The following is a 72,089-nucleotide window of genomic DNA, read 5'->3' on the forward strand; positions in this document are numbered from 1 at the left end:
ACAAACATGAACCAGTCACATTTTCTTAAGTGACATAATATAACCTTTGACCAATCAGATGTATATAAAGGTTTGCAAAGAAAGGTGAAGCAAGAAGGGAGGAGATGTTGAATCTGATTTGGACAAAAGATAACACTTCTAGCTTCAGTACAGATAATAGAAGGGAACACAGCCATTTCAGAGGAAGAGTATAGATTATGGGTATGATCTCATCTTCCTCTGGAGCTTTCACTTCCAGGCACTGTCTAGGATAACTGGTGCTTTTTAATTCAGGCTTTTTTGGGGGGCAGGGGGGAGGAATACATTTTAAAGCTGCATAAAAAGAACTAGATGTACTAGGAATTCTGTTTCCATTTTTACCTGACAGACTCTTCATCCATCCATTCATCCCTCCATTGTAAAAATATATTAAGGAGCTTCTACATTGAGCCAAGGTATGATGCTGCAGTCAAATATAATTCTAGAGAATTGAAGTGAAAAAAAAAATACACTGGGTTTTTAAGGTATATTCTCCATCGACCAAGAAAGTTTCCTACTTAATAGCACCATTTTACAGCCTAAATAAGGTCTTGCACCAAATGCTATGATCTTAGTGAGGCATTGACTCATAAGTTCCACTATGGATATGTGGTCAAAATCAAGCTTGATAATTCCTATTTTTAATAAAAAGAGTTTGAGAAAATCTATAATCCATTTACATATTGCCTGAGTAAGGCCACCTTACTGCACCCTGTGTGTATAGCCTCAACTGTCATGAGTGTACAGCTGATTTGGAGAATATGGATGGCTTTCACCTCTCAATAGGGCAGCCGTTCTATTTTTATTCTGGAACCAACCTAAACAACACATATTTCATACTTAGAGTCAATTCTCAGCTGAGCTGAATTCAAACTACTGACCTGGAAGTGAATAGTCTCATTTTTCTTTATACCAGATGCTGAAGTTATCAATTCCTTGATACATTTAGAAAATTACCTTAGCAAAATCTGTGCCTTTTTTCTTCTTTCTGTTTCTTTCTTTCTTTCTTTCTTTCCTTCTTTCTTTCTTTCTTTCTTTCTTTTCTTTCTTTCTTTCTTTCTTTCTTTCTTTCTTTCTTTCTTTCTTTCTTTCTTTCTTTCTTTCTTTCTTTCTTCCTTCCTTCCTTCCTTCCTTCCTTCCTTCTTTCTTTCTTTCTTTCCTTCTTTCTCTTCTTCCTTCTTCTTCCTTCCTTCCTTCCTTCCTTCCTTCCTTCCGTCTTTCTGTCTTTCTTTTGGCTGCACCTGCAGTATATGGAAATTCTCAGGCCAGGGATCAAATCTGAGCTACAGCTGTGACCTTCACAACAGCTGTGGCAACACTCTCCGGATCCTTAACCTCCTGTGCCTTCTTTATTGTTTCTGCCTCTGTCTTTGTCTCTCATATTCTCTCTCTCTCTCTCTCTCTCTCATATGCCTATATCACATAGGAGTTATGTTTATAAAGAAAAACAAAATGGGGGACATTAAAACATGAAGTCCTTAAGAAACATTTGTTTTTTGGATGATAGGCTACTAGCCTTTGGGAGATTCCCAGTGACACCATGTCTCTCCTGGATTAACTGGGCCAAGGACAATACTGTTGATGATGTTTAGAAAGTCTTGGCAATAAGTCACAAAGGATATGGTGCCTTTTAAACTAATAGCACTTTACTTACAGATGGGCTGAGCAGAACTCCCAGGAAAGACTAAATATTAGATCAATTCCTTTGATGTTCTCTTCAGAAGAGAAGAGGTTATAAAAAGTTTCAAGGGGTCTCTCCACTATTTGTGTGTTTCAGGGGTTTCATATTTAATTTATCCCATGAGCTGTAGTACTTAACCGGTGTACTTGGATTGATTCAGTAAGAAAACAAAAACCCATCAGGAATACTGTGGAGTCTTTCCAATTTCTCAGTCATTTTTGAAATGAAACTAAACAGGCTTTTAACTTATCATTTGACCACTTTGTCTCCCCATTTCTATGTTTTGATCTGTTGTGTTCTTTTTGTAACCTGACTTGCTACTCTTCTAATCTCTATCATTGGTGATTTCATCCAATTCTGTGATTTCTTCTGTCACTTCTTATGGTCTTTCTTAGTCTAGCCTATTGGGACCATTTCTTTCAGTGTTGCTTTTCAGAAACTGCTATTTGATTATTTATTTCCTTGTTAAAAATTTAATTGTGCTAAGTTTTCTATAGAATAAAATTGAAAAAAGTGATAAACATACATTAAATGCTCAGAAGTATTATTCCAAAAGCTTTGAGTAATCATCCAGTTACTTAAAACTAGTTAAAACTAGTTTTCTTCCTTCTCAAATGCACCACCTCAAATACAGGTTTCCAAATAGTGATCCAATGGCTTGCTTTTATAATGCACATATACATTAGATAAGATTTATAAAAATATATTTGGAATAGGCATCTGGCCTTGATAAACATCATTCATTTAAACCAAATCTGAAAGTAATTCTAGACTGTCCCCTAATCTCTTTTCCTAGGTCCAATTGTTGATTAAACCTCAACAAATTTACCTTTTATGTATCTTACCTTGAATTAGTAAATTAGGTGTACGACTTTCTTCCACAAAGCAGTGTTGCCTGAGATTAGAAGAAGCTGATAACAGTACTTTATCAGGAACTTTTTGAGGAGGGATTGATTTTTGACAAAAGATAAAGATAGGAGGCAGTTGAGTGTGCTAGTCACTGAGGAATTAGAAAGGTGTGAGCGCATCTGGATAGAAAAGTAAAGAGTTCAATTTTCAGGGAAAAAGTAGGAGAATGAAGACATCTCTTGGTATATCCGGAATCTTTTGACATCCTCCTTCACACTTGCTTAGTGCCTGTGTTTAGGATTTGAAAATTGCTGCCATATAAACATTTGAGATGGATCAAAATCCACTTTAGGCCAAGCTAGTGTAAGAGATGTCTGGATTTACTTTCCTGCCTAAAATAAGTAAAAACTGGGACAAGACATAAGAAACAAGTTTTCAAGCCATTTGACATCAGGCAACTGAGGATGACAATACTTGAAAAAAGGAAAAGCAAATTAAGGGAAGCTTATAATTAATTGCCCCAACTTACCAACTTTGAATTCAATGTCATACAACTTATCAAGTTGTATATCTAAACACGTGCAGCTTATTTATGCCAGTTATCTCTCAGCAAAACTCTTGAGAGCAATTACCAAACATTTATCAAACTTTTACCGTGTGTCCAGCACTGTACTAAGCACATTCACTTTGGATTCTCATTTAAGTTTTCAATAGTTTCTGTAAGATAACCTAATTTTGTCCTGTAGTTTTTATTCACTTCACAATCGGGTTAACAGAGTCTAGTTTGGTGAGTCTAGTTACACAAGTTGCCCTAGGTGAGACAGCTAGTTAAGGCTAGAATCAAACTCAATCAATATGGAGGCTGGGCTTTCAACTCGAAGCTAAAATTTTAAAGTAGGACACCTCAAGCTGAATTACCTGTGAAACTGTGAAAATGACGATTCTTGGTTTTTACGCATGGCCCACTGAATCTTGAACTAAAGTTAGTTCTCATCTCAACCAGTATCTGCAGTTTTTAACAGCTACCTATGTGAATCTTATATACACTAAATACATATAGTCATTCAGTAGAGACTGTCATTGCTTCTGCTGTTGGTTCAGGATATTGCACACGGCTGTTTCTAGTAAAGAGGAGCCTTTTAATGGTATCTACTCCTATACACCTCAGCTATGAGCTTATGAGGCCGAGGCCAATGCTGATCCAGAGACGTCAGCTAATCTCTTTGATTTTCATTTGGTCTTTTCAAGGTATTCTGATGACACTGTGACATTAAAAAAAAAAAAAGGACAATAAAATGTGAGAAAAAGATCAACTTAATTTTTTTCCAACTTTTTGAGATATAATTGACATAATTTTGTGTAAATTTAAGGTGTACAACATGTTGACCTGGTGTGTATATCAAATATATCAAAATAATTACCCCATGACATAACATACCCATCCCCAAGTCACTGGGTCATTTCTAAATACATTTTAAAAAATATTTTATTAGCCTATGTTATATTATTATCCTTACAGAGAGTTATAGGAAGTAGTTCTGTTTTTAAAGGAAGGAAAGACATTAAGCACATAATAAGATGGGGGTGTCTGCTATTGTTTCTGCTAACTTGGCCTATATTTTTGAGCAAGTTATCTCTGCATTTCACCCTTTGCTTATCTAAAATGAAAGTGTTGCACTTCAACTGTGCTAGCCATTCATGGCTATTTAAATTAAAATGTAAAAATTCAGTTTTTCATTTACTCTGGCCACTTTTCTAGTGCTCAATAGCCAAATGTGGATAATGCTGTCTTGGAGAGAGAACATTTTAAATACACCCATTATCACAGAAATTTCTTGAGCTGCTATAGATTTATTTTCTTCCTCTCCAGCTATATTGTACAATAATTCATGTTCAGCTTACCATTATGACATACATAGGTGTTATATAAAATTTTATAGGAGTTCTTGTGTGGCGCAGCAGGTTAGGGATCTGTTATTGTCACTGCAGCAGTCTGGATCACTATGTACTGTGGATTTGATCCTGGCCCAGGAACTTCCACATGCCCTGGGTGTAGCAAAAGAAAAAAAAATTATATTCAAAATGGAAAAAATCATTTTTTCAAGTTTCTACAATGCTAAGCAAAAGCTCATTGATAATCAGCACAGAACACTGTCATCTTTAGAATTAAAGGGCCCAAAGGTTGAGAGTATAACAGAAACATATTTAATTATCAGGCATTTTCTCACTTTTTGCTATTTAACACTCCTAAGCAACTAAAGAACATATTTTTTCTTATTTTAACTAAAAGTATTTTTGTGAAATCTTTTTCTACTCCTTCCATTTCTTTGTTCTTCTTTTCCTAATAATAAACATCGTATTTTCAGAGACTGAAGTGACCTTAGATAGTTTTTATGGTGAAGTATATAAATGAGTATATAACAAAAACTCAGCAGTTATAGATGTAGACATTTTGGAATCTTAGCATGGTTCTCAAAGTTATAGACAATTTTATATCCCTTTGCCCTCAAATTGCATTTAATGTCAAAATGGTGCTTTTATAATAGCCTTAACGTATTCTCTTGTAGAAAATGTACTTAGATATATTAGCAATTTATAGAAGGTTTCTGAATTTTCTTTTCTCTGCTAATGTTGTGTACTCAGGAACTTTATATAATATTTTGATTCAACATGAAGTCAGTATGGAAAAAAACAGAAATCTATATTCATATTTTGATAAGCTTTCTTTTGATGAGAACAGTTGAATTTAAATATTTAAAATATATAAGAGCACAGATTCAGACAGAATTAATTATAATTTTATCATAATAAATAAATATATCATTACTTATTGGTACAATTAAATGTTTAATGCTGGAATTTGATTACTTTTTTTTTTTTTTTTTTTGGTCTTTTTAGGACCACACCTGTGGCATATGGAGATTCCCAGGCTAGGGGTCTAATCAGAGCTGTAGCCACCAGCCTATGCCGCAGCCACAGCAGCAGGATCTGAGCCAGTCTGCAATCTACACCATAGCTCACGGCAATGCCAGATCCTTAACCCACTGAACGAGGATAGGAATTGAACCCACAACCTCATGGATGCTAGTTGTTTTCATTAACTGCTGAGCCACGTTGGGAGGTCCTGATTACATTTTTGTGATGCCAACAATTTATTTTGACTTGACTTAACATGCTTGAATTTTCCAGCAAAGCATATTGAGATGCTATGGGGAAGGAGCCAGATCAAGATTTAGTGAAGTTGGAAGTTCCCATTGTGGCTCAGCAGTAAGGAGCCCAACTAGTATCCATGAGGATGTGGGTTAGATCCCTGGCCTCATTCAGCGGGTTAAGGATCCAGTGTTTCTGTGAGCTGTGGTGTGGGTCGCAGACATGGTTCAGATCTGGCATTGCTATGGCTGTGGTGTAGGGCGGTAGCTGAGGCTCTGATTCAACCCCAGCCTAGGAACTTCTATATGCCGCAGGTACAGCCTTAAAAAGAAGAAGAAAAAAAAAAAGTCAAATGAAGTCATCTTCATCTCAACTAGCCTTTCTTCTTCACTGGCCACTGACAAGGACTGGAGCAAGTAGAACATCGTCAAAATTATTATGCCCAAGGAGGTCATGTCTAGCTTAGGTCTAACCAGGACTGACAACAAGCTTAAGGGCTTTATTTAATGGTGGAGACTAAAATATAGGGACTCCCAGCCAATAGCAGTGGCTATTAAGACTCTTAACTGGGAAAAATAATAGTAACTATCTCACAGGAGTGCTCTGAGGATGATATTATCTATCATCTATCTATCTATCTATCTATCTATCTATCTATCTATAGAATATATATTTATATATATAAAACTATGGGGGTTTCTAACTATTTACACATACAAATATGCACACATATATGTATATATAAATACATGCAATTATATATAAAGAATTAAAAAAAGAATTAAAGCCAATATAAGAAGAATTAGAGTTTAGCTAAGTTTATGAAATAAATTTTATGGACTGTAATATAGAAAGAAGGTAATTATAGAAATAAAACTATAAAGACATTTCTTTAGAAAAGTGTATTCAAGTTCTAAAGGGCCTTGGGAATATCTGTAATCATTCTGTGCAGCCACTACAGGAGAAGGCAGCAGTCTGTCAACTTCATTTTCACATTTCTGTGATGTCTAGAATACCTTTACACAGACTCATCTTTTTCTCATATGCTCCTCTATAATCTCCTTTCGGATAATGTAGGTGAAGTTTAAAGAGTCCCTGATAGTCACGACTTTTTTATGATGGGGAGCAGTTAATCTCATGCACTGGCAAACTCCTTTTTTTGTTACCAATACTAAGAAATTTCTGTAAAAAACATTTTAATATGTGTTATAATACATTAAATTAAATGACTTGTAATAAGTAAATAAAATGCCTCCTAAATAGTTCCATCAATAGGTGGTGTAGCATTAGAGAACTAAAGAGACTAAAACATACTGGATATGTCTAGATAACCTTTTCAAAATTACAGTTAATTTATCTGGCTTTGTGAAAAAGGCAATGGAATCAAACACATACCAGATCACATACTGGTTCCACTGCTGACAAACCCTGTATCCTCAGGCTAGTCATTTAGACTTACTGTCTTCAGCTTCTTTACCTGTATACTGGGATAGAATAGACAGTACTTTCTCAGGTGATCTATTTTGAAAATATAAAGGTTCGCAAATGTGGTGGCTAGAATTATTATCATTTAAATTACAAATCAAGAGGGAATACATGTTAGTTTACATAAAATAACACTTTTCCAAGAAATGATTTTACTTCATAAACAATCATTTCTGGAGCAAATTTTGATTCTCATCGCTTATTTGCATTCTTTTTTCCTTACATTTATTACTCCTTAAGGCTAGGGACTTTGGCTTTGCAAAGATTTGCTATTAATTTATCCAAAAGTAATAGACTATAATTCAGCTTTTAATGCTCAAGTTGATTCCAAGTGATTTGAATCTAATTTGTAAATAGTCTTTCAAGAGGCATTTTGGAATATTCTCAACTAAAAGATACGTTAGTAACATAATTTTCAATGAAAGTTAATGTAAAATGTATTTATACCCTGATGGCTTCCACTGAATTAGAAAGAGAATGGGGTATAATATTGCATTTATTTCATGTTAGAGAGATGTTCCATATGAACAGTAACATGTGTGAAATGTTACCTGCAGCCGTAATGACATAAATATACAGGATTTAAAAAGTAACAGTTTTTAAAAAACTGAACATATCCAAGGAAATATATACACTTTTTTTTCTGGCTGAGCCCTCATCATGCAGAAGTTCTAGAACCAGGATAGAACCTGAACCACCATGGTAACCACAGCATTGTCCCATGCCACAGCAGTGACAGCACTGGATCCTAACCTGCTGAGCCACCATGGAAGTCCTATTCACTTTTGATCTTTGGGAAACAGAATAAATTATTAAATCAGAGGAAACTTTTCAAATTAAGACTCAAAAAACCCACAGTATGATAATCTTTTATTGTAATTGGGAAAAGGTTTGATGGCCCAAGAAATTTCCTATGTAGGATTGTCACTTCTAAAGATGATTGAGGTTTGATATTTTCTCCAACATGCTTCCTCAATGAATCATGTGCTTCTGTTGGAATAATAATTCCACTCACGTTTTAAAGACTATCCATTTATTTGTCTTTTATCCATTTATTTGTCTTTTATGCTTTGTGTTTTGAAACCATAGGCTGTTCTTTTGAGTAGCAAATATGCATCTTTGAATTTTTTGTAACTCAACTGTAGCATTTATTTTTAGGAAGAATGTCAGGCTCTAGCTAAGCCATTTGATGTTCACAATGCCAGGAGTTATTTATTTCTAATACGAGAATGCCATCATGGAAAAGTGAGAATGAAATTCTTTGGAAAGTATACCCTTGAATTTTTCCTTTATATTTTGAAATCAACACGTTTACCATATAATTTATGTTCAAAAATGGTACCCACTTTAAGGGTATAATTTCACAAGTACACAGAGCCATGTAACTCTCCAGTCATGATACCAATCCACAAAGCCTTCTCTCAGGCCCTTTGCCTCCCATCTTCCATCCTCACCCCTATATCCTGGACGTCTTGCTCTGCTTTCTTTCATTATACATCAGTATGATCTGTTCTGGAATTTCTTTTTTATCTTTTGTCTTTTTAGGACCACACCCACAGCATATGGAGGTTCCCAGGGTAGAGGTCCAAGTGGAGCTGTAGCCGCCGGTCTATGCCACAGTCACTGCAACATGGGATCTGAGCCATGTCTGTGACCCACACCACAGCTCACAGCAACACTGGATCCTTAACCCACTGAGCAAGGTCAGGAATCAAACCCACAAGCTCCTGGTTACTAGTTGGGTTTGTTAACCACTGAGCCACAACGGGAACTCCTGTTCTGGAATTTCATATACATGGAATCATAGATGGTGTTTTCTCTTCGGTGTTTGACTTCTTTTGTTCATCGTATTTCTTAGATTCACTCATTTTTCTGGGTATAAATTTTTTTAAGTAGTTTTCCAATGTATGGACATGCCACTGTTAGTTTATCCACTCTCTTGTTGATGGTCATTTCCATTGTTTCATGATTTTCTATTTATTTATTTATTTATTTATTTACCTATTTATTTAGCTGCACCTGTGGCATGCAGAAGATCCCAGGCCCAGTGAAAATGCTTAGTCCTTAACCGCTAGGCCACCAGGGAACTCCAGGATTTTCTTTTTAAATTATTGTGACCATGGCTACTATAAAACACACATCTATAAGTCATTTTGTGGACTAATATTTTCATTTTTTTGGCTAAAAACCGAGGAGTGGAATTTCTGCCTCATATATTATAAAACTGTCCAAGAATTTCCTGAAGTGTAAAGACTCTTTTTCGTTTGTTTGTTTGTTTAGGGCCATACCTGGTGTATATGGAAGTTCTCAGGCTGTTGAATTGGAGCTGCAGTTGCTGGCCTATGCCACAGCCACAGCAATGCCAGGTCCGAGCTGCATCTTTGACCTATACCATAACTTGCGGCAACACTGGGTCCTTAATCCACTGAGCAAGGCCAGGGATTGAACCTGTATCCTCATGGATGTTAGTTGGGTTTGTTATCACTGAGCCACAGTGGGAAATCCTAGACTCTGCTATGCTTGCTGATGAAACTCAGTTACCCCACTCCCTTGCCTACACTTTTTGCTGTGGGACTGTATGTGTTTGTAACTCACTACTGATTTAATTTCCATTGCCTGATGAAAGATGATCTTTTCATGTGCTAGTAGCCATTAATATCTTTTGTAAGGGTTCTGGTGAAATATTTGGCCAATTTTTATTTTTTATTGGGTGATGCACCTTATTTTAAAAATTAAGTACATATAGGAGTTCCCATAGTGGCTCAGTGGTTAATGAATCCGACTAGGAACCATGAGGTTTCAGTTTTGATCCCTGGCCTTGCTCAGTGGGTTAAGGATCTGGCATTGCAGTGAGCTGTGTTGTAGGTCGCAGACATGGCTCAGATCCTGCATTGCTGTAGCTCTGGCCTAGGCTGGCGGCTGCAGCTCTGATTATACCCCTAGACTGGGAGTCTCCATGTGCTGCAGGTGCGGCCCTAGAAAAGACAAAAAAAAAAAAAAAAGTACATATATATTTAAATTTTAATATGTAATTTTAATTCTTTATAGAGATTGAAGAAGCACAAACACTCTGTTTCTGGGATTCCTGAATTCTAAATAAACACAAAGTGTCTATGAAAAGTTCATTAGTTTATCTTGGCAAAATGTAGCTAAAAGCCCTATTTGTTTTGTCAACTTAAATTTGAGCCTTTATAAGACTTGAAGGGAGGTGAGGAGAATTCTACTCTAAGAATTTTCTTATATTAGAAGATATAGTCAGTATTTCTATCAGAGCATATCACTAAGAGTGAATCCATGCATTAGATTTTAAAGTCTCAATTAAAATTGCCAAGAAATCTCAGTCTCAACCTCTCTATCTCGCTTTCTCTCTCACACACACACCCTCATCTTTTTTTCCCTTTCACTCTCTCTCTCTCACTTGCTCTCTTTCTTACCCTCATTATGTCACTCTTTCCCCAAACGGATGCTATCATTTGGTGATATTTTAAGAAATGTCAAAAACAATATGTTGAAGGTCATTTCTGAGAAGTTCTCAACTCCTCTAACTATATGTTAATTCATTTAAAATATCTACTGACTGCTGATTATATACGGTAAAGAAATGAATTTAGATCTGTCACTAATTCCTTCTGAAAAGACCAGGTATAGTATTACATGTGAAAGCAGCACTATTCCAATAGTTCAAATGGTGAGCTATTTCAAAATACCTTCATATACTTCAAAAATGTATGACATACAAGCTTGATGTATAATAGCCACTTAATAAAATCGGAATGATTAGTAAAAAATGTAAACATTGAATTGTACCTCAAAGGTTCTAGATTTGAATTTCTGTTTCTTTTGCGCTTAGTTATTAAAATTATCAAAGTCATCCAAACGTTTCTGAAATATTTGTCAGTTCACTCCTTAATAATTCCAATAATGAGATTTAAGTGAAAAATGATACCATTTCTGGAATTCAAAAGAATACAATATTTGTGAATCATTGGAAGTTTCCAGTGGCAGCAGAAATTCTGAACTGAAGCCACATAACTTGGAACACCTGTCAGTGAGTTATGACTGCTCCAGCAACGAGGTAGCATCATCTTTGATCAATTGTGCACAAGCTGAGTCAAGGTCAGACTCGGCCAGGACCTTCACCCCACAAGAGCTGTGAGGGTGGGACTGACTCCTGGTCTGGGGTTGAGACACAGCCAATATGTGTGCATCACCGTGAGGCTGCGGTCGCCACATCACCACTGGTCAGCAGTAAAGTGGTGTGCAGCTGGCTTGAAAGCATCTAGTATCTATGAGATACTTGAACTCTTCCTCTGTTTTGCTTCTTAAGAAAAAAGGCACATTTATAACATAAAAAGGGCCCTCAAATGTAATAGAAATCAATTTTTAAGAGTCATCTGAGTGGGGATTACATGAAAGGTCTGCATCTTACTGAGGAATTCCCTAGCCTCTTCGAACCTCAGCTTATTCTGTTGCCACCTAATTTAGTTGCTGCGAAGAATAGATATGATTTACTTAGGGAAAAATCCATCAATACCCATGTGTGTTGAAGAAAACCAAAGTAGAGATGAAATAATATTAGATTCTTTTGTCATCAGTCTCATTGTTTATCTGACAGTATCTTGTTGATAACTGCTCTGTTGGAACTCTCCGAGTCTTTGCTTGTATTTCTTGAACATAGCTTTTTAATTATTAGAATCAATTCACTAATTCCTAGGTTTCCATGCTCCATTAGTGACTATGGATGAAAAGTTCTCTGCAGGAGGCATGCTGTGCTTTCACAAAGGCTCTGTAAGGAAGATTTCTCTATTTAGTCATTTAAATCTTGCATATAATATAATCAACAAGTTTGCAAAGGGTCTTTGAAATAATGTGACATTTACCTTATTCAGCTATCAGAATGATGTCCACTGAGTTGCTTTGTCCTTCTCTCAAATAATGCAGGGCACTGGATCATCTTGCTATACAAAGTGTGTTGACTCAGTGTTTTGACTCTAGCAGATTTAAAAGTTCTATAAGCCAGTTACATCAAATGAAAAAAGCAGAGCAAATACTTGCCAGGGCCTACCCCTCTACAGAACATGAAAACATTGCGGGAAAATTTGTTAGAATCAGTTTCTTCAGAACTCTGAAAAATAGTCAAAGGTTTATAAGAACAAAGCAAATGCTGAATAACGAAAAACATAACTTTAAAATGATAGGAAAGTCTGATGTCATTTTTGCTCACTCTTGCCCCAGCCCCTCCCTGGTGTGATGTCAGTCTTGATGATGGCAGCTCACATTTCCAGTGTGGTACCCTGATTCCTGGGTCCAGAGGAAAGAGAACAGACCTTTCTTTCAAAGAGTTGTGTTTGTCTGTTCTTATCTGTCTGGGGCTACCTGGAGGACTGATGCTAGGCACCTGCCCTTGTTCTCATTGAATTAGGAACTTAGGATGGAAAAGCAGTGGGCAGCCTTTGAGAATATTATATGGTAAATGAAAAACGCAGATTTCTGGAGCAAAAGATTATAATAGGGGCCAAAAATAGATTAGCTGAAAATCTATGACAAAAGTCTAGGGAAGCATTCCCTGGTGAAATTAAGGCACTGAAGAGTGTCCATGATACTGAGGACTGTGGAGATGCTCATGCCTCTGCAGAGAGGTTGCATGTTGTTGAGATAGAAAAACAAAGCTTTCACCTGCCGTTTACGACTAGGCTTAATGCAAACAGAAAGCAAAGACTGAAGTAGAACTGTAAAAAGTCTGGCCAAGTGCTTATGGAGGGTACAAACCAAAGCCGAGGCACAGACTGGGAATTGTTTTTCTTTTCCTTTTTCACTTTTTCTTCCTTCCTTCCTTCCTCCCTCTGTTCCTTCCTTCTCCTGGCACTCAAGGCAATCTCTTTCAACACACTAGCTAAACATAAGTAAAGGAACAGACTTCAGAGATCACATATGACAAACAATATAGACTTTACAAAAATAGTTTAGAAAATTCACTAAACAAATATGCAGCCCATTGAAAACAAAACAACAACAAACTCCAAACCGTTACAAAGGCAAAAAATCTGATTTTCAGAGTAACCATATTACAGTATTCAAAATGTCCAGTTTTCCACCAAAATTAGGTAGCAAGCAAAAGAACAAGAAGATACCGCACAATTAAAAAGAAATAATAGAAACTGTTCCTGAGGAATCACAGACATTGAATTTATGAGGCAAAACTTTAAATCAACTATCTTAAATATCCTCAAAGAGGGAAAAGAAATTATGGAAAAAGAGCTAAAGGAAATGAGGGGAAATAATGCATGATCAGATACAGAATGTCAATAGAGGTAGAAATTACAAAAAAATCACAATAAGCAAAATGAGAAATTTAATAGATGTTTCAGCAGAATATTTGAGAAGGCAGAAGAAAAAATCAGTAAACTTTAGCTAGATCAATTGAAATGATCCATTCTGAGGAGCTGAAAGGGAAAAAAATGAAAAACTAACAAGAGTGTATGAGACTATGAGACACCAGCATGAATACAAACTCGTGAGTAATTACAGTCCCAGAAGGAGAGGAAAGAGAGAATCGGGTAGAAAGAATATTTGAAGAAATAATGGCTGAAACATCCTACATTTCATAAATACATGATTTTACACATCAAAAAAATCTCAAAGAATTCCAAAAAGGATAAACACAAATAGACCCATCCTGAGACATATAATCAACTTGTCAAAAGACAAGGAGCTTTTGAAAATGACAAGAGAGCAGTGACTCATCCATGACTCATCATAAACAGGGGGTCCCTAATTAGAGCAACAAGCAGTGTTTTTCATCAGAATCACTGAGGCCTGAAGGAAGTGGCATGACATTTTTGGAGTGCTAAAGGGGAAAAAACAAAACAAAGCAAAACAAGCCTGTCAACCAAGAATTTTATATCCATCAAAACTTTTCAAATATGAAGAAAAAATGGAGACATTTTCAGATAAATAAAAGCTAAGGGAGTCCACCATGAGTAAACTTACCCTGAGTAATGCTAAAAGGAGTCAATCCATCAGTCTAAAATGAAATATGACACTAGAGAGTAACTCAAAGCTGTATGAAGAAATAAAGAACTCTGGTATAGATAACTACAAAGTTAAATATAAAACCAGTCTTATTGGATTTTTTAGTTTCTAACTCCTTGTTCTGCTACCTATATGATTTAAAAGACAAATGCATTGAACAATAACTATATGACTGTATATCCATGTTAATGGGTAGGCAACATATAAGATACAATTATCCATAAAGTATATGATAGATTAGTATGTACTGCTCTTACAATTTTCCATAATATGTCATGGGCCTGTTTGGGAGCAGTTAAACTTGTCAAAAATTGGTTGTGAAAAGAACACCACCACAGAGGGCTTTATTTAATGATGGCATTTAATTTTTTCATTACGTATAATAATCTACCTCTAAACAGACTGGGAGTGGCTTTCAGTATGAATAGAAATAGTCATGGTTGTTGAAATTAATTAAACAAAATGACTTCTGTTTTTCTCTAAAGAAGCTAATCTACCATATACTTTATATGGCTCTAATCCATTTGCCCACATTTCTCCCTTTCTTCCAGTCCCTTATACCAGTTTTGTTTTTGTTAACTTATATTTTTTTCAATATTATATTTAATTCTTTGCTTCCTCTTCTTTTCATGTATCTCTGTATGTTTTGTTTTGGAACTGTCCATGTAATTCTTAGTTACCCACTATCCTCCACAAGCCTTGATTTTCTGCTTACCATCAGCTAGGCATCAGGAAAAATTCTGGATCTAAATGTGACACCATTTCTTCACTTCTGGTCAAAAACTGTCACTCAGATTACAAACCAGGTCACAGACTGATCGATCTGCCAGATTTAGGATAACTTTTGGTTTTGCCTAAAGGCATAATTTTACTCTTTGCATTTAATTCCTCTATTTACAACACCACCATACATGATACTATTTAATCATTTGATAAATTGACTTAATGCTGTTTACACACCTAGCAGTTAAATGAATGGAAATTTTATTCTTTCTGAAAGGTAAAACTCTCATTTGAGTTATCTCAGAATGTATCATAACCATGTATTTTATGATAAAATAATTAAGTTAAATATTCAGCATGGCTCATTGAGCCTTTTTGAGTAACACATTTAGGGAATTAAAAATTGGTTTTGAATGATTTCTTCTCCTTAGAGAATAATTATATTTTCCATTAATCACAAATTGAGGAACCATTCATTGCATAGTTCTTAGGGCTATGAATGTTGTGCTTCATTTCTTAATTCAGCCTGACTCAGATGCCTCTCCAAAGAATCAGACATTTAAATGTAAAGTTTTCAGTAGGGATTTCTTAATTAGCTTTTAATAAGAGAAAAAATATTATCATCTGCATATCATTCTTTTTATTCAGAGAAAAATAAGAAATTCCATATTAAACAATGCCGTTGTTCTATATTCTTTTGGAAACATCAAGAATATTCCATTGAATTGATAATGCAGGACATAGGAATGTATAAATAATAAGATTGCTACTCCCTAATTCATACAGTTTGCATGCTTTGAAAGTACAGTTCATAGGAAATTTATGAATCCTAACTCAGTATAAGCATTCTTTATTGCACAGTGAAAAAGAAAATATCAAGGGATAGTAACAACAGAATTTACGGTTTAATGTTCCTAGACGTGAATGGTACTAACTAAATTTAGCTTTAATACAAAGGAAGTTTCTAATTTTAATTCAGTTATTTAATAAGTTGTTGAACTCATAAGATGCATTAAACTGTGTGGAGAAGAGAAGGTAAGATGAAGTGTGAGCTATGTAACCTTCCCAAAGTAGTTTATCTACTTAATGCGTTATTCATATTTTCATATATTCATGATTTATAGTTCTGCTACTTCCAGCAATGTAGTTCAAAGTGTTCTTCCCCATTATCTTTCTAAGCTACATCTCTCTCCCTCCCTAAAGATCATGATAAGCTCTACATTATATTTGGAATGTCTCACATCCAAATCCCTTTCTCCTGATGTCTCCTGACTTTGAGACTCATGTTCTTTGAAAAAAAAAAAAAAACAAGTTAGTGCACACTTAAAAGAGTGCCTTTTTTGGAGAGAATTAGGCACTCCTCACAGTGGAAACCACAGAGTGACTAGTCAATTTATTACCTTGGCTCTCTCTGACAAGAGCAGCCCTAGCTCCTCAGCCATTTTTTCTTACTTATGTGCATATTTTTCTGATGCCAATTATAGTTTTCTAATGGGTCCTGGATTTTTATTTATTTATTTATTTTTTGTCTTTTTCAGGGCATATGGAGGTTCCCAGGCTAGGGGTCCAATCGGAGCTGTAGCCGCCAGCCTAGCCAGAGCCACAGCAATGCGGGATCCAAGCCATGTCTGCGACCCACACCATAGCTCATAGCAATGCCAGATCCTCAACCCACTGAGCAAGGCCAAGGATCGAACCTGCACCCCCATGGACACTAGTTGAGTTCATCAACTGCTGAGCCATGACAGGAACTCCGGGTCCTGGATTTTTAAGTAAAATATTATATAAGCAAAAAGTAATCATTACCCAGAAAATAAAAATGTGAAGGAAATGAAAATTTCCCATAATTGCACCACTCAGAGAAAAGCCATATTACCATTATGATGTATTTTCCAAGACTTTCTCATTTTTTTTTTGCATATATACAAATTAGAATATTCTTTCTTTCTTTCTTTTTGTTTCAGATTGGCCTCTACTGTGCATACTGTTCCCCAGCATTTTTTTGGGGGGGAGGGTATTTAATTTATTTATTTGTTTATTTATTCTTTATTTATTTATTTTTGGCCATACTTGTGGCATGCAAAAATTCCTGGGCCAGGAATCAAACCTGAACTGCAGCCATAACCAGAGCCACAGCAGTGACAGTGTAGGATCCTTAACGCATTGAGCCACCAGGTAACTCTAATATTATATATAATTTTTATGTAAGTATATTTAGATCTACGTTGTCTTTTAATGTCCTTGTTGTATTCAACTGTGTGGCTGAACCATGTATACTTAACTAATCTCCTTTAGTTTGACACTGAGGTAATTGCCATTTTGTTTCTCCTATTCAAAACACATTGTGATAAGTAGATATGGTTACTGTTTAAATTATTTTGCCTCAAGTTTCCACCAGATATTGAAGAGTATTATATTTAACATATTATTTCTGTAGTTATTATATCAAATTGTTGCCTCAAAGCCTAGTTTCAAATGTTGTGTTAAACATATGTAGGCAATTTTTTTCTTCACCAAATTGCCCATATCCCCTCTTAGGAACTAGAGCCAGCAGTTCTGGTGGTGGTGGTGGGCGGGGGCTCAGCCACTTATTTGTTAAAATCTCTCAGGATGATGGAAGCATACAACTAAAGGATGGACATCAAAACTGAGAAAACTGGCCTCTCTCTGGCTTGCACCAGAAATATTTCAATAAATTGGGACAACTGTATATCCTTCAGGTCACAACTCATAACTGCCTTCTTTTGAGCAGCTATCTTTCCACTCACTCCTTCTGGGGTCTTCAGCCTGGGTCCTTCAACCCCTTCTGGAGGTGAGGGTGAACCAAACCAGAGAAGCCCTAAGACATGCAGAGTGTCTGGCGGGGATTCTCAAGCTGATGTCTGAAAACCTTCCTGTTGACAAGCTCCAATTTCATCACATTTTTTTCACTCCCTGTCAGGGACCTTTCCCCTTTCAATTTCCCATAGTCCTTGTTCTTGGTGACCTTTCTGACCTCTGTTACTCTGAATTTATCGTCTTGATCTGCCCTGTGTAATGGTCCTTTTGTTCTCTCTTGGGTGTATGCCCTTGATGGAGGTTTATCCCTCACACCAGAGAGAGGTGGGTGGAAATCCCTGGATGCCTCACAAATGATAATTGGGTTCAGATTTTCCTGACAAATACATCAAAGCCAGGCCTGGTGCAGAGAACCTTCTCGATAAATGTTTCTTAAGCCAATGTTAAGGAAATAAATTGTCTTGAAAAAAGCAAAAGCTCAGGGAGAAAAATCTTTCCCCCCATAGTTTAGACAACAGGAGAAATTTTAAAACTACCGAGAGCATGTCAAAGAGGAGTAAACATGTGTTCAAAGAGCTCCAAAACTGCCTCAGACCTTCCTATATCCTTCTCTTGAGAATCTAAGTTGCTCTGGGTGGTGATTTATTTAGTGCCCGTGAGTCAGGAGATTTCTTCAGTGCAGCTGCCTTCTTTCATTATTAATCTAGTCAACAAGCTTGAAAATTTTGGGGTAAGGAATGTAATCCCAGATGTATTGAGGTTTAGCTTGGCAATGCCTTCAATACATGGACCCGCAGTGTAATTACTCTTGTCATTTTAGGCCAACCAGTGCATCAGGATGCTTAAAATAAAACCTGTGCCTTCAAAGTAGGTAAACCATCAAGAGTGGTTTCAGAAGGAACACAAGCTCCAAGGCATAGGGGACAATTGGTGTAAATTCACATTTATATGTTTTGAGATACTATAGTCTTCTAAACATTTCTTCTTCTTGCCAGAGTAGGTTGGCTACCTATCACTAGGAACAAAAACTTTCAGATTGTACAAGATGGACTTTCCCTCTTTATCTTGAAAAAATTATTTACAAGGGAAGAATGTGTATAAAAACAATACTATGGGAGTTCCCGTTACAACTCAGCAGGTTAAGAACCTGACCCAATGTCTCTGAGGAAGCAAGTTTGATCCCTGGCCTCAATCAGTGGGTTAAGGATCCAGCATTGCCATCAGCTGTGGTGTACGTCACAGTTGCACAGTTGCAGCTCAGATCCCACACTGCTGTGAGCTGTGGTGTAGGCTCACAGCTGCAGCTCTGATTCAGCCTCTAGCCTGGGATCTTCCATATGCTGCAGGTGCAGCCCTAAAAAGAAGAAGAAGAAGGAGAAGGAGAGGAGAAGGAGAAGGAGAAGGAGAAGGAGAAGGAGAAGAGGAAGAGGAAGAGGAAGAGGAAGAGGAAGAGGAAGAAGAAGAAGAAAAACACTTATTGTCTCTGGGTTTCACTTAATTATACATCACGGTTGATCATGCTTCAAAAATTAATATTTTTAAAATATTTTTAATTAACTAATTTATTTATTTTTATTGAAAAGAAAATTTTGAATGGCATCAGAAGGATTACAATGAAATCTCTCAAAATGTGGCCCTCCCATCCCTTCCTTCCTTCTGTGAGGCCCTCTGTCCATGCTGACGTATATCCAGCTAGCCCCCTCCTTCTGCTTCTCTCTCTCCCCAGATCTCTATCCCAAAGTCCTGAGAATCTGAACCAGAGCTTGGCAGGCTGCCAGAGAGGGCAGACAGGCCCATCTGCTCCTATGTGTGTCACCACAATGCAGTTGCACCAGAACAAGGGGGTGGTGGTGGTCTTCTCCCTTTCCACTCTATTCTGTCTGTCCCCAAGCATTATTGCTGCCCCTGGGGTCTGTGCTAGTTCTTCTCACCTTGACTCAATCAATTTACTGAGCTTTCTGGACAACCTCAAATGCTGCCCTGGGCCCACCCCACTCCCACATGGACATGCTGAGGATTCTCAACTCCCAGTTTCCCCAGGAATTCAGCTCCTAAATGACCAGGTTCCTCCACTATGGAACTTACTCCTTAGGGGAACTGAGAGCTTGAGAGGGTTCTGTTGTGGCCTAGAAAGCTGTGTTTAGGGTGGCAAAACCATGACTTTTGTAAGTAGGTTATTGATGATGTCACTTGGAAATTACCCTGTGTCTGATTTGTTTGCTTTTTTCTTTCCTTCCTCCCCAGAAAGCTCTGGACTGGGATGGAGGTGGGGTAGAGAGCCTTTTGTGTTTTGGACCAGATTGGGATCTCCAAAGCATTTCTTTGTGAGTTTCTAGACTCATCAAAGGAATTGGTTGGATTCCCTAAGAGGCAGATCCTTGGATTAATTGAGACATAGGTTCCAATGTGGTGAGGGAGGGGCACATCCTAATTGGTGTAGGCCTAGGATTTCTGCCTATCCCTGAACCAATCATGGTGATGACTGACTGGGATTATAGAAAAAAAAATTTACTACTTTAAGTTAGAATTTTAAATAAAATGTAAAAGTTTGATATACTTGCTAAATACCTATGAAATTCAGAATTTTAACTTTGTCATCGGAGGAACTGTAAAGTTGAATTCTTAAGGTACTTAATATATTCTGGAAACAAAATTGTTATTTCAGGAGGTACTTTCTTGGCACTAATTTGCAACTTTTGTTGCTCTGCTTGAGAATATGGAAGGAATTAAAAATTAGGAAAGAAGACCAGATGCTCAGCATGTTATCTACATGTATTTTGTTGTTCCAGAAAAGGCAAGACTCTTACCATCATGCATATAGAATCACAGATGATGATGTAATGTCTGGCCTACTGAGCTTTACAACTCTGAAGGAAGGCTCTTCCACACAAAATTGTGTGTAATTCAAGTGATAAGTTTGTATCTTTCAACTAAACATAGCTTTACAACTTCTAGGTAAATATCCATGAAAATGCCCACCTGATCTGAGCAACATGTTCATTGATCATCATCTTTCAGATGTATAAAATCATCCATATCATTTTATATATTAATTTTCCACACAGGCTCAAAGAGAGTATAAAAATAAAGTCACATGTTTTGTTGTGGAAAGGAAACAGTGACAATTTTAAGACACTTTTGGGATATCTGGTCATATTTTCTCATCATGTTATTTACAACTGAGACATAAATTTCGTAAAATTTGAATCTATCCTTTCAGGGCTCAGAGAATTTTTATGCTCTTCAGTGATGAAAGGAAACAGTATAAGATTAGACACAGGAATTCCCGTTGTGGCTCAGTGGTAATGAATCTGACTAGTATCCATGAGGATGTGGATTTGATCCCTGGTGTCACTCAGGGGGTTAAGCATCCGGTGTTGCTGTGAGCTGTGGTGTAGGTCGAAGACTCAGCTCGTATCTGGTGTTGCTGTGGCAGTAGCATAGGCTAGCAGCTGCAGCTCTGATTTGATCTCTGGCCTGGGAACTTCCATATGCTATGGGTGTGGCCCCTAAAAAAGACAAAAAAAATAATAAAAATACAAAGATTAAACACAAAATGCTTAGGACAGTTCTAAGCTAAGGAGTCCTACATATTGTTTAGGTAACAGGCTGGGAAGGAACAGTGATTTCGATCTATGTAATAAAGAGTTTGGAGTTAATAAAAATCAGGAAATAAGGGAGGATTAGAAAGCTGTATGTTTATCTCGGTTCTGCCCAAATGAACTTGGAATATACATAAGGCAGCTAGAAATGTCAGTGTTGTAAGTGTCTGGATTGTTGTTACAGGCATACCTCAGAGATTATTGTGTTTGATTCCAGACCACCAAAATAAGTCGGAATATCACAACAAAGGCAGTCACACAATTTTTTTTGGTCTCCTAGGGCATATAAAGCTTATGTTTACACTACACTGTAGTCTATAGTGTAAGTGTGCAATTGCCTTATGTTAAAAAAAAGTGTATACCTTAATTTTAAAATGCCTTATTGCTGAAAAATGCTCACCATCATCCAAGTCCTTCATTGAGTCATAATCTTTTGGAAACAGTAATATTAAAGATCACAGGTCACAGATCACTGTAACAAATAACTAATTAAAAAATTTAAATGTTGTGTGAATTACCAAAATGTGACACAGAGACAGAAAATGAGCACATTCTGTTAGAAAAATTGTGCCCATAGATGTGTTCCACACAGGATTGCCACAAACTTGCAATTTGTAAAACATTATCTGTGAAGTGCAATAAAGCAAAGCACAATACCATGAGGGCTGCCTGTACTAAAATTTGAGCTTCTAAATTTTTTTCATCTGAGCAAAGAAATAATATATGCTCAGGAGAGAGATGAGAATAGCGCAGAGGCCTGACTTCTGACCTGAAGAGGCAATCTACCTGGGAAAGGAATGACAATACAGCTTGTGGCCTCTACCTACCAGTTGCTTCTGAATCAAACCAGAGGTTATTGGAGATACGGCACATTATAGATTTGGAAGGGAAATCTATAAGATTTGCCGGGGACCACTTTTTGTCCTTGAAAGCAAGGAAGCCATCAAAGACTAACAGGACCCTGTCCTCAAAGCACAGCAGGGAACTTGAGGATACTCATACTCACTCAAGAGAAATCATCTGAGCATGAACAGGAATAAAGACAGAAAACATTAAATATATTAATCCACGAATCTATAAAGATTCTTTAGAAAGGTCATTGTTTGGCAGCAAAATTTGCTAAGACACTGATCTGACACTCTGAAAATTAGAAAAATAGACATTCATCCTACTGTCCATCCGTGACTTGTATTTCAGGGTAATTAGTTTTTGAGAAAGCACTTCAGGATAAATGATAAAATTAGAAAGAAATGCCACATTGCCATCTCTAATGTAATGCTGGATTTAGGCAATATTAAGCAATGGATGATAAAACCATTAGGTAAAGCGTGGATGGGATTATTAGAAAGGAGAGATGAAAGTGAACATTCCTGAGTGATCCTCGAATCCCCAGAGGGAGCAAGCTGGCCTTAAGGGAATAGAGAATGTGAAACCTGGCCTCTGAATCTCTTCACCTAAAAACAAAACAGAACTCTTATCGAATTAACCCCCCCCCCACATCTAACAGCGACTTAGAAGAATATCAAGGAATGGAGAAAGACATTAAATAAGATTAGGAAAAAACAATTAGCCTGATGCAGAATGTAGAATATTCTTTAGGCCTGATTTTCTAACCTGTTAATGGTAAAAGAGAAAGAGTAATGGAGAGATGCTGTAGCATAAATTTGATTGAGGAGCCATAATAATTGGAATTAATGCATGGGACTTATTTGAATCCTGAATTAAATATATATGCTAACAGAAAAAATCATTGCATCAGTTGGGAACCCACCTGACTATAACAAGATTTTAAACAATATTAAAATAGTGCTAAGTGATTAAGGTCAAATTTGTTAGATAGTTAAATGGCATATTGTTGTGCAAAATTTAATATTTTCAGTTAAAATACATCCTGAAATTTTAAGGTGAAACGATAAGGCGTCTAGAACTTGCTTTAAAACACTTCAGAAAAAATTAATTAAAATACATGCATAAATGATGTAATAAAAATAAGGAGGTCGTGACCAATAAACAGGATTGGCATGTTTGTAATTGCTAGAGCTGGTTGCTATATGTATAACGAAACAAACAAACAAATAGACAAATACTTTTTTTTTTCCAATTGCAAAAACATGATGATTTTTTGTTCTGGAAATTAATTCATTGCTTTTCTTCTGAGAACCTTTAATCAAAGATGTAGCTCCGGTATACACGGAGTTAATAGGTTTACTTCTGGAGTGGTGGTATTGTGTCCTGCCTAGCTGTCAGCCCAGTAGTTAACATTTTCATTGGAGGTTAAAAGCAGTTTATGTAATGTATAGTTGATGTGGCCAGTGGCCAAATACTTAAAATTGTGCTTTGCATTTTACAGTCTCCAAAATTTGTGAGCATAAACTGGAACAAATCTTTACTGCTGAAGGTCTCTTGCTTGACTTGTGTGATAAACTATGGGCAGCCAACAATATTTAATCACCAAAATTCCATGTTAGCTTTTATTTTTGAACAATGCATAGCATGTGAAAAATTTCCTAATAACTCAAGATTGATACTCTTAAAATTTAACATGAGGTTTTATCCCTGTTTGTGTTATCTTGCAATACTTTTTCATAATTATGGCTAATTTCATTGGCAAATGTATTTAAAATAAGGCATTTAAAAATCTCATAGTTTAAAAATCTCCCTAATTTGAAAAACTCTATGTTTGAACTTCTTACATCAACATTGTAAGCTCAGATAAGGGGAATTTTCTGTCCTCTAATGAAAACAATTCAGATTTTGCTGTTGGATGAGCATGATTTAGGAAACTCTCCTTCTCCTCTAGTGAAAAACTCAGGCAGTATCTCACACTGGAAGCAAACTACCAGTACTTTGTTTCTAGCCTTAACTTTCCTTTCTACTCTGTAAAGTTGGATGGTGTGCTTTCCATTTTATCAAGTAAAAATACCACTAAGGCAAGATTTGCCGTCTTTGTGACTCATTGTAATGTTAAGAAAGAAAACATACCTGAGTTACTTGAATTTGCTATATGCAAATGTTAGTCTAACTTGGAAATTTATTTATGAACTGATAAATAAAGAGTCAGGAAAAATGACTTTTGTAACTTGGCTAGGCTTCGTCAGTTTTCCTGAGCTCCTATAATTATAGTCTTGGCTACTTACTTCCGCAGGCGCTGCTAAAAGACTTGCTATTACCAGGAAACCGCATCTCACATGGTCCATACAGGGCAGTTTGCTGGAATTAAACAACAAATGGGATTTCCTTTCCTACCAGCCCGAAGATGAACTACCTTTGGGTCCTGAGCTCCTCTTAAAATTAAATTTCATTTCTGGCCAGGTCTTGATCATTTTGCTTCTTGGATTTAGGCTTGGGCACTTCATTTCTCATTCTGCTTCAGAGTCTACCCTAGCCCTTCTAATCTGCAGGCTCATTGCTATAGACCTCAAAAAAACAGAGTGTCCTTTATTATAGGATGGGAACACGCATGATAGGGGAGATTCCTTAACAATAATAGAATGCTCTCTGACAGACTTCTCAGGATTCTCATCACTTCATTATATAAAGAGACTTAAGCAGTAGTCTTGTGCCCTGGCTTCAAATGTGATGCAGTTCTATGGATTTCCATGTAGAAATGGGACTCAGGATTATCCAACAAATACATATAAATTGGATTTAATATGTCATTCCTAAGATTCAATTCATGCCTCATAGAATTTGCCATACAAAATATTCTCGGCACCTCAAATTATTTTGATATTCTGAAAGTGGTTTTACGGCACAAATTCTATTTTCCTATAAATGGTTGAATAAATTCTACTTTACTATATTTTTAGTATATTTTTAGATATTTTTCTAATAGCTATCATTGTGAAATACTCAACTACTAATTGTGAGATATATAATTATTCTTAATCTTGATCCTAAAAAATAACCATTGTTAACCACTAGTTGAATGGTATTCCAGATTTTTATATTTATTTAAAAATATATTTTGTGGAGTTCCCATTGTGGCGCAGTGGAAATGAATCTGACCAGGAACCCTGAGGTTGTGGGTTTGATCCCTGGCCTCACTCACTGGGTTAAAGATCTGGTGTTGCAGTGAGCTGTGATGTAGGTCGAAGACGTGGCTCAGATCCTGCGTTGCTATGGCTGTGGTGTAGGCTGGCAGCTGTAGCTCCGATTAGACCCCTAGCCTGGGAGCCTCCATATGCTGTAAGTGCAGCCCTAAAAAGTAAATAAATAAGTAAAAATATTTTGTGACAGGAAAATATGCTATGTGCATCAGTAACCCTTAATGCTACTTTTTAAAATTCAAAGATATTGTATCCTTTATCTGAGTGTTTTTAACATCTACTCTTTTTTATTATTCTTTTTCAACACCCCTCTCCTATTTCTAAGTATGTTTTTCTTCCTGTTGAATTTTGCTTTTGGTTATTTTTAACAGTTTTACTGAGGTATAATTTATATAACATAAAATTCACCGATTTTTAAGTGCATAATTCAGTGATATTTTGTAAAGTTACAGGCTTGTGCAACCATTACCATAATTCCATTTTAGAGCATTGCCATCACCTCAAAGACATCCCTCATGTGCAGTCAGTTCTCATTCTTGGCCTCAATCCAGGCAACCACTGATCTTCTGTTCATTCCTATAGACTTGCTGGCCCTTGTGATGTTTGCGGCACTTCTTAAACATGGGACTTGACATTGTTCAGCATTTTTAGAAAATTATTGATTAAGAGACCTTCAGATAGTGTTTCTGCTCCATTTGACCTTTCCTGGTCTCCACATACATGCTGTTCCATGTACCTCTTCCGTTCTTTATAATACTTTCTCTCCGCTCTACCCTTAATATAATTTACCCTTTTCAGGTGTACTGAGCATTCTTTTTCTCCTTCCTTGCATCATGAGCCTACTGAAAGCACTGAAACTCTCAAACTCTTAGCTGTCATCTTTTTTTGCTGGACTTCTTGGCCTCTAGGCCCTAGGGATTTACAAATTCCAAATTTCCATTGAGGGAAAAGCGGAACCCCAGTCCTTATCAACTTTGGAACTTTGACTCTCAATGCTAACTTCCCAAGGAGCCATGAATTCTAATTTTTGTCTTTCTAATACCATGTCACTGTCTAAAGTTCTTTTTTCCTTTTAGCTGCTATTTGTAAAAATGTAATTCTCAGCTTCATAAAGAAAATGAATATAAGTATTTTGGGTTTTAATGCCCTGTATCACAGCAACAAAGATTGCAATTTTCAGTTTATAAATAGAATTACTATAATTGTTCCCACTAAAAACAATTCTTTATTTATATATATTCTTCAGGACACATACAGGAGACATGTATCTGGCTGAAGTTTGCTAATTTCTTCACTTTATAGGAAACATTCTGTCAACTTGAAAAATATTGGCTCTTGGAAAGTCTTCAAAGTTTGTCAAGTTCATTGATTTTTTGAAGTGTTTCATTTATCTTGGAATCTTATTTTAGGTACAATATATTATATTCTATGGTTGAAAAATATTTTTTATTACTCTGTATAGCATTTTGCCTGCCATAGAAGATTTGTTCCTTTATAATTAGTTTCTTTATATCCCTCACCACATTTTTTCAGTAGATTTCTAGTGGAGGAAATCTTCCCACTTCTCAGAAAGGATTTAATCAGTTGTTATTTTAAATTAAAAAAAAAATCCCTTGGCTAGATTAATTGATAGAAATGGCATTCCTGTGTGGCTCATGGGTTAAGAACCTGACATCGTGTCCATGAGGATACAGGTTTGATCTCTGGCCTTGCTCAGTGGGCTAAGGATCTGGCATTGTCACAAGCTGTGGTGTAGGTCGCAGATGTGGCTCAGTTCCAGTGTTGCTGTGGCTGTGGTGAAGGCTGGCAGCTGCAGCTTTGATTCAGCCCCTAGCCTGGGAACTTTCATACTTCCATATGCCATAGGCACAGCACTAAAAAAAAAAAAAAAAAAAAAAAAAAAAAAAAAAGTTAGAAATAGGATAGATTACTGATACAGACGTTTTTATGTAACAATGAATAATTAAAATCTGCCATCTATTGGATCTTACGTTTGCTGGGTGCAGTTTTTAACAACATTGTCTCCTTGAGAACAGGGATCTAGCACTTTCTAAATTGTGCTTCTCAACATGTGGCTCAGAGATTACCCCTGAAGATTCTTGCTAACTTTTCCACAGCAGATCTTTCATGATTAAAAATCTGAATGAAAACTAACAGCATGCATATCTTCACTGAAAAAAAGTCCTACCTTTACGAAAGGTTTTGCTCCAGTTATATGTCACCACTTATCATACTCTCCTGAGTTTAGAAGTTAAAAGTAACAACCAATATCCTAAATCTCATGATTCCGTGGGTCAGAAATTCAGGCAGGTCTTGGCAATTCTCTTGTTGGTCCAATGTTAAGGGTTATTCAGCCAGTAGCTGTGGGGCTTGGCCTCATCGTTCAAGATTTGTATCTTGGTGGGGTTGAGTAGATGGAGGGGCTCAGGTGGGAACTGTGTTCCTTTCATGCGGTCTCTGGGCTACCTCATGTGGTTTTCCTAATAGAGATTTCACACTTCTTACGTGGCCGCCTTGGGCCCAAGAGGCCAAAGCGGGAACTGGCCGTGTTCTTAAAGGCTATTTCCAGAAATTATGTAGCTTCCCTTCCACTGTACTTTTTTATGTCTAAGAAGTCACAGGCCAGCCCAGATTCAAGGAAAGTGGAAATAGATCCCACTTTTCAATGACAGAAATGTCGAGGAAATTGTAACAATTTTACCAGCCACAGATTTAAAGTGTTTTTAATATATCATGCTCTCTTCATCTATACCTATGATTTGTAAAAATTAACGCTTTGACTGAATTTTAAAATCAGAGTGGTTGTATTTATGTTAAAAAAACCCCCAGCATTATTGCTAAAATACTAATGATAACATGATTTTAAAATGCATACCAACAGGATCACTATTGAATTATCGCAGTAATCAGCTGAAGCCATTATTTTAGAAAGCCTAACAATTTCTGATTGTTTTGAACACTTTATATTATCAGTAATTTATTTATTTATTTATTTATTTATTTGTCTTTTTGTCTTTTGTTGTTGTTGTTGCTATTTCTTGGGCCGCTCCCGCGGCATATGGAGGTTCCCAGGCCAGGGGTTGAATCGGAGCTGTAGCCCCCGGCCTACGCCAGAGCCACAGCAACGCGGGATCCGAGCCATGTCTGCAACCTACACCACAGCTCACGGCAACGCCGGATCTTTAACCCACTGAGCAAGGGCAGGGACCGAACCTGCAACCTCATGGTTCCTAGTCGGATTCGTTAACCACTGCGCCACGACGGGAACTCCTATTATCAGTAATTTAAATGAGATCTACATATTTTCCTGAGTCATCTATGAGTAGCCTCTCTTTGTTTTGATGCTTTCAGATATGATCATTTATTTCCTTGATCTATTTGTCATGTTTTATAGAGAAAGATATTCTGTGTGCATATCAAAAAATAACATTTCTCTCATCATTCTCACTGAGATCTCGTATTGCTTTGTTTCTGCAGACTTTTGGAGAAACTTGTATATAGGATTATGTGACATTCGAATATTAATATTAATTCAAAGAACATGATAAGTGACCAGAATGAGTTAAACCATTGTCCAGTAAACTTAACTACTAGAGGAAAATTAATAGAATATAATAATTCAGAAAGTCTATGGAATTAATGGGGAGAGTTAAATACATATGTAGAATGGATTAAGGCTGAATTTATAATCAATGTTCCATAGTAAAATCAGATACATATTGAAGTTAGATCTTTAGACATGAAAATATTTTATGATAGTTCCATGTGAAAAAAATTCAGAACTTCAATTTAAATCTTTTCATTTGGTAATGATCTGTAAGACTGAAGAAAACCATTATAAGAACTGAAGATACGTTATCTTAGAGGGATATTTTTCCATCAATGTTTTCAAAACTCTATCACATGCAATTAATAATAAAGCTTTAGGTCCCACAAACTTTACAAGTTGGAGATAAAAATTATTTCTATTTTTTTCACTTAAGATATTTTTGTCTTCACTACATTATCACTTTGATCACTGAGTCATTGTCAACCTATATATCATATCCAGTTAATGCTAGAACTTCTCTGGAGCGACTCCAATTTAGAGATTTTTCTGAGAAAGAAGAAAAGGAGGTCCTACATCCTTAACAAGATAAGTCCAATTATTAACTAAAAAAAGAAAATGTTCATTCAGCCTACTTATGAAGCATATTCTAGCATCATAAAAGTTACATATAAATATATGAACTACATGCACATCTATATATATATTCCCATTAATAATGAACTTTTAATAAAAGAGTGAAATAACCATAATGCCAATTTAATGGGAAAAACCAAATGAAAGATGTAACATTGGGAACCCTTAACAGATGTCCTAATTAGATGTCATTAAGGAGACTATTAGGTGAATTAAAATTGAGCCTTTCATTTGCTACAAAAATATATCCTTTAATTTTATAATGAAGCAGTTATAGGCCGAAATACCCACCTGTGCAGTATGTAGAAAGTAGATCTGAGTTGTCTGGAATCAGTGTTGGTCTTCCTTGCTATCCTAGCTCCCTAAGGTGGGACTGGATACCTAATACTGTTTGCTTAAGATTGTCAAATGGAAAATAAGACCAATTAGTTTTCTTAAGCTATATTTCATAGAGATTTATAAATGGTTTATAAGATCTTTGAGAATGTTTTAGAGGGAGTTCCCGTCGTGGCGCAGTGGTTAACGAATCCGACTAGGAACCGTGAGGTTGCGGGTTCGGTCCCTGCCCCTGCTCAGTGGGTTAAAGATCCGGCGTTGCGGTGAGCTGTGGTGTAGGTTGCAGACATGGCTCGGATCCCGCATTGCTGTGGCTCTGGCGTAGGCTGGTGGCTACAGCTCCGATTCGACCCCTAGCCTGGGAACCTCCATATGCCATGGGAGCGGCCCAAAGAAATAACAAAAAGACAAAAAAAAAAAAAAAAAGAATGTTTTAGAATTTGGCTTTAATGAAAAATAAGATAATTTATAAGTTTTAAAGGCATTTTTAATAACTTCCTGTTGAAAGTTGTTTTAAAAAATAATAATTTAGTCTTTTAGGTAAGCATTTCTCAAACTAGGGCATAAAGCATGAGCTCTCCAAGCCCTCTAGGATATTTGCGGTATATATTTTCTTCTTTAACAGAGATCTGTGTGATATTCAGGTGTGAAATAAAAGTTATGTTTTATGCCTTTTCCCCAGGTCTTTGAGCATATAAAACAGACTCACTGTTATATAGTGAAACCTAAGCTTTAGTGCACGTGAAGAGCAATATACAACAAACACCTGAGCAGTATTAGTGTTCCTAATAACAGTTAGCTATAGTTACCAATTATTTCTTGTAATTAAATACAAAAGTATACAGAACCACAAAATTTGCATTCCTGTAAATGTAAATGTGTTTGCAGGATTCTCTTTCGTGTTTAATCCACATGCACTTGGTTTTTTTTTTTTTTTTTTTTTTTTGGGCCAATGCTCAGCTGACGTTTGCTGAATTTCCTGAAGGCAATGCAATGGCTTTATCAAAAGATGTTATTTCTGGGTTCTTCAGAAGCCAAAGCTCTTAATTTTAGCTTTGTTGAATTTATGTCAATGTCTTTTCAATGGATTACATTTATTGTCTCTTATTTAAGAAGTTCTTTCCTATCATAGGTCACAAAAATATGTTTCTATATTTCCTTGGAAAATGTTCTTTTTCTAATGGAATTTTAATGCATCACCTAAGTTTGGCATAGGTTTGGGTCCAATTTTATTTCTTTTATGTGGGTTCTGAATAGACCCAAGATCATCCATTATACAGACCACATTTCTCTACTCACTTGCAATACTGTTATCAGATTTCTGCTTGGGGTTTGTCTCTTTTGTCCTCTATCAATTTATCTACCCCTGCTCTAACATCACATTATCCTAATTAATAAAAAACACAGTAATTCTTGATATAGATTAAGATAAATCTCTCAACCTTGTTCTCTCATTCTAAGTCCTTTGAACTTGCCAATAAATTTTTAGAGACTCATCACTTTTTATAAAATTATGCACACACATGCATATACACCCACATGCATCTTAGCAAGATTTTTATTGGAATTACATTGAATTTTTAAACGGATTGGTTTAGAAGTCGTATATATATATACATATATGTATATATATATATTTGTCTTTTTAGGGCCTCATATGCAGCATATGGAGGTTCCCAGGCTAGGGGTCCAGTTGGAGCTGTAGCCACTGGTCTACGCCACAGCCACAGCCACACCAGATCTGAGCCGTGTCTGCGACCTGCACCACAGCTCATGGCAACCCCTGGATTTTCAACCCTAACCCACTGAATGAGACCAGGGATCGAACCCGCAACCTCATGGTTCCTAGTAGGATTCATTTCAGCTGCACCGTGAGGGGAATTCTGGAAGTCATATTTTTAGAGAGATGTATTTATAAATTTATATTAGTAGTAGTCAGGGTTCTCCAGAGAAATAGAACCAATAGGATATATGTGTAGGGGAGAGAGAGAAGGAGAGAGATATAGGTGGTTGGCTATGCAATTGTGGGGCCAGCAAGAACAAAATATATAGGAGACCAGAGAAGAGCTGCTGATACTGAAGCTGAGGTCTGAAGGTGATCTGCAGCAGCAGCACCTTTTCCTCAGGTAATTCTCTTTTCCTTAAGGCCATCAACTGATTAGAGGAGGCCCAGAACTTTATGGAGGGTAACCTGCCTTACCTATTTAAGTCATAATCTCATCTAAAAATATCTTCACTGCAATATCTAGACATGTTCCAGCAAATAGTATCTATCACATATTCCTTCGAGAAAGAGTGTTTTTGATTTTCGACTTTTGTTTTCTTTTGTTTTGAGTTCTCTGATAGTGCACCAAAGCAGAATTTTCTTTTCTTTTCTTTCTTTTTTTTTTTTTTTTTTTTTTTTTTGGTCATGCCCATGGCATGCCATAGGTCATGGGCCAGGGATCTAACCATGCTATAGCAATGACAATGACAAATCCTTAACCACTAGGCCACCAGGGAACTCCCAAAGCAGAATCTTAAAAGCAGGTTTAAGTGTTCTTTTCATATTGACTTTACTGTTGTGTTTTACTGCATCAGTTTCTCTGTTGGGCAATTCAAACAGACTTAGATCCAACATAGAAGGAGTGGACCATCCATAGGCTGCCCCTTTTCCCTTCTATCCCAATCTTTTCCTCAAAAGTCTTTGTGATATGGTCACAGTGGGCCATTATACTCTTTTCCCAGAATCTTTATAGTTTTAAAGTGTGACTTTATGTTAGATAAAATGTAGTTACTACAAAACCAGCATTTAGATAACCAGGTTGTACCCTAATTCCATTCCAGTTAGGATTCCCAATGCTTATGTGTCCCAAAATATTCTTGTTCCAACAATAAAGATTTTTTTTTTCTATGAGGGGCCATATGCAATGATTAAATGGCATTTTTGCTTTCACCATTCACACCACTTCTGACAGAAGTCTCTGCTCTAATTCTGTCCTATTGAAGTGTTGGACTTGCAAGAGATTGCCACCTTCCCTCTTTTTCTCTCTGCCCCACCTTCCAAGGCCCACTCATTGCAGAGGCGAAAATTCTCCTTAGCTCTCTGACATATTTTTCAACAGCAATGTAGTTTCCAGGCATACGTCAGCTGTACTCACCAACAACTAGGATTAACTAAGCAGCCTCTTGTTGACTCCGTTTCTGTATGGGATGGACCTGACAAGTGAGGTCATCCTCACTTCACAGGAAGTTGATGCTTTGTGGGTACCAAGCCGGCCTGGCAGTAAGAACAAAAGAGACAGTTTTATGAACAGGTAGGCAGCCCAGCGTGTGGTGTCCATGGCAAGTATTCTTCTCATGCAACACAGCCAGTCAGTTTTTCCTCTTATTTCTCTCAGGATGTTTTGTTTTATTTATCAGGTGTTTTAATTTCACTAAGCACGCAAGAGACTTGGTTTTGGAATATTTATCTCTTTTTACTGATTTTGTGCCAATGACTGACTGACTGCCAGAGAATCAATCAACAAGTAAATAAACATTGGCAGAGAGGAATATGGACTGGCCACATTTACCTCCACCAGTCTCGAGAGACTGCCGTGGTGTTATCTAACTCACAAATATGTAATCACATTCGTACTATTTTGATCTATTTGCTTGGCAAACTGGATGTGATGATTAACATTTATGTGTTTCTTGCCAGAAAGCACAATGGCATGTTTGGATACATGATCTCAACTGCACAGTCGTTTACAATTTATTTCTGTATCACATCATAGAGCTAATCACTTCTAGGAACTTGAGTGCCAGGAATGGAAAAGCCATAACGGAGCTCTATGCACAGCCATTCAGGAATAAGGGCTTATGTCTCGGTGAGGATGTTTTTAGAAAGGGAAATATGGTTCCTTTTTCACTACCCTTTTCTTATTTCAAATTGAATGCATGCCTATTTTGTTTATTTTTAAATTATTTTTTCCTTTTTTGGCTGCACCACCTGCATATGGAAGTTTTCCAGGCCAGGGATGGAATCGGAGCCACAGCTGTGACCTATGCCATAGCTGCAGCTATGCTGAATCCTTAACCCACTGCCCTGGGCTGGAGATTGAACCTGTGCTGCCGCAGAGACAATGTGGGAGCCTTAACATGCTGCATCACAGTGGAAACTCCTGCATGCCTGTTTTAAGATTATAACTTCTAAAGAAAACAATTAGCAGTTATCCTTGTGGCTTAGCGGGTTACGAACCTAATATCCATGAGGATTCAGGTTCAATCCCTGGACTCACTGAGTGAGTTAAGGATCTGGCATTGCTGTGGCTGAGGTGTAGGCTGGCAGCTGCACCTCCAATTCCACCCCTAGTCTGGAAACTTTCATATGCCACAAGTGTGGCCCTAAGAAGCAGTTAAATAAGTAAATAAGTAAATAAAAGACAGAAAGAAAATTAACTAAATAAAATTAAAATACTGTCTATTTGTCATGCTTCCAAAAATTTTGCCCCCTTAACCCATTACTTTCCTTTCCTTCCATCTCTGTTCTTCAAACAGATTCATATGTATGTGGGGATTCATATGCATGGAATTTATGAAAAACTATCCTTTCAAATTTAATGATTTCATGGTCCAGGAGTCATAAGATGAAGATGTGCTCTCCTAGATATTACAAAATAGTATGGAGTGTCAATAATTAAGATCATGAACTATTGGAACTTGGAAAGACAAATGGATCATTTGAGACGCCAGAGATATGTTTGTGCAACTGGTACTGTGTGATGGAGGAGGGAGAAATATATCCTAGTCAACAAAAAGTGCTGAAACCATAGTATATCCACATTAGATGTCTCAAAACCCACAAAATTAAGGTGAAGTAGATCATGATCATAAATGTGAAAGCTCAAATTATAATGCTCCTAGAAGACATGAATTAATACTTCCCTTTTTTTGGCCACTCCCACAGCATGCGGAAGTTTCTGGGCCAGGGACCAAATGCACACTACAGTAGTGACAATGCCAGACCCTTAACCCACTAGGCCACCAGGGAACTCCCAATAAATTAATATTTCTGTGAATTTGGGTAGACAAGCATTTCTTAAACAAAACACAAACTACATAAGAGAAAAAACTTACACATTTAACTTCATTAAAATTTAAAATTAAAAAATTAAAAAAAATTATCATACAAAAGAGACTGCTAGGCTACTGAGAAGGAAATTTTCATGCTAAGACATCATTTTTTACACTAGCTGTCCCTGAGGTGTGGTCTGCTGATCCCTTGGGGTTCTTGAGAGACTTTCAGGATGTTTGCAAGGTTAAAACTATTTTCAGAATAATTGAAAGATAATATTTGCCTTTTTCACTATGTTGACACTTACACTGATATCGCAGAAGCAGTGGTGAGTGAATCCTTGGAGCCTTAGTGCAAGCAGGAGAGTGATAACGAACTGTGCTTCTGTCACTTTATTCCTCCACGGGACACACTCACCAGAGAGGGTAAAAGGCCTATTTTCACGTAAGGATGCGCTGGGTGAGTCCATGTGTGCTCTGTGTATGTGTGTGCGTGTGCATGTATGTTAATAACCTTGACCCTAATTACATGTCTTCATAAGAGATGAAATGAGAGGAGCCCCAAAGCACACTGTTTCACAGAGAAGTATGATGATTGCCTTTAGGAAGAGAATCTGTGAAGCTCTTTGGGTTTTGAGCAGCCACTGGTTTCCTGGACATCATTTTTATTTCAAGGAATGGTTGGCAGACAAACTATGTTTTCCAGACTTGGGTACTCGGCAGATATTTTCTCAAAAATGAACCAAGTGAACGTGATACTTGAAGGAGTATTTCTTACCTATGATAAAATTCCAACTTTCACAAGAAAATTAAAATTATGGAAAGCTTATCGTTGTCACTGTGTGCCAGACAGCTCTCCAGGACATGAAGTCTTTTCCATCACATAGTGTAAATTATCACAACTGTAGCATACAACAGCATCGATCATTCACTCAGACAATGTTGAACATACCGTATATACATACCGATTAGTGAAATGCGTATTACAAAATGTGGAGCCCATCCCTTTCCCTTATTTCTGTATCAGTAACTAAAGTATGATCGTAATAATTATTCCTTCAAGCTAATTATTATGTTCTCTTTATAATTTGCCTTTTAAAATAGCCCTGTTTCAAAGGGGGTCTGTGGAAATGTATATTTCTATAGCAGAACAAAGGTAGAGTAAGTAGAGGAGCAACCTTGGAAAAGAAAATATTAAGGCTTGAAAAAATAGGATGAAATAATTTGTACATTTAGCATTGAATAGCTTATAGAAATTTACACTTAGTTTACACTTAGCAACCAGTGAAGTCATTAAACAATCCTGTTACCTAATTCATTGCAAGCTCATGTGCTAAACTAAGAGAAGATTTGGCCAGGAGAAGCATGGCTATTTGTCACTGAAATCCAAAGAAATGCTCCCATGAGTTTATATCAAGAAGAATCTCAGTGACTTGTAAAGGACTTTATCAATAATAACTTGTATTCTTACTTGAAGAAAAGTAATGAGCGTTCTAGAATTTTTTCTTAGAATTTTTCCTCTTTGTGAACTGATAGGAAAAAACATTCCAAAGCATAGCTTGGTAAATGTCAAAATAAGGTGATCCAGGGGCAAAATTCTCCAGGCAGAATATCTTGGTATAATGTATCTTATTGAGTGTATGTATATATTATCCTATTGGTTCTGTTTTTCTGGAGAACTTTGATTCATATACTTTCCACTGGAATCCTTAATTTATGAGATATATGTATATATATACATATTGTTACATAGTTATAGATATTATATATAGATATATAAAGATATTTATTATTAGAAATGGTTCACATGATTATAGAGATTGGCAAGGTAAAATCTGCAGCGTGGACCAGCAGATGGGAGACACAGGAAAATCAATGTTGCAGATGAATTCTGAAGGCAGTCCTATGGAAAGTTCCTTTTACTTAGAGAAAGCTGCATCTTTTTTTTTTTTTTTTTGCTTTTTAGGGCCATACGTGCAGCATATGGAAGTTCCCAGCCAGGGGTCAAATTGGAGCTACGGGGCTGCTGGCCTATGCCACAGCCATAGCAACGCGGGATCCAAGCCACATCTGCCACCACAGCTCACGGCAACACCGGATCCTTAACCCACTGAGCTGGGCCAAGGATCGAACCCTCATGTTCATGGATTCTAGTCGGTTTGTTAACCACTGAGCCACAAAGGGAACTCCTCTTTTTGTTCTTTCCATGTCTTCACCTGATTGGATGAGGCCCACTTGCATTGAAGATATCTGCTGTATTCTGCTGATTCAAATGCTCTCTCTCTCAAAACAGCTTCACAGAAACATCCGGAATACAGTGACCTAATATCTGGCCACCTTATGGCCCAGATAAATTGATGCATAAAATTAACCATCATAGAAAGGAAAATGGTAAAGGTGCCTGCTGATTCTCAAACATTCCTAGAGACCCTATGAGGAAAGAGCCTGCTCTTTAGTCTCACTGGCTAGAACTCTATCACAAAGCTCCACTAGCTGTGTGAGTGCTTAGGAAATTGAGTGTTTTTGTGGACTTACTGCAATCTCAAATAAAGCCAGGAATCTTTTAGCAAGACAAGAGAGAGAATAGGTATTGGGTAGGCAATTATCAGGATCTGACCTCTAAGAGTCACAATTTAAGGGGATTTGATTAAAATTTCAACATTTAGGAAAAGGTCAAATAGGATGCAAATGTAATGAGGTAGGCAGACTTTATTTCCATATAAATCTACTTCATTCTGGGATAACCAGCAGCTACTATTCAGGATGGAGGGTCTTGAAAGGGTAATTGCAATGTTGTAATTATCATGTCTGACAAATATACGACTTGTGCACCTAATTAAATTTTTGCTTGATTTTCATCATACAATTCAGAATGGCTTGTACAATTCACTTTCCTATATGCATACACATTGCTAACTTAAAAAAATACATATACAAATATAAATTTAGAAATATATCTTCTGTATTAATTAAATGTTGGCTATTAAGAATGACTTCCCAGTAATCATATTGTATTGTATTGTTGATATAAAATATTATGAAATATCTAATACAGAATAATTATTTTCCTATTTTATGTATTCATCTCCAGTTACTAAAACTTACTTTTCTTTTACACAATAAAGGAATCTAAAATTTTGAGCCCTTTACTGAAATGCTACTGTATAATAACCAACATTTATTTTATGGAATTTGTGAAATGATGCAAAGAATTGTGGGAGTGAGGTTTAAAGTAGGCTTGAAATTTGCTGAAATTGAAATTTACTGAAAGGATAATACTCATGTGCTGTCATATCAAAGGGAAATAGTACAGATTGTCTTTTAATTGTTTAGCTTATTTACTGATATCAAATATATAATTATTTAAATATATGTCTTGAAAAACATTGACACGTTTATATCTTTGCTATGCACCCAAACACTCAGAGTGCCAAGTAGACTACTGTTTTTTGTTTTCACTTCTACATGTTATCCTAAATATCAATATTTATAAATTTTTCTTTTAAAAACATTTCAGTTGCATAACTGAGGTGTATCAAGGTATACCTGACAAGAGTGTAGAGGTGCCACTTATCTAGTGAGTTTCAGAAAGTTAAATATATGATTTATATATATTGGCTTCTATCTAAATCTAAAGGTTCCATCTAAATGTTTATAAATACATATTTCAAAGTTGAAGTTTTGAATTACATATCTAAATATTTTAATAGTAATGTTATATGCCATATATTACTAAAATAGTAAATGTTTTAATGACATTTTAGAGAAAAATAAGTCATATAATGTGAGAAAATGTTGACCAATAATTTTCCTCTAATGAGACTTTCAGTAAAATACTATAAGAAGTATGTAGTATATTTTTTCATTTTATTTGACAGGAACCTAATCATAATACCATTTTTAGAGTTGTATGTTTAAAGTTTAAATCAATTATTTTATGAACTTCTATTAACCTTTAAACTTCTATTAGAGTTAAGTTTGTTTGAATAATTATTGAAAGCATAATACAAAGAGCAAATGCTACTTACTGCCCCTCTATTGTTTTGAAATGGCTCTATTGTAAAATTTTCTAATTCAGAATGATTAGAGAAGTGAAATGTAAAGTGATTTTAAAAATAAGGGTATATTGCAGAATTCCCCTTTGCTGAGTATATCTAGTCTCTGACTCCTCTCCAAGTTCATTTCTTCCACTCTCTCCCTTAGCCTAGACTCTCCAGATTCATTGACCACCTTTCCTTCTTCAAGGGTACCAAGCTCTTCCCATCCTCAGAGCTTCTGTGATGGCTGTTCTTTCTTATTAAACTTACCTTTCCACTCCTTGGCAGGATGGTCTCTGACTCATTTTTCAGATAAAATTCTACATCCTGCCCCTAATCAGGACCTTCCATGAATTTATCTATTGTTGAACATTCCCACTCAATCATTCTCTTTAATATCACACATGGTAGGATGTATCAAAAGTATAATTTTCCAGTGTTATTATTTTTCATTATCTATTCCCCCCTCTCCCACACTTACAGGCTATAGACACTGTGTCCAGAATCATATTTCCCTCTTTGGAGCTGTTAATCTCAGAGCTCAAATACAAAGGTGCCTGGCAGAGTAGATACTCAAATGTTTGCAGATTAACCAAGTAAAGTCTAAATGCAAACAGATCTATGATAGGTAAGACACATTTGCCATTAACAACAAATATTGTCTCATGAAAATAGAGCCTTGAAAGTGTAACTATCCCGGTGGCAAGGCCACTATTTTGCAATTTTGTAGAGAAATATAGTTTATACTTTAAGCCATTCCTTTAGATGCAGTATTAAAATTCATCCGGTATAGGTAAACAATAATAAAATCTGAGCTAGAAATCTGAATGATTAGTATTCAGGTCTCCTGAATTTTGAATAAAAATGAATATGGAATTCTAGACTTAGAAGTAAGATGTGTAATTCAGAAATAAGTACCTAGTTTTTTCACCTCCTCATTTGCAAAGAGCATATGAATATAAAACATTCTGGGGAGCAGTGCCTTCCACTGATTGGTATAATTTTCTGACAGATGGAAGAAAAGAACGGTGCTTCTGTTAACATTTCGAAATACCACAAACATATATACTCAGATAAAATTTTATTCAAATAACAGCAGGAAAGGGTTTCACTGTATTTTATTAAGCACATTACATTTTAATGCATTCCAACTCTAAAAGAAGGCAATACAAAGAGTAGAAATCACACTTATCTACTCTTCACAAGGCCAGGCCCCCATCCAGTCTCTGGCTCACCACTGTCAAGAGTAAAGTGCGCCTAATGCCAAACTCCCTTACTGCTTTTACACCCATATATGCATATATATGTACATCATTTTTATACCATCTTTTATGAATGGGATTAAATATACTGTCATTTTTTCTTTTAGCAATTAGAGATTTTTCATATATACATATCAACCAATATATTTTCTTATTAACCTTATAAGCTCTTTGTATTTAAAATGTGATATACTATAATTTACTTAGGCTTTCTTCAATGAAAAATGTTGTTTTTAACACTATTAGCTAGCGTAATGCTTTAAACAACACCTTTGAATGAATAAACAAATTTGGTCTATGTATACAATGGAATATTATTCAGCCTTAAAAAGGAAGAGAATTCTGACACATGCTACAATGTGAAGGACCTTGAGGACATCATGCGGAGTGAAATAAACCGGTCACAAAAAAGACAAATACTCTATTATTTCAATTTATGAGATAACCTAGTGTAGTCAAATTCATAGAAGCAGAAAGCAGAATGGTGGTTGGCAGCGACTGGAGAGAGGGGAAAATGGGGAGTTGCTGGTTAAAGGATAAAGAGTTTCAGTTTTGCAAGATGAAAAGAATTCTGGAGTTTGCTTGCACAGCAACGTGAATGTACTCACCACTAGTGAATGCTGTGCTTAAAAATTGTGGAGATGGTAAATTTTATGTTGTGTATTTTATCACAATTAAAAATTTAAAAAAATAATGGAAATGAGCGTTCCCATTATGGCTTAGCTAGTAAAGAACCTGACTTAGCCTCCATGAGGATGAGGGTTCTATCCCTGGCCTTGCTCAGTGGATTAAGGATCCAGTATTGACACAAGCTGCAGTGTAGGCTGAAGATGTGGCTTGGATCCAGTGTTGCCACGGCTGTGGTGTAGGCTTTGGTTGAAGCTCTTATTTGACCCCTAACCTGGGAACTTCTATATGCTGCAGGTGTGGCCCTAAAAAGAAAAAAAATAATGGAAATGAAATGATTAAATATTTAGAGAATAATAAAATTTTCTACACTTTCTAAATTTTGACAGATTTGAATCAGCATATTTATTTTGACCATTATTTTGAATGAAATAAAATAAGAATTGGAGCCCACCGTGCACTGCTTTTTAATCTAATTTCATCCTTAATCTCTGAAGAAGATAAGGCATATATTTGGCATTTACAACTTGAGTGGAAATTTGCACATTTAGTTTATAAATATGAATTATAAATATAATGCTATTTTTTCATGTTTTAAAACATACACAAATGTTATTATGCTGTAAATAAATATATGTGGCTTGATTAGCTAATTAGTTTTTCTCTGCTGTAAATTGTTTATTTTATATTTTATCTGTTTGTGCTATTAGAGTTTGTATCTTTTCTTATTGTGTTTGGGAATTCTTAACATAGTTTCTATATTAAAGCTTCTCGATTTTCTATATTGTAATATTCTCCTAGTTTTTGTCTTTTTATTTCTATGGTGTCTTTGATGTTAAGGCTTTGAGCTATAATGTAGTTAAAATAAACACAGTCTTCTTTTATAGTTTGTGGTTCTTGAAGCTGCCTCAGGGAATGTTTACATGCCCTTAAGTCATTAAATTTTCTCTTGTATAATCTTTAAACACTCTGAATGTTTTGTTTTTCACATTTAGGCCATATTTTGCTTGTATTGTTCCTGAATATAGAATGAGGTGGATGTCCATTTTATTTTACCTTATTTTTTTATTTTTTATTATTTTTTATTATATAAATGATCTGATCAGCACTTATGTATAATAATACACTCTCATATATCAAATTTCTATTTAAGTATGGATCTATTTCTGGCCTCTTTTGTGTTATTTATTTATTTATTTATCACTTTTTAGGGCTGAACTCCAAGCATATGGAGGTTCCCAGGCTAGGGGTCTAAACGGAGCTACAGCTGCTGGCCTACACCACAGCCACAGCAACAAGGGATCTGAGACGCATCTGCGACCTACATTACAGCTCATGGAAAAGCTGAATCCTTAACATACTGAGCGAGGCCAGGGATCAAACCCACATCCTCATGGACACTAGTCGGGTTTGTTAACCCCTGAGCCATGAAGAGAACTGCTCTACTTTATTTTTCTGTTCTCTGCAGCACTGAGGTTGAGACAGATTACTAGCGTAGTGTCTTAATTAATAATGTTTTATGGTAAGTTTGACATTTGGTTGGGCAACCTCTCACACATACACATATATCCATGACAGTATTCCTCCAATATTTCTGCTTCTTGACCCCTTGCTCTTCCATATACATTTTATAACCAACTTTTCAAGTTTTATTGAAACTTGTTGTCATCTTTTTGATAATTGTACTGGATATAAAGATTATTTGTACCAATATACGGTTTTCATATTCATGAATATGGAAGTATGTTTTTCTGTGTATATATTTATTTTCACAAAATTCTTTTCCACTTCTTGATAGATTAATGCCTAGGTAGTTTAACTATGTATGCTATCATAGGGCAGTTCCCGTCGTGGCACAGAAGAAGCGAATCCAACTAGGAACCGTGAGGTTTTGGGTTTGATCCCTGGCCTCGCTCAGTGGGTTAAGGATCCGGCCTTGCCATGAGCTGTGGTGTAGGTCGCAGACGCAGCTTGGATCCTGCATTGCTGTGGCTGTGGTGTAGGCCGGCAGCTACAGCTCCAATTAGACCCCTAGCCTGGAAACCTCCATATGCCGTGAGTGTGGCCCTTAAAAGACAAAAGGCAAAAAAAGTATGTATGCTATTATAAATAATGCATTTCATTACATTTAATTTTTGTTTTAATACACTAAAATATGATAGATATTATACATTGATTTTTCTATCTAGAAGCTTTGCTATTTTTTGTTAATTCTAATAATATGACTATAGGTTCTTAAGGGGAGACTGCATGTTGACACTAATGGCTCTGGATACAAGCTCCTATGTCTCTGTCCTCTGAGGTAAAAGGCTTTTCTTTTTGTCTTTTTAGGGTCACACCTGGGGTTTATGGTAATTCCCAAGCTAGGGGTTGAATGGGAGCTGTAGTGGCCAGCCTATGCCATAGCCACAGCAACATGAAATCTGAACTGCATTGGTGGCCTACACCACAGCTCATGGCAATGCTGGATCCTTTAACCCACTGAGCAAAGGCTTGAATCTGCATCTTCTGAGCCACAATAGGAACTCCAGTGATTATTTCTGCTATTTTGCCTATTTTCTCATTCCCCCCCCCCACAGCCTGTCCTTTTTGATCAATTGAGTTTATAATATTCTATATTTTATTTTATGTTTCCCCACAATGCTTGTAATTTATAAGCAGCAGCAACAACAACAGATCCTTAAACACTAGGTCACTAGGAAACTCCAGTATCTTATATTCTTGAGATGAGAGATATGCTGACAGTGAGGATTCAAACAGGAGAGGTATTCACTAAGCAGGCAGATATGCAGCATTAGATTTCAAAAGGAAGCTTGTGTTTGGAGATAAAAATTAGGGCAATGTCTTCACAGAGGAAAGGTTTAAAGCTGTGGGGATACCCAAGAGAAGGAGTGTAAAGGTGAAGACGTGAACTATGATTTAATGATTTATGATCCTAGATTTTCAATAATCAAGTTCATGTCTTTACTTTATTCAACATTTGTGGTTAAGCTTCTTTTAATACTGAATTATACATGCCGTCTAGGTTTTGCATTTAGCAGATAATGTGGAACTAAAACATAAGAGCTCTTATCCTGAAGACAATCTCATTCTGTTATTGGTCTCACTGAAAGGCTGTTTAATCAGCCCCAAAATACTCATATTTGTGGTCAGTTATGAGATATAAATCAATGAATTTAGCCCAGTTAATCCATCTTTTACTTTCTTCTGCATTAGTCAGCATTAGAAAAATTACTTCTGGTTGCTACAACCTTTAGAATTGGTATCTTGATCAAATTTATCCCAAAAACATAATCTTCAGAGTTATTAGTCACTGGTATTTTTGCAACAATGTGTCTATTGGGAAATGTTACAAGCAGGATTTAAAAGATTATGCTCAAGGGTATTATCCCTATGCTTTAGAGAAACAGAATTACTGCCAGTTTAAACTAGGAAAGATTGTGAAAAATAAAATATGAAAATAAAGACAGTATAAGTGGTTTGTTGCAGGATTCTTGATGATTTAATTATAATTTTGTATGAAACATAAATGCCATCTGTAAGACATTTAAAGACGACCTTCAGGATTAACTTCCATTTTCATGAAGAAAATTAATAAAAAAGTTTTCTGCAGCATCCGCAATATTAGAATCACATTTACTTTTCTGAAAAGTTTCAGAAATCCTATTTGAAGGCTGGAAGAAATTAAGTACAAAACGCTTAAGAATTATTACATCTTGAATACTTCCATTAAAGAGATTTCAATGTAATTACAAAATCTTGACTAAAATGCTTTCATTAGGTGGGCATGTATTTTGAAGCTATATGTTAAATTGACTTTATTGCACTACAATCTGTCAGCTCCCATGGGTGCAGCAAATTAAGATAGTTTTCCTGGGCTTCATAGTGTAACAGACTTGATTCCTGTAGAGCCTGTTAACAGAGCAGTGACTCCAGGAGGCAGCTGGTAGGAGGGAAGAAGGTAGCTTTACCATTTGGTGTTAAACAAATCCTTGTGGCTTATAAATTCATCACAATCAGTTTAGAAGGTAACAATGTAAGACAGTTACCCCCTTGATTGAAAAACAAGCTAGACTGTAATTATACATGCATAAAACCTTCTGTATTCTTTCATTTATTCTTTCAACAAATATTTATTGAATGCTAAACTTCCCAGCTAGGAGCAATCTTGTTACTACAGTTCTATTTAAGTGTAAGACTTCTTTGTTTAAAGTATGACCCCTTTAGAAATAAAAATACCCTGCAAAGGCCAGCCCAAGCCCTCCATTCTTTTTTTTTTTTTTTTTTTCTTTCCTCTCTTGCTATAGCAGGGATAATGGTTTCCTATTTCTGAAAATTCAAAGAAAAACAGGACCTTGCCCATAAGAAATGTCCTAGTGTGTCCTGTTTCCCAAATGAAAAACAAACAGTCTAGGCCGTTATTTGCTCACATTCTAAAACTAAATGTTAGAGAAGTAGAGTGAGTTTCAGGTTTACAGTTTAGGAAATGGAAGCATCAGAAAAGAAATGAGAGACTACTTCCACCATTAAGTCATCAAACCACTCAATCAGGAGCCCGGCTTACACAGGCCATTTGTTGTCAATTTTCTTTCTTTTTTTTTTTTTTTTTTTTTTTTTTTTGTCTTTTTGCTATTTCTTTGGGCCGCTCCCGCGGCATATGGAGGTTCCCAGGCTAGGGGTCGAATCGGAGCTGTAGCCACTGGCCTACACCAGAGCCACAGCAACGCGGGATCCGAGCCGCGTCTGCAACCTACAGCACAGCTCACGGCAACGCCGGATCATTAACCCACTGAGCAAGCGCAGGGACCGAAACCACAACCTCATGGTTCCTAGTCGGATTCGTTAGCCACTGCGCCACGACGGGAACTCCTGTTGTCAATTTTCCATGTCTTTCTGAACATTCTATGTTTTGAACAAACTCAAAGAGATAACAGCCACCAAGTCACTTGCAGGGGTGGGGGCCTCCCAAAGAAGGACTCTCTCCAATTTTTCCTAGAGTAATTATAAAAAAAAGTAGATATTACCTATTTCTTGAAAGCCTGATCAAACAACTTGTAAAACAATCTGAAATTGGCTATTTTGAGGAGAGAGCTCTTACTACCATTTTTTTGATTTTTAGTCTCATCAAATTTGTACTTTAAAAATCCTATTTTATTATGTAAACTAGAACGTGTTACTATTTATTGATGTTCAAATTATCATACAATACTTTAAATAATTGTCTTAATTGTCATTATGTCTGGATTCATTTCCCTTCATCCATTCTGTAGTTGCTTATTTGTGATTTGTCTTCTGTGAATCTAGTCTTGGCATAGATTATTCTGTTTCATTACCTTTTTTCCCCCAGAAACTACTTTGATTTCTGTTAATTGTTTCTATTGTATTTATTGTTGTTTTCCCTTAATGCACTGATTATTGCTCTTATCTTTATTACCAACCTGGACCCTTAGAACAGTGTCTGGCCCATGGTAAGCGTTTCATGCATATCAGTTATTGTTTTTATTGGCTGATCTCCTTCTTTCCGCCAATCTGACTTTCAAAGCAATCAGGGTTAACAGTTTGGTGTGTATTGTTATACACTTACCCACAGTCATGCACAGCACAAGCACAAATGCGTATGTGCGCACAAATTGTACTTTCTTTTCTAAAAAAACTTGAGACTAGATTATTACTTTGCATCATCTTGTTCACTTTTTTCCTGAAATATATATGATTAATGATTCCTTAGAAACATATTTCTATCAAACTGCTTTATTTTAATAGATAGGTAGTTGTCTGAAAAGAATATGTTATCACTCATTCCAACTTTACTTGTTCTTAATCATTATGTCTATTCCTCAGATGGGATATGTGTGCTTTTGTTTGGTTTATTTTTATTTTTTTCCACTACACTCAACATTGCATAAATATCCTTATATTTGGTCTATAATTTCAATAGAAATAAACTCTTGTATATAATAACATTTCTAGACAAAAAGGTATGTGCATTTTGTAGTCAAATGCTCTACCATTGAGCTCTACCCCCAAGATAATGTGCATTTGGAATGTTACTAAACACGGCGAGATTCCTTTTTAAAAGTGTCTTGCTTTATTCTCCTAACAGGAAGTGTAAGTCTAGTTTTCTCCTTGCACAGGATAGAGCCTAAAAACATGCTGAAACGAAACTACTTGGGTTCAAATCTCAGCTCCACCATTTACTAGATGTGTGTTTTGTTAAGTTTTCTAAGCTCTGTGTCTAAATGATCTCATTTGTAAGGTGTGAATGGTATTCATATACTGTCCTCAGAATGTCAAGAGGATTAACTTAGTAATATTAGTAAAGCATTTAAGTTGTGCCTGAAATCGTATGAAAGAACTGTGTTCGTTAAAGAAGTTTTAAGACTATAAATGTATAAATTTGCCATCAAATTGCTTTTTAAATATATACTTCCTTAACAACTAGAAGGTTGAGCCTTTCCTATGGTGATAGAATATCTGTATTTTCTCTTATCATTCTATTCTTTTCTTAGTTGATAGGAAGCAGCTGTTTTGACTCATATTAACATCAGGTCATGGTTCCATTCCTAATCTTGAGAGTTTAATGCAGCTTTTACACTCTGGTTTTATCAATTGTGGTTTATGTTTTTTAAGCTGTTTTAATTCTTTGTTCCGTATTATATCCAAGTAGTTTAGTACTGTAAGTGAATATTTGTGTTAAGTCCACTCAGGATACAATGATTCAACTGTAACAATTTGACTCTGTATTCAAGCGATCTAAGAACAGTCTTCCTTCCTTTTGCATCGTCACAAAAGCAGGCTCTTTACCTTTTGTGTTCACTGAGGTCTTCTCAGTGCATAGAATGTCTGGCACATACACATCTTAAAACAAATGTTTGCTGAAAGGATCATTGGATGGATCACTTGTTTCAAAGAAATTTTCAGTGTAAAAAAAAAAAAAAAAAAAAAAAAAGGCATGGAAAGAGAGACAGGTTCTAAAACAAAACCATGCTTCCAGACTCACCAGCTCAGTTGCTCAGAATATTTTTCTGATTGTTCATATTATATGTGCAAACCTACCTGTCTTTGAGGTCTGAGTGCTGGCACTGGACCCGGTTTAGCCTTGGCATAAAAATCCTTCCAACCCCTGTGGGCACCATAGTCTCAGCTGCTGCTTTTGTTTGTTTCTCTATTGCTGTTTATTTTAATTACCTCGGGTTCTTTGGTATTTTGCTAGCAGAAGAATATAAAAAAAAGGTAATGCAGAGGACATTATGCAGTGCAGTAAGGTCAAAGATTACTTGAATTCATGAAGATCAATAAACAAAGAACATCAATCTAAAAAGCTGGGTTTGTGTTCTGGCTCAAATAGATTAACACTCTTTAAAAATTATAAACTGCATTATGCTTTTTGTGAAATGTTTATCTTTCAAAGATGGAAAGCAAAAGACATTGTCGGACAAAAAATTGGAGGAAAATATGTAGAGAACAATATGCTTTTCCTTTTTCAGGAGCCAATGTCTTAATTTAACAAAGTAATGTATACATTAGAAAAAGTATAAATTTTATGATCAAAATACCTGGAATGAAGTACTGGCCTAACCTTCTGCTTATTAGCTGGTTGACTTTGGAAAATTTATGTAATATGTAATACAGAATTTTAGTTTTATTGCTTATAGAGTGGTGGGAACAATATTTTCCTCAAAAGATCATTTTATGGATTAGGTGAAAAAATGTGAACTTGCTTTTTAAAAATGCTCTATATGTTAAGTATTATAGCCTTTTATAAAAGTTTTTAAAACTTTTAAAAAGTTAAAAAAAGTACTCCTTTTAACAACAAAAAAAATCTTCAATAAAAGATATGTTGAGTTAATTATTTCCCTTGTTCCAATGGAAATATTTAATGCTTTAATCCTGGTAAAACTTATTTGGTATAGATAGAATTCTGAGACTTGGGCTATAAAACCCAAAGGTCAGAATGCACAAATTTAATCATACAGTGAAAGCCATGAGAAAAAGCTGGTGGCAACTATCTATTATCTATCTATCTATCTATCTATCTATCTATCTATCTATCTATCTTTCCTCTCACTTCATATTGATTCCAAGACTTACCATATTCACATCTTCAAAAATGAAAATCTATTTACACCTCCACCTTAATTTCCCCTGTTGACTATTTCTCACCTGGATTTCTACCACCATTTACAATTTTCCTGTCTCCAGTGGTGTCCTCTCTAACCCATCCTGATACTAGAGTATTATTTTTCTTTTAAAAATCCTGATTTGGTATTGCTACTCTTTTGCGTGAAACTCTATGACAATCACTGCCTGACATCTGAGATACATGCGGTGCCCCCGGCTGGCTAGCTTGACCCCTGTGGTGGGGCCTTTGATCATCTCTGCAGCTCTAGGTTGCCTACCTCGCTCAGACAGCCCCTCTCCTTCTACTGGCTTGGTCAGTGGAGCTACTGTTTTTAACTTGATCTGTCAAACTCCTCCTTACCCTTAAGCCTCTAAACACACTCCATCATCAGACTGAAACGCCCCTCCACTGCTCTCTCCGTCTTTCATTTGGATCTGATGATGGCTGAAACTCTTTAGCAAGATGGATGAGGTCTCCTCTTTCTGGCAAAACATTTTTTTTTTTCCCACTGTACAGCAAGGGGGTCAGGTTATCCTTACATGTATACATTACAATTACATTTTTCCCCCCACCCTTTCTTCTGTTGCAACATGAGTATCTAGACAAAGTTCTCAATGCTATTCAGCAGGATCTCCTTGTAAATCTATTCTAAGTTGTGTCTGATAAGCCCAAGCTCCCGATCCCTCCCACTCCCTCCCCCTCCCATCAGGCAGCCACAAGTCTCTTCTCCAAGTCCATGATTTTCTTTTCTGAGGAAATGTTCATTTGTGCTGGATATTAGATTCCAGTTATAAGTGATATCATATGGTATTGTCTTTGTCTTTCTGGCTCATTTCACTCAGGATGAGATTCTCTAGTTCCATCCATGTTGCTACAAATGGCATTATGTCATTCTTTTTTATGGCTGAGTAGTATTCCATTGTGTATATATACCACCTCTTCCGAATCCAATCATCTGTCGATGGACATTAGGTTGTTAAGTGTGTCACCTGTGGTCCCCTCACCCCAGTATTTGTTCTCTTATAATACTTATCAATTGATATCATTATGGTGTATTAACATGTTTTCAAAGATGTACTGTTTACACATACAGAATCAATCTGTGATCAGGTTGCCAGGATGGGAAGTGAACTCTCACTGCCTACTGCCCGTGAGATCCAAGGCAGGTTACTTACACTCATTGTGCCTGTTTCCTAACCTCTAAGATGGAAGTAATGTTAATAGCTATCTCATGTGGGAGTTCCCGTCGTGGCTCAGTGGTTAACAAATCCGACTAGGAACCATGAGGTTGCAGGTTTGATCCCTGACCTTGCTCAGTGGGTTAAGGAGCCAGCGTTGCTGTGAGCTGTGGTGTAGGCCGGCAGCTACAGCTCCGATTTGACCCTTAGCCTGGGAACCTCCATATGCTAAAGGAGCAGACCTAAAAAAGATGAAAAAAAAGACGAAAAAAAAATAGCTATCTCATGTGGTTATTGAGGGGATTAAACAATAATTCCTATAGAGTATTTATTTATTTTTATTAATGTATAGTTGACTTACAATGTTGTGCCAATTTCTACTGCGTAGCAATGTAACTCCTTTTAAAATATTATTTTCCATCATGGTCTATCCCAGGAGACTGGATATAGTTCCCTGTTTATAGAGTAGGACTTTGTTGTTTATCCATTCTAAATGTAATAATTTTCATGTAAAGTATTTAAATTAGGGCCAGCCATATAGTAAATACTAAAGAATCGTTAGCTATTTTTCTCTTAGTTTCTATTTATTTGTCCAGACCAGTGCTTAGCAGTAGATGTTCAGCGATGGTGAACGGTGAATGTGAACATCAGGGTTTTTTTTTTTTTAAACAGAGATCTCCTGATTATTTGCACATATATTGTATTATTGTGGGCACTCATCCTCTAAGCTGCTTGTTGGAAATTCACTGGACTTAGGAGTTCCCATCCTGACTCAGTGGAAATGAATCTGACTAGCAACCATGAGGACACAGGTTCAATCCATGGCCTTGCTCAGTGGGTTAAGGATCCAGCGTTGCCATGAGCTGTGGTGTAGGTCACAGAAGTGTCTTGGATCTGGCCTATAGTGTAGGCCAGAAGCTATAGCTCCGATTCGACCCTTAGCCTGGGAACCTCCATATGCCATGGATGTGGCTCCAAAAAGACAAAAAAAGAAGAAATTCACTGGACTTAGAGTTAAGCTTTTTGCTTTAAATACTTTATATTGTGAAATTATTGAATTACCACAAACATACACATATTAAAATGCTGTAAAATTAATTTTTGAAATGATAGATTATTTTTGTCCTACGGAAATCAGTGACTTAAATGCCCTAGGAAGTCAAATACTTGTATGCTGATGATAAACAATTTTCTACTTTATATAATTAGACATTTATTAATAAATCACCACTCTAGCATGAAGTTTTCCTCTCTGAGGAATCATTTATTTATTGCTTCAATTTACAATAGTGTCTGTAGACTCTGAGTCCTTTAACACCTGTGTCTCCCAGATTGGCTTACTTCCTTAAGAACAGTTCTAGAAGAGAAGAAATAGAGCCATTTTCTTGATCATGTACAGCTTCACAGGAGGTAGAAAGTCAGATTTCATTTAGATGGCTTTTGAAAATTATGTCCCTAAAAATGCAAATAGTTGAAAATTCTTGCATTATCTTTTGGCCACTCTCTGAACTGTGACCATATACAGATTTAAATATTTGGCCAGCCTTGTCAATTTCATGCATGATTCTGTTACGCTAGTTCTTATATTGGGTGAATAACACGCATGACTTATTAAGGGGACTTTGTGTTAAAATCGAAAGGTAAGGATGGAAACCATTTTGTAACAACTACATAATGAAATGATTTCTAATGTTCATAACACACTCAGTAATTAAACTTAAGCATATATAGCCTTATAGACTTCTGTTATTATTACTCAGATTAATTAAAAATAGTCATCCCTTCATTTATTTAATCACTAAGTATGTAGTAAGTGCTTCCACATAATCCCTGGAAATTTAAAGATAATTAACAAAATCACCACTCTTAAGGAAGCTATAAAAGAAATAAATAGAATTTAACACTTAGTAATACAAAGTAGTTGAAAAAAGATTATTGTTAGAGAAAAAGATAATAGACATTCTATTTTTAAATTTATTCAGTATTGATACATTATTTCATCAAAATCATAATGGTAAGATTGACATCTTTTTAAGCAAGACTGTTCTTTATTTTTGTTGCTATAATTGTAAGTTTTTCTCCCTTGATCTGTGTACTACACTGACTCTCTTCACCGCAGTAGAGGTAGAATATTGTAATTTAGCATGACGATGATAAGACTGGGCCAGACATGTCCAATACCATACAGCATGCCCTTGTTTTTGAACTTTTAAAAATTCCTTTAAGACCTGCCTTCTCGTGACTTCAAACATGTGGTTCTCTTTTCCAAGAGAGTAGATTCCTTGCACATTGAGGTCATTCTTACTCCTCCCCCGGTCCTTGTTAAGTTCACCTGCTGCTGTTGGCCTCATGTCTTCATAGTGCTGGCAACGTAGCAAGTCTTTTATAAATAATGAAATTGGATATTCAGTTAGGACTGTAAGTGATAACTCAGTGCTTACTATATACATTTTAGCGCTCAGTGATTTATACACCTTGGTCTTATTTAATCTTCTGAAAGTGCCATTATTGTTCCCAGAATGGGAATTACGGTATAATCCTTTGGCAGGTTTGGCACCTTGCTCAAGGTCACAAAGCTTGTAAGCAGTGCAGCCGAAACTGAAACCCTGTGTTCTATCTGACATATAAATCAACACACTTGTATGCAATGAATATGTTAAGTGCTGATATTTAGGGGAATAATCGTTATTAGGTTCAAATTTGCATTTGACCATTATAGTTACCTAGGGTCAATAATTAGTCATGCTCTTTTACATGTTTCCATAATGTTTTAGGTTACAGATACTCTGAGAATAAATACATGTGGTAATTTCCAGACTAGAAGAAGCATTAAGAGAATGATACAGATACAACTGAAAATAGACATTGAGTGTTGGAGGCTTGCCAGATATGCATGTATACAGGCCATAGTGAATCAAAGAAACTAGATGGTGCTTGAAGAATGACACTAATCTAGGCTTGCAAAATATATAAGACTTTCCCAGACCCTTGGGTGAAAGGGAGTGAGACGGGAAATGTACATCTGTATGAGTGGCTGCTTGAAAACAAGTTGCAAATACTCCAAATACTCCAAGCCATTGACGTTCTTGTTCTCATGACCAGAACCCTAAGGGAATTGGAGGAAAGGGCATAATAGCCTTAAGCATAAACAATATAATCTTTTTCTGGAGAGTTAATCATTTATAGCATCTATGAATACAAAGGGTCTGTGCCTTGCATATCTGTAACATTGTAAATGACACATGTGATTCTGTACCTACAAGGAAGTAGAAAATAGCAAATAAAAATCATGACTTGGCTCAGAGGGTTGATGTTGCCTCTCAAAGGCGGTAGCCCCCTGATCCCCACTCTATTTCTTTGTCTCTTCTTTCTTAAATCTGTGGCACTGCAGACTTTGGGACCTGAGTTGATGAGCGGGTCTCATCAATTGAGGAAAATATTTCTATGAAATTATCATTTTATAGTTAAGAAATATAAGAAAACCATCAGCTATATAGATTTTTTTTTCTAATGAAGGATGAGACAGCATTGTCTTATTTACCATCCCTTTTTATTTTTTATTTTTGTCTTTTTAGGGCTGCTTCCATGGCATATGGAAGTTCCCAGGCTAGGGGTCTAATCGGAGCTACAGCTGCTGGCCTACATCACAGCCACAGCAATGCCAGATCTGAGCTGCATCTGCGACCTACACCACAGCTCATGGCAAGGCCGGATCCTTAACCCACTGAGTGAGGCCAGGGGTCAAACCTGCAACCTCATGGTTCATCATCAAATTTGTTTCCGCTGCGCCACGATGGGAACTCCCTGAACTATCCTTTTTTAAAATATGTGGCCCACATAACAGTGAGGGATAAGATTGATAGATGTGGAGATGGATGGGTGGATGGATGGATGGATTTTATTATGATTGTGGCACACTAGGGGCCATGGACTGAACTCTATCATTGAACATTCACAAATAGTTCTACATTTAGATTTGTCTGTTTCTTATATTACCACCCATGGTTATTATAGAATTTTTTAAATAGTAGGAAGAGAATTTGAAAATAGAAATTGAAACTTTTCATGAAATATCTTAAAAATTATAAAGAATAGAATTATTTGATGGCTTCTTCCAATTTTTATCTGTTATTTCTTTTGTCTTCCAAAGCAAATGTTAATGGTTGCAAAAGTTATGGAGATAGCTAATGAATCTTGTTATTATCTTTTCATGAATGACTTTTTATGTCGATCTTTGTGACTATCCTGAACCTTTATCTATATTTCTTAAATGAAATAGGCTTTCATGCTGCCAGACGCTTAACTCATTGTCTAGAGTCACTCAAGAGGACAGACATTCTGGGCTCCCCCCGAGCTCTCTGTGTGGACAGAGTGGTTCCAGGAGAGCCTTTCAAGGGAGTCCAAGTGCGGCCACTGGGAGCAGAAACACATGCAAGTGATGAGAGGGGAGCCTAGGCAAGGAGCAGGGATGCAAGGTCCTCTGAGCACCAGCAGGGTGCACACAGAGTTCTATTAAGTAGACACAAGCTGCATAGTAGTTTGTGTCTGCATTCGTTTCCTGGGGCTGACACAAGAAAACCAATTGAGCCTTGAAACACAAGGGTTTGAAGTACAGAGTGCCTCATATACTCTGGATTATTTTTTGGTAAATTTGTGCTATAGTACTATATCATCTGGCTTGGTCGAATTTGCAGACCTGGGATATGAAGGGCTGACAACTGGACACCTCCCATGAAGTAAAATATAGCTCAAATGCAATGAAAAGTATTATTTATTTATTTATTATTTCAACAAATATTTGTGAACTTGAGACAAGTCAAAGTGTTGCCAAGTACTTTAGGGTATTTATGACATGTGCTTCAAAATTTTGAAAAATTGAAAATTTTCTAGCCAAAATACTTAAATATTCTTTATTGAGCATTCATAATATGTCACAAATGGTTTATATATTTATACATACTACATTATCCAAGCAATCAGTTATTATTGTTATTTGCACTTTGGGGAAAAAGAAGCTGAGAAAGATGGTAAACCCAGATTTCATAGCTAATGAATGCCAGAGCTTAATTGAAACCTGGGTCTGCTTACCTCCAGCAGTTCTACGTTAAAGTCCCTTTTCCCTTTACACGTACATTATTCCCATCGATTCAGGCTCATAATGGTAAAAGCATGGGTGATGGGGAAATACAAGATAGCAAAATAAATTCATGTTCCCTAAATTTGTCCTTCAATCACCATATTTAGCATGTATTTAATATCTCTTCTTTTCTTACTTAAAGAGATTGTTAAAAACCATGTTCCACTGTAGGACATATTTCTCCCAGTGATTTCATAAATGAATCTAGATATACAGATGGCCAAAAAACACACGGAAAGATGCTAACATAACTAATTATTAAAGAAATGCAAATCCAAACTACTATGAGGTACCACCTCCTACCAGCCAGAATGGCCATCATCCAAAAGTCTACAAACAATAAATGCTGGAGAGGGTGTGGAAAAAGGGGGACCTTCCTACACAGATGTGGGAATATAAATTTGTGCAACCACTATGGAAAACCATATGGAGGTTCCTCAAAAAACTAAAAATAGAATTACCATGTGATCCAGCAATCCCACTCCTGGGCATCTATCTGGAGAAAACCATGACTTGAAAATATACATGCACCCCAGTGTTCATTGCAGGATTGTTTACAATAGTCAAGACATGGAAGCAACCTAAATGTCCATCAACAAAGGAATGGATAAAGAAGATGTGGTACATATAAACAATGGAATATAACTCAGCCATAAAAAGAATGAAATGATGGCATTTGCAACAACATGAATAGACCTAGAAATTATCATACAAAGTGAAGTAAGTCAGACAGTGAGAGATGGACATCATGTGATGTCACTTGTATGTGGAATCTAAAAAAGATATGAATTAACTTATTTGTAGAACAGAAACAGACTCACAGATTTTGAAAAACTTATGGTAACCAAAAGGGAGAGGTGGTGGGGGAAGGAGGGGTGGACTGGGGGTTTGGGATGGAAATGTTCAAAAGCTGGGTTGTGATGACACTTGTACAACTATAAATATAATAATTTAAAAAAAATCTTAAAGGCCATGTGGAGAGGAATAAATAACAGAAGAGAAGGCATGTCAGAGTCATTCCCCTTTGGTTCTGCTACCACATGTTGTGGAAACTTTAATTATTGTCTGCAAGCAAAATTTTCAGCAATTATAACACTTGAATATGCAATTACAAGCCTTGGCGTGATTCCCAAGGCCCTTTTCAAATGTAAATATAGAACATGTATGTCTACACACACAGAGAGACTGTCACCTGCCATTTGACATGACTAACATAATATGCCCTACCACATATTTAGAAATAAACGCTTCACTTCTTCTTACAAAATGTTGTCGGAAGAATGTCTCAGCAACAGTTGTACAGCATGATTCTTCTAAAATCTGTTTTGTGTTTGGTTTCTACTTCTGCTTTCTTGAAATGCCAATCAGTATGGCAAATGGCAGCTGCATTCCCAGATACCACCTGCTGCCTCGGTCCACTGATGGCTTGTTTGATGAAAGGGTCAGTCTTATCATTTGTTTGGACTGAAAAATGAAAATCTCCAGGAGTCATTTTGACTGAAATTGTCCATTTTGGCAAATATAACAAAGGTGCTCTGGGGAAGGAGGTTAGATGTTGTGATTCTTGGGTATGTATTTCTATAATTTAGTTCATAATAATGTTAGCTTTGAGGTTCCTTTTAGCTTTATGTTGTTTTTTTGTTTTTGTTTTTGTTTTTTTTTTCCTGATCACACCCGTAGCATGCAGACGTTCCCTGGGCCAGAGATCAAGCCTGCATCACAACAATGACCTCAGCCACAGCAGTGACAATGCAGGATCCTTAACTCAAAGGGTGCTAATGTTTCTCCCTCACTGACAGTGGGATTTATTCCTCCGGACCTGGATTCAAAGCTGGCTTGTTGACCAATACAATGTGGTGGAAATTTTATTGGGCAGTTTGGGGCTCAGTCTTTGCAAGGACCGGCACCTCTCGTGCTTTTTTTTTTTTTTTTTTTTTTTTTTTTTTTTTTATCATGGACATCTCACTAAAGATAGAAGCTAGGTAAGCGGCCCAACTAATACAGTCATGGTGTGAGGAAATGCAAAGCATGGAAATGACAAGGGGGAGATGGAGGATATAAGAGGATATTAATAGCTCTCAGCTATTCCAGCATCTCTGCCAAGATGCCAAACAGATGAATCAGAAGCAATCAAGTAAAAATTACATGTAATAATCGTAAATGCTCATGGTTAATTCTACAGATCAATTTGGTCAGCCCACGGTACCCAGATACTTGATCAAACATGATTCTAGATGTTTCTGTGAAAATATATTTTAGATGAGAATACCAGTAGATGTTGAATAAAGTAGATTGTTCTCCACAATGTGGGTGGAACTCATTCAACCAGTTGATGACCTTACTTGATTTAAAAAACAACAAAAACCCCACCAAAAAGCAACTAGAAAAATGACTTTCCCAGAGGAAGAGGGAATTCCTCCAGCAAACCCTTTAGACTCTAATTGCAATTTTTCCCTGGATCTTCAACCTGTTGACCTATTCTACGGAATGTGGCCCTCCCAGCCTCCACAATTATGTGAGCCAATTTCTTAAAATTAATCAATTAATCTCCCTCTAGACCATCCCATTGGTTTTGTTTCTCTGGAGAACCCTAACTAGCACAGATTTACGTAACCATTTAAAGTATCTTGAAATTATCCAAAGGGCATACACCAAATGAAGAAACATTTATTCAAGAACATCCACTGAAAATCTTTGATAACAGCATGCTCACCTTCTCCTTTCTCTTTTCCTCAACCCCAGCCCCTGCAATGATTGGTTATTCCAGTGGGAGTTTCCAGGTGGCAGGGAATTGTTAAAAGTTGTTATCTTAGGGAATTCCCACTATTGCTCAGTGGTAATGAATCCGCCTGGTATCCTTTTTTTTTTTTTTTTTTTTTTTTTTTGTCTTTTTGCTATTTCTTGGGCCGCTCCCGCGGCATATGGAGGTTCCCAGGCTAGGGGTCGAATCGGAGCTGTAGCCACCGGCCTACGCCAGAGCCACAGCAACGCGGGATCCCAGCCGCATCTGCAACCTACACCACAGCTCACGGCAACGCCAGATCGTTAACCCACTGAGCAAGGCAGGGACGGAACCCGCAACCTCATGGTTCCTAGTCGGATTCGTTAACCACTGAGCCACGACGGGAACTCCCGACTGGTATCCATGACACAGGTTCGACCCCTGGCCTTGCTAGTGGGCTAAGGATCCCCATTGCTGTGAGCTGTGGTGTAGGTTACAGACACGGCTCAGATCCTGCATTGCTGTGGCTGTGGCATAGGTTGGCAGCTGCAGTTCCGGTTTGACCCCTAGCCTTGGAACTTCTGTATACCGTGGGTACGGCCCTAACAAGACAAAAAAATTTATTATCTTATACCATTTTATGAAGATGAGTTGTTTCTTTTATGACAAGCAGAGGCATGTAAGAGAAATAACCTAAGTTAAATTTCACTTGCTTTCATGAATCGAGCTAGATTTTGTTTTGCTTACATGGACAGCTTAAATGGTTTTGTCTGCTCAAGGAATTTTCAAGTTTGGCTTTCATTTTGTATTTTACTTTAATAGGTGAGACAATGTGAAAAAATTGTATAGCAAATCTGACAAATATGAATGAAGGAATACTATAATGGATAGTGTTTTCTTGTTGTGTTATATGATGGAATTATCAATATTAGCCTTGAATTTCAGAGTATGTTAGTCATGTGTGCAGACTCAGATGCATTTTGTGTGTGTGTTTTCTTTGGCTTTCCAAGTATATATATCAGTTGAAGAACAAATGTACTTTAACTTTTCATCTTCTACTGTCTTAATCTTTCATATTATTATCCTATTGTAGAATTTTAGTCCCAGAATTCCCATCTAAAAGAAGTAACTTTACTGAATAAAAGTATATAAACCCGCAGTTTTAGGATGTGTACCTAACTTCTTCCTGACAGAGCGATCATAGCATAGAACTGACTTATCATAGATTGAACATTTGAGAAGCAGTTAAGTATTTTGTTCACCAGATACTCCAAAAATTTTTTTCTCTGCATCTTTTTTTTTAATTGTGGTAATATGCACATGACATAAAATTTACCATTTTTAAGGGTGCATTAAGTACATTCTCACTGTTTTGCAACCATTGCCATTTTCCATCTCTGGAACGCTTTCATTGTCCCAAACTGAAAATTCCATACCCATTAAACACTAACTTGAATTTTCCTTTCCCACCGCCTGGCAACCATTCTACTTTCTGCCTCTATGACTCTGATTACTCCAGGTACTCCATATAAGTCAAATCATTAAGTATTTGTCCTTTTGTGACTGGCTTTTTTCACTTGGCATAATGTCCTCAAGGTTCATCCACGTTATAGTGTGTCATTATTTCCTTCTTTTTTAAAGCTTCCTTTTTATGTATACATATACAGATACAGTGATACACACAAACACACACATATTATGTTTTAAACACACACACACACACACACACACACTCTACAGTGTGTTCATACATCAATGGACACTTGGGCTGCTTCCATCTTTTGACTATTGTGAAGGATGCTCTTATGAACCGGGGTGTACACATATCTATTTGAATCCCTGATCTTTGTTATTACCCAGGAGTGGAATGGCTGGATCACATGCTAATTCTATGTTTAAGTTTTTTTTTTTTTTTACATTTTATTTTTTTTATTTTTTATTTTTTCCCTTAATTATTTATTACGCAAATGAATTAATCACATCTGTAGTTGTATAATGATCATAACAATCTGATTTCACAGGATCTCCATCCCACAGCCCAAGCACATCCCCCTACCCCCCAACTGTCTCCTCCAGAGACCATAAGGTTTTCAATGCGTGAGTCAGCATCCATTCTGCAAAGAAGTTCAGTCTGTCCTTTTTTAGATTCCACATGTCAGTGAAAGCATTGGATGTTGGTGTCTCATTGTATGGCTGACCTCATTAAGCATGATAGTTTCTAGGTCCATCCATGTGGCTAAGAATGCCAGTATTTCATCCTTTTAATGGCTGAGTAATATTCCATTGTGTATATGTACCACTTCTTGATCCACTCCTCTGTTGATGGACATTTAGGTTGTTTCCATGTCTTGGCTATTGCAAATAGTGCTGCAATGAACATCAGAGTACATGTGTCTTTTTGAGTCATGGTGTTCTCTGGATAGATGCCCAGGAGTGAGATTGTTGGATCAAATGGTAGTTCTATTTTTAGTTTTCTGAGGCATCTCCACACTGCTTTCCACAGTGGTTGTACCAATTTACAATCCCACCAACAGTGTATTAGGGTTCCTTTTTCTCCACACCCTCTCCAGCACTTATGTTTGTAGACTTTTTGATGATGGCCATTTGGCTGGTATAAGGTGATACCTCATAGTGGTTTTGATTTGCATCTCTCTAATAATGAGTGATGTTGAACATCTTTTCATGCGTTTCTCAGCCATCTGTATGTCTTCTTTGGAGAATTGTCTGTTTAGATCTTCTGCCCATTTTTGGATGGGGTTGTTTGTTTTTTTGGTATGGAGCTGCAGAAGTTCTTTGTAAATTTTGGAGATCAATCCCTTGTCAGTTGATTCACTTACAAAGATTTTCTCCCATTCTGTGGGTTGTCTTTTCGTTTTGTTTAGAGTTTCCTTTGCTGTGCAGAAACTTTGAAGTTTGAGTAGGTCCCATTTGTTTATTTTTGGTTTTATTGTCAATACTCTAAGAGGTGGATCTGAGAAGATATTGCTATCGTTTATGTCAGAGAGGGTTTGGCCTGTGTTTTCCTCTAAGAGTTTGATAGTGTCTGGTCTTATATCTAGGTCTTTAATCCATTTGGAGTTTAATTTTGTGTATGGTGTTAGGGAGTGTTCTAATTTCATTCTTTTCCATGTGGCTGTCCAGTTTTCCCAGCACCACTTATTGAACAAGCTATCTTTTGTCCCCTGTATAGTCTTGCCTCCTTTGTCATAGATTAGTTGGCTGTAGGTGCATGTGTTTAATTCTGGCCTTTCTATCCTGTTCCACTGATCTATATGTCTGTCTTTGTACCAGTACCATACGGTTTTGATGACTGTTGCTTTATAGTATCAGCTGATGTCCGGGAGCCTGATTCCTCCAGCTCCATTTTTCTTTTTCAGGATGTCTTTGGCTATTCTGGGTCTTTTGTGCTTCCAAACAAACTTTAAAATATTTTGTTCAAGTTCTGTGAAAAATGTCCTTGGTAATTTGATAGGGATTGCATTGAATCTGTAGATTGCCTTAGGTAGTATAGTCATTTTGATAATACTAAATCTTCCAATCCACGAGCATGGTATGTCTTTCCATCTATGTGTGTCATCTTTGATTCCTTTCATCAGTGTCTTATAGTTTTCAGAGTACAGGTCTTTTGTCTCTTTAGGTAGGTTTATTCCTAGGTATTTTATTCTTTTGGATGCAAAGGTAAATGGGATTACTTCCCTAATTTCTCTTTCTGATCTTTCATTGTTAGTGTATAGAAATGCCATCAATTTCTGTGTATTAATTTTGAATCCTGCGACTTTGCCAAATTCGTGGATGAGCTCTAACAGTTTTTGGTAGAGTCTTTAGGATTCTCTAGGTACAGTATCATGTCATCTGCAAATAGGGATAGTTTTATGTCTTCCTTTCCAATTTGGATTCCTTTTATTTCTTTTACTTCTCTGATTGCTGTGGCTAGGACTTCCAGAACTATGTTGAAGAACAGTGGCGAGAGCAGACATCCTTGTCTTGTTCCTGATCTCAGTGGGAATTTGTTCAGCTTTTCACCATAAAGAATGATGTTTGCTGTGGGTTTGTCATATATGGCCTTTATCATGTTGAGGTAGGGTTCCTCTAGGCCCACTTTCTGAAGGGTTTTTATCAGAAATGGGTGTTGGATTTGTCAAAGGCTTTTTCTGAATCTATTGAGAGGATTATATGGTTTTTATTCTTCAGTTTGTTATGTGGTGTATCACACTGATGGATTTGTGGACATTGAAGAAACCTTGCATCCCTGGGATAAATGCCTCTTGTTCATGATGTACAATCCTTTTAATGTATTGTTGGATGTGGTTTGCTAGTATTTTGTTGAGGATTTTTGCATCGATGTTCATTAGTGAAATTGGCCTGTAGTTTTCTTTTTTTGTGGTGTCTTTGTCTGGTTTTGGTATCAGGGTGATGGTGGTCTCATAGGATGAGTTTGGGAGTATCCCTTCCTCTGCAATTTTTTGGAATAGTTTCAGAAGGAGAGGTGTTAGCTCTTGTCTAAATGTTGATAGAATTCGCCTGTGAAGCCATCTGGTACTGGACTTTTGTTTGTTGGAAGTTTTTAAATCACAGTTTCAATTTCAGTTCTTGTGATGGGTCCATTCATCTTTTCTATTTTATCTTGGTTTAGTCTTGGAAGATTGTACTTTTCTAAGAATTTGTCCATTTCTCTAGGTTTTCTGTTTTATTGGCATATAGTTGCATATAGTAGTCTCTTATGATCCTTTGTATTTCTCTGATGTCCGTTGTTGCTTCTCCTTTTTCATTTCTAATTTTATTGATTTGGGTCCTCTCTCTTTTTTGCTTGATAAGTCTGGCTAAGGGTTTATCAATTTTGTTGATCTTCTCAAAGAACCAGCTTTTCGTTTCATTGATCTTTTTATGGTTTTCTTTTTTTCTATTTCATTGATTTCTGCCCTGATCTTTATGATTTCTTTCCTCCTGCTAACTTTACGTCTTGTCTGTTCTCTCTCGAGCTGCTTTAGATGTAAAGTTAGCTTGTTTATTTGGCTTTTTCTTGTTTCCTGAGGTGGGCTTGTATTGCTATAAACTCTCCTCTTAGAAAGGCTTTTGCCAATCGCATAGGTTTTGGAGTGTCATATCTTCGTTGTCATTTGTTGCTAGGTATTTTTTAATTTCCTCTTTGATTTCTTCAGTGATCCATTGGTTGTTTAGTAGCATGTGGTTTAGTTTCCACGTGTTTGTGTTTTTTGCAGTTTTTTTCTTGTTGTTGATTTCCAGTTGTATAGCATTGTGGTCAGAAAAGATGCTTGATATGATTTCAATTTTCTTAAAGTTACTGAGGTTGGATTTGTAGCCCAGGATATGATCAATCTTAGAGAATGTTCCATGTGCACTTGAGAAGAATGTGTATTCTGTTGCTTTTGGATGGAATGTCCTATAAATGTCTATTAAGTCCATCTGGTTTAATGCATCATTCAGGGCCTGTGTTTCCTTATTGATTTTCTGTCTGGTTTATCTGTCCAGTGTGTTAAAGTCCCCTACTATAATTGCATTATTGTTGATTTGTCCTTTTAAGGTTGTTAGCAGTTGCCTTATATATTGTGGTGAACCTATGCTGGGTACATAGATATTTAAAATTGTTATGTCTTCTTCTTGGATTGATCCTTTGATCATTATGTACTGTCTTTCTTTGTCCCTTAAAATAGTCTTCATTTTAAAGTCTATTTTGTCTGATATGAGGATTGCTACTCCAGCTTTCTTTTGATCCCTGTTGTGTGAAATATTTTCTTCCATCCTCTCACTTTCAATATGTATGTGTCCCTAGAAGTGAAGTGGGTCTCTTGAAGACAGCATGTATATGGGTCTTGTTTTTGTATCCATTCAGTCAGTCTCTGTCTTTTGGTTGGGGCGTTTAGTCCATTAACATTTAAGGTAATTATTGATGTGTATTTTCTTATTGCCATTTTATTAATTGCATTGGATTAGCTTTCGCTGCTCTTTTTTCTTTCCTTCTTCTCTTCTTCTTTTCTGCCTAGAGAAGTTCCTTTAGTATTTGTTGTATGGCTGGTTTAGTGTTACTGATTTCTCTCAGCTTTTGCTTATCTGAGAAGGTTTTGATTTCTCCTTCAAATCTGAATGAGCAACTTGCTGGGTAGAGTAATCTTGGTTGGAGGTTTTTTCCTTTCATCATGTTAAGTATATCATGCCACTCCTTTCTGGCCTGCAGAGTTTCTGCTGAAAATCTTCCAGTAACTTTATTGGGGTTCCTTGCATGTTATTTGTTTCTTTTCCCTAGCTGCTTTCAAGATTTTCTCTTTGTCTTTAATTTTGGTCGTTTGATTAATATGTGTCTCAGGGTGTTTCTCCTTGGGTTTATTTTATATGGTACTCGTTGTGCTCCCTGGATTTGGTGAGTGGTTCCTTTCCCATGTTAGGGAAGTTTTTGGCTATTATCTCTTGGAATATTGTTTCCGTCCCCTTCTCTCTCTCTTCTCCTTCTGTCACCCCTATAATACAGATGTTGGTGCATTTAACGTTGTCCCAGAGGTCTCTGGGTCTCTCTTTATTTGTTTTCAATCTTTTTTCTCTTTTCTGTTCCACATCTGTAATTTCCACTAATGTGTCCTGCACCTCGCTTATCATTCTTCTGCCTCCTGTATTCTGCTGTTAGCTGCTTCTAGTGAATTTTTTATTTCAGTTATTGTATTTTGCATCTCTTCTTGTTTAAGTTTTATATCTCGTATCTCTTTGCTCTGTGTTTGCTGTAAATTATCCATCTTTGCCCCCAGTTTATTTGCAATGTCTTGCATCATCTTCCACATCAACAATCTAAAGTCTTTTTTCCTGGAGACTGAGAATCTCCTGATCACTTAGCTGTTTTTCTGGGTTTTTTCCTTTCTCCCTCATCTGAGTTATAGTCCTCTGTGTTTTCATTTTTACAGGTTTTTGGTGTGGTTACTTTTTGCAGATAATAGAGTTGTAGCCTCTCTTACTTCTGATGTCTGCCCCTCTGTGGCTGAAGTTGGTATGGGGGGCTTGCTGTAGGCTTCCTAATGAGGGAGGCTGATGCCTGCTCACTGGTAGGTGGAGCTGATTCTAACCCTCTGGTGGGCGGGGCTTAGTCTCTGGATGGGTTTAGAGGCAGCTGTGTGCCTGAGGGGTCTTTAGGTAGCCTGTTTACTGAGGGGTGGGGCTGTGATATCACCTGGGTTGTTGTTTGCCCTGGGGCTTCTCAGCAGTGACTGATGGGTGGGGCCAGATTCTCCCAAAATGGTCACCTCCAGAGAAAGGCAAGGCTGCTGAATATTCCCAAGAGCTTTGCTTTCAATGTCCTTCCCTCACAACAAGCCATGTTCACCCCTGTTTTCCCAGGATGTCCTCCAAGCACTGCAGTCAGTTTTGACTCAGATTCCCATGGAGACTTTGCTTTGCCCTGGGACCCAATGCATGTGAAAGTCTGTGTGTGCCTTTTAAGAATGGGGTCTCCTTTTCCCCAGTCCTGTGGAGCTCCTGCGCACAAGCCCCACTGGCCTTCAATGCCAGATGCTCCAGGGCTCTTTCTCCCCATGCCAGATCCCCACACGTGAGGGTCTGATGTGGGGCTCAGAACTCTCACTCCTGTAGGTGAGTCTCTGTGAACCAGTTAGTTTCCAGTCTGTGGAGCTTCCCACCCAGAGGTATGGGGTTGTTTATATCGTGAAATTGCCCTTCTGTCCTCTTGATGTGTCCTCCTCTTTTTCTTCTGGAGTAGGATATCTGTTTTTAAGGTTTCCAGTCCATTTGGGTGAAGAGTGCTCAGTCTTTAGTTGTAAATTTTGTTGTTTTTAGGAGAGAAGTTGAGCTCCAGTCCTTCTATTCCACCATCTTTATCCCGTCTCCAGATAGTCCAAAACTGAGTTTACCTTTTTCCATCTTAACTTGAGAACAAAGATGAGTCAAATTAATACAGAATGAGAAACCTGGTGCTTTCCAGAAGCAGCCCTTTTTTTTTTTTATAATTTTTTTATTTTCCCACTGTACAGCAAGGGGGTCAGGTTATCCTTACGTGTATACATTACAATTACATTTTTCCCCCACACTTTCTTCTGTTGCAACATGAGTATCTAGACAAAGTTCTCAACGCTATTCAGCAGGATCTCCTTGTAAATCTATTCTAAGTTGTGTCTGATAAGCCCAAGCTCCCGATCCCTCCCACTCCCTCCCCCTCCCATCAGGCAACCACAAGTCTCTTCTCCAAGTCCATGATTTTCTTTTCTGAGGAAATGTTCATTTGTGCTGGATATTAGATTCCAGTTATAAGTGATATCATATGGTATTTGTCTTTGTCTTTCTGGCTCATTTCACTCAGTATGAGATTCTCTAGTTCCATCCATGTTGCTGCAAATGGCATCATGTCATCCTTTTTTATGGCTGAGTAGTATTCCATTGTGTATATATACCACATCTTCCGAATCCAATCATCTGTTGATGGACATTTGGGTTGTTTCCATGCCCTGGCTATTGTGAATAGGGCTGCAATGAACATGCGGGTGCACGTGTCTCTTTTAAGTAGAGTTTTGTCCGGATATATGCAGAAGCAGCCCTTTTATGAAGTGGCGTTATTCTTCAATTCAAAGTTTTTAAGTTTTCAAAAACTCAAATGACAAAACAATAAAAATAGACCACTTAATTATATATATCCTCTTTTTGTCCTCTTCATTGTAAGAAGTGAGTTGAGATCCAGCAGAAAAATTAATTTCAAAATAGGTATATATATTTTATTTTTGTTTTCATTATGAAATTAAGAGGATAGATCAAGGAGTGAGAAAGATGTCCCTTAAGCTTTTCTTTTTTTTTTTTTTTTTGTCTTTTTAGGGCAGCACCCAGGCATATGGAGGTTCCCATGCTAGGGGTTGAATCAGAACCCTAGCTGCCAGCCTACACTGCAGTCACAACAATGCCAGATCTGAGTCATGTCTTCAACCTACACCACAGCTCATGGCAATGCTGGATCCTTAACCCACTGAGCAAGGCAAGGATCGAACCTGCATCCTCTTGGATGCTAGTCAGATTTGTTTCCACTGAGCCACAATGAGAACTCCAGTGTCCCTTTATCTTGCAGACCTGTTTGCTAGAGCATTTCATTTTCATTATTAATTTATTGATTCATAGAAAATATTAAGTCCCACCTATTTGCAGATGTGTGTGTGCTTAAAATATATGATGTCACCAACATTATAAGTTTTGTATTCTATACTCTGGAAGAAAACTTACTGATTTGCTGAGTAACACTGAATATGTGTTTGTTTTCAATTGGTTAATTATTTTCCCCCATCTTTCAAGTCATCAATGCATTAAACAAAAACTACAGTGCTCACTATGTGATGTTTCCAATTTTTCCTCCATTATAGATATGACTTAGATTTGTAATTTCCTATGATTGCCTCTTAATTAACTTTGACTACAGATTCTATGTAAACAGAGTGATATTTAATATTATATATTATTTCAGAAGTGCTCTTCAATAATTCAAAAAACAGTATTTGCTTATTGTCAAACTATCATGACTCCTATTGAGAAATTTAAAACCTTGTAAGTCCTGTTGTAAGACAGGCTGGCTACCATTCTGCCACGGAAATGAAAACTGAGATATTGCGGCTTTACTATTAAATGGTAGGGTTGGCCCCAGGGAGCAAAGAGTTTTTGTTTGTACAGGAAGATTGCTTGGTAGTGACAGAGATTCATTTTAAACTTTTCATGAAGTTTTGTATGATTTCCCAAGAGATGTCTCCAGGGGTCAGAGAAGAATAGGGAGTGCAAACCTGGCCCTTCTTGCTGGAAGGGAGGAAAATTACTGTAGGGGAACATGAGCTGTGTCCATTTCACTCCTGAGAACAAGCACTTGCATGAGGACCTGTTTATTTGTGAGACCATTTTCTCTCCACCTGCTTCTAGTGTCTGATTTCACTGCTGTCATGCTGACCATGAAAACTGACAAGGTCAATCATAATGTGAATATGTCCCTTTGTGTTCTCTTAACACCGAGTGTTTGGCTAATGAAGAGGGTTACACTGTTTCCAGTACCTACCTCAATGCCAGACACCAGGTAATTGTCAAATGATATTTGGTAAAATTTGAATAGCCTTTAATGTAAGCTAATAAACATAGATGGCAATTTAGTAATTGCTTAAAGGATAAAAGTGAAACATATGAAAACTCTTAGCAAGAAGACATGTTTAGTGGTGAAAGGATAGCAAGATATAACTTCTATGTGAAGGTAGTTTGAAGAGAACCAGCACAATTAAAATGCAAATTCTTCTTACCTGGGAATCACATTTCTAAGAATTTATTTTTAGGATATTCATTGCGACACTCTTTAAAATATTAAAAGCTTAGGAATTGTATAAACATCTAAATACCTCATAAAAAGTAGTTAAATGAAGTATGATGCTTTGATATAATAAAATGCCTTGCAGCTGTTAAAAAATTATAAGCTCCATTCATATACTGTCATAGAATTTCAAAAATATATTGATAATTAAACAAGTGAGACATAGAAAATTATATAGAGTTTGCTCCCATTTGTGAAAAATAACAGAAGGGGTGTGTGTGTATGTTGTGTGTGTTTATACACATTCATACAAATATATTTAGATATGTGTACACAGACAATACCCAAGATACCCAAGAAAATTTGTCCCTGGAATGATAACTAGGTAGCCAAGTGTCTGCTGAAGGAAGTGAGAAGGAAATTTCCTATTTAATTTTGTACCATTGAAATGCATTGTTTTGTCAGAAATAATTAAAATTTATTTAAAAATTACTGCAAAAACAAAAATAAATGGAGTTCCTGCTGTGGCACAATGGGTTTAGAATCCAACTGTAAGAGCTCAGAGGCTGGGGTTTGATCCATGGCCTGGTGCAGTGGGTTAAAGGATCCGGCCTTGCCGAAGCCCAGATTCAATCCCTGGTCTGGGAAGTTCCCCATCCCATAGGTGCAGCCATTAAAAAAAATGAGACAATGAAGTAATTAAAGATTTTTCATATATTTTTGTTGTATATATTTTGTTGCTAAATGTATAGAAATAACTTGTGTTCATAATTGGTCCTGTTTGATATTTTTCAGAAATTTTCAGGACTTGGTACCATTAATTTAGAAAATTTAAATTCAGAAAGTTCATTGTTGAAAATAATGGAAGTAAGTCAGTGGGTGAGATGTCCCTATAAAGATATTTAAACATAATGGGCAATTAACATTTTGAACTGTTTAATGTTTGTTTGCATTTTAACAGCTCATGATTCACAACCATTTTAAAAAATCTATTTTTCTAAGTAAGTCTGTTTAAAATTTTCCCTTAAATTACTGTATACAACCAGCAATTTTTGATTTTTAAGCATTTACTCTCCCGAATCATACTGCCAAGTGCCACATGGTCATGTAAAAGGACATTTTAAGTAAAATCCTATTTAAGTATTGAAAAACCTTACTCTATTCTGGAACAATAAAAACTATGTTTATTTAGAGTAGAATATTATTTATATTATTCATGAAATTAATGTAATGAGAAAAAGGAGAAAGGGATAAAAAGAAAATTTCTTCTAAAATGATGTCAGCTATTCAATATAGAAGTATTGATAGATTAGAAAAATCGACTTGGAACCACCAATATAATGATTCTAGTGAGGATCATCAATAAATACTAAATGACAGGAAGAAAGATGTTTGAAGAAGTTATTCAAGTGGAGCCCAAATACCCACAAGAGCTTATTCATTAATAACAAAGGGGAGCATTTACCAGTACAGGGAAAAAGCTGGTGGTCACCATGGTAACAAAGTGAGTAGACCTGGCACTGCCAACATTTTCCGGATAACATTCTCCCTGACGTGATACTAAAAAAGAGCGAATGATCACCTAGCATTTTTTTTTTTTCTTTCTTTTTAGGGCCTCACCCATGGCATAGGGAAGTTCCCAGGCTAGGGGTTAAATCAGAAATGCAGCTGCCAACCTACACCACAGCTCATGGCAATGCTGGATCTTTAACCCACTGAGTGAGGCCAGGGATCAAACCCATGTCCTCATGGATACTAGTTGTGTTTGTTTCCACTGAGCCAGGACAGGAACTCCACACCTAGTATTGTTGAAGAGGCATTGTTTATCTGAAACCTAAGCTTGAGGGACCTAGACAGAGAGAATATGGAAATAAAATCAACAATATCACATGTCTGTGACTTTCAAATAAATTGACGTCATAACTTTTGTAGATTAAAACTCACTAAATAATGAAACATAAAAACCAAATATACCATTGCAAACCTCAATTATAACTTTGATCGAATCAAAAGAGTTATATAAATATATTGGGCTGTAGAGGAAACTTGCACATGGATTGATTGTAGGTCATATTTTACAACTGTTGTTGATTGGTTATCTCTTCAGAGATGAAAACAATATCTATGATAATATGTGAAAATAGAATGTGTACATGTATGTGTAACTGGGTCACCATGCTGTACAGTAGAAAAAAAAATTGTATTGGGGAAATAACTATTAAAAAAAACAATCTAGTATGTGGAGTACAATGAGAGGTACATGTCAACAACTAGAATACAAAGTAGCTTGGTGATTATTGCATTAAAAGTATAAAGTTATACGAAAGCTTAAAAAAAAAACCCTTATCTACATTAATAGCAAAACTGGAAGAGAGAAAATGACCAATGTGACAATTATTCTCCATTTTCCCCTCTTCTAGTCTAGACTTATTCTCCAACTCTGTGTACCTTGATCTAGATCACAGTATAGTGATCTCTAGAGACTGTATTATTGGAATTCTGTGCTTTGAAATTTTTAAAAGCTGATCTGCATTATAATACAAGGCACAATTATTTTTATCTTTCCTGGGCACCAGAATCTTGATTATAATTATAATTGTGTTAGCATTATTTTGAACATAGTAAGGTGCTGAGCCCTGGTTAAGTGTTTTTTGCACGTATCTGATACACTGTACATCATTAATGGTACGTGTCTATGTATAACAAGAGCTAGAGTTGTGCTGTAGCTACACATTTTCTGGAAATCTTTTATGGCTTTGCTGAAAATGAATAAATTTTCATGATGAAATATAACATGGCTCTAAATATATTTCTATTATATTAACACGGCTCTAAATATATGTCTATTATAAATGATACTGAGTAAGATTCCGAAATAAAGTACTAGTTATATCTTACCAGGGATAAGTCAGAACCTGGATCCCACGTGGCCAAGCGTCTGTGTTCATTTCCTCTGGACTCCTCTCTTCCCTCATCTGATTTCATGCTCATTCTGTAACTTACTGTTCATCTTCCCACACTGATGTCCAATTCTATCTATGTGTGGCTTGGCTGTATTTTTAAGTACAAGAATCCTAAAGAACTTTGTACTTCTACTTGTGCAAAATTCTATATAAATTATCATGATGAATTGGATTCTGAGATTATATTTAAAGCTATTTTTTTTTAATGGCCGTCCCTGCAGCATATGCAAGTTCCCAGGCTAGGGTTTGAATCTGAGCTGCAGCTGCTGGCTTATACCACAGCCACAGCAATGCTGTTTCTGAGCTGCATCTGCAACCTATGCTCCAGCTCATGGCAATGCCATATGTTTAACCCACTGAGTGAGGCCAGGGATTGAACCCTCATCTTCACAGACGTTACGTTGAGTTCTTAACCTGCTGAGCCCCAATGGGAACTCCAGAACCTTCTTCATAATGTTGAGAATTTGCTTAACACAGGAATGGCTGCTTCCAGCTGTAAATCTGTCCACGTCTAACCTGTGAACAGTAATTGGGATGCTGATGAGAAAACAATATCGTGCAATGCAGTATAATATATCTTAGGCTCTGATTTGAATCCCATTGGCTATTCGACTTGGGCAATTATTAACACACTCTGTGCTTTAGTTTCTTTGTTTATGATCTGGAAAATCACATAATACCTGCCTCATAGTCTTATTAAGAAAATCAAATGGATAAAATATGTAAAGAGCATAGATGAGTAAATGGAAATCACTTAATAATTTTACCATGGTTATTACTAATGGTATTATTACCAGCATTATCATTAATAGTCTATTTGATTTTTGACTGGAATTAAAGAA

The sequence above is a fragment of the Sus scrofa genome, chromosome 1, assembly GCF_000003025.6.
Source record: "Sus scrofa isolate TJ Tabasco breed Duroc chromosome 1, Sscrofa11.1, whole genome shotgun sequence".
In the NCBI taxonomy this organism is placed as follows: domain Eukaryota; kingdom Metazoa; phylum Chordata; class Mammalia; order Artiodactyla; family Suidae; genus Sus; species Sus scrofa.